A 72,089-nucleotide genomic window follows, 5' to 3' on the forward strand; every position below is an offset into this window, starting at 1 on the left:
TCCATCTATCCCATATCCCCTTAGCTATAGCTCATATCTAACTTTTGTTTTTTTGAAGTTAGGCCCTGGTCCAAAGACTGATGCCATCATTTGGCCACATATGAAAGCCTATGCAAGCGATGAGCCCCAGACTTAGGTTCTCAATGGCAAAAGAGCCAAAACCCTATTCCAATACGATCCTCCTGTAAAGCATGAAGTCGTTATACGAGGATCAACATGGTAAGAGTGTCTCAATTTCAAAATGGCTGTTAGCTAAGCTTTAATTGGCATTTTAAATTATGCTACTTAACTGGCTGCAAGGTGAACAAGTGGTTAAATTAAAGGAAATAACCAAAAACTCAGTACCACTTTGCATAATATCAGGAAGTCCCACATATTGAGCTTTTGCATTGGATTTTCTTGTTATGTTGAGACTCAAATTCATAGTCCTAGAAATCCTTTAATAGTTTATTTACATGTTGTGTCATATGACATGCATTTTTATCCTGACTGATGAAGAAAATCTTAGCAAAAAAAAAAAAGTAATACCCATCATAAAACTCAGAGTGCTGTAAAACATAACATGTTGAGTTAAAAAGCAAATGTTTTGTTCAAAGATTTGAAGTTCACTTGAAGCCCCAGTAACTCCAATTGTTGGTATTTAATGCCATCTAGTGGCTAAATAGGAATCATCAGCTGGAAAGCTGGTTTCATTGACTAAAGCCAATGAATGAATTCTGAGTGAGCTGGAAGTTACATAAAACAGACAATGGACATTTCATTTTATTCTAGTTTAAAATAGCGTAACTGAAAGATAAAACACAAAAATGTCAAGACAAAAATGTTTGGTTTTTTTCAGAATTTTATTCTTTAAATTATTTTATAAAAACTCATTTATGTTTCAATATAGATATATAGTTGTTTTTTTTCCACCGTTTAACAATTTTGGCTATTTTCCCTTTCCACCCCCATGTATGCCCACATACTGTTCATAAGGTCCATACCCCTTCACATAGACATTGTGCAGTGTCAGTGTCAAGGTAAGAGGGCTGGAGGGAAGGAGACAGTGGTTGAGGGTACAAAGGTATAGGTCTGGGCCTTGTACAGAGCATGCCAAGAAAGGGGCTGGAGTAAAGGGAACGGAAAAGGGGCTGCCTAACTACACAACCACTTGACGCCAGTAAGATAACCACACAAAGAGGTAAAGGGAGTATTGACTTCCACAATGACTGGAGTGTGTCTAATGTGGGTTAAACCAATCATGTTCAAATGGCTCAATGTATTCCATGACACAAAATAAAAATAGCTCTTTTGTTTTTCCAATGTCAGTACTTGTACACTGATGAATGAAAAGTAAGCTTAACATCAGATATTTAGCCATGACAAGTCAGTTGTTCACTAAAAGATTAAAACAGTGTCCACAAACTTAGTAGCAGCCCTGAAGACTGTTTAGCCCTTTGTAGTGACCCACATAAATTATCAGTCCACCAATCAGCGTCAAATCCACATCCCATAGTGTGCGAGCAGGTATCTATGATTATTCCCTTTCAGCGCTTGTTCAAAGGCCAACATCTACAAACACAAGGCTAAACTTCAGCAAAACCACAGTTTATCTTACGTGAACTGTACAGCAGGGCAAGCAACAAGATTTAGTTCTCTACTCCAATAAGATATTTGTTCTTCATTTGGCAAATATGATCACTCTTGCAACATGGCTCAATACTTCTGAAAGTCTTCTTTGTTGCTGGTATGATTTACGTTACTGGAGTGACTGGAGTCAGCAAATTACAACAATGATAAATATTTAAACTGCTCAAAAAGGCTTCATTAGACGAAAACAATTCATTGCACCTCTCCCCTTAGACACAAGTCTTTTGTGATACCCAAGTCATCCACTGTTGACCATAGAGAATCTTCATAGCTACATCCTGTGATTAAAAAAAATCCCTTCTTTAGGTTGTCCAATATGAGAAAAAACATGAGTCAGCTTTAGAGGGAGGGAATAAACTCAAGTGTAAGATCAGACATCGCTCCCTGGAAACTAAACATGGGTTTAGATTTCAACTTTAAGCAACACAAAATTTGCAGTTTGACTTCCTGTCACAAACATAGTAATAACAAACATGTGAGTACATAGCGTGTATTGTGTGACTTGCTGCATACTTGTGTAAATATGTATGTTATGATATGTATGTGTTAATCCAATGCTTGAGTAAAAAATAAATTGCTCTAAATGCCTTCCTTAAAACTTGTCAAAACAATGTTTAACCACACGCCTGGTTATCTAAAGACAGTGGCGTCACTTCTTTCTTCAAATACTCAATGATAAAACAGCTGAATTAGTTTAAGGCATTTAGAGGTTATTCCTGGCAGAACATAAAGGCCGCAATAACCTTAACGATCTGTCAAAACAACCTGGAGTTAAACTCTCTCTTTTTTTTTTTTTTTTAAGAAATGTGATTTGACATTAGCCCTTAGTGTCTCAACTGCCATATACTTCATGTATTATCCTTTGTATGAAGCACTAAAGCCTAATAACTAAGGGTCGCCTTAAATCTGATGTCTCATTTTGACATCGTAGCAGAGTATATTTACATACAAAGGTTTTTGTTTTTTAAAGAAAACAATTAATTAGTTGAATGGAATATCCACAGCCAGGAAACAGGTTGCATAACGGGACGTATATTTGCATCATGCACCAAATCACCCCAAATCATGCGCCTTAGAAAAGGCTACCATAATAGATTTAAAACTTTAAATGTTATCTTCTTTTTTCATATGTATAGGTATTAATTCAACTCTGCTTATTTTTAGTCGAGTGTGTGACAGAGTTATACAGATGTAGATCATCTGAAAGATGTTAGAGTTAAGTTTCTTTGTGTTGTCCTTTGGGGATTATGAGAGGCAACTTTCAGTTCAATGTAATCCAATACATTACCCTCAGTGACCTTCCTGACAATTTTATCAAACGTTTTACAAGCTCAACAAAGATTGTTGAGAGACTATTGGATGAATTACATTACGTTCACAGTAGTTCCTGTTTTTTTTCAGAAACTGAAAAATGCCCAAACATAGAAAACCTTTTCCATTTTTTCCAGATTACAAAGCCAGGATTTTGTCGAGGAATAAATAAACTCTGTTAAGATTTAAATGTGAGTAACTGAATAAACAATAGTGTGATTTTTTTGTTGGAGATAAAAGAAAAGCACTGATTTCGGAACTACTTTGAACCAACAATATTGAACTGGGTGTTTAAGCTGAAGCCATTTGAGGTAGACAGAAATCATGTCAGAGTTTACACTTCCACACTGTCTTAAACCCAACCAACAGGCTCACACACTGCCAACGAGCAGTAATCTTTAATTTTTGAGTTAACAGCTTGAGACTTCCAAAAACTCCACCTGAGACTGACATGGAAAACCACATGATCTGGGAAAGGTGCACTACAACATCATGAACAATGGTAGCTGGAGGAGTGTAATGAAAGAGGACGGGGGGGCTTCAGACACAATGCAACAGGTTTTTGATCAGAAAGAAGTCAAACCCCAAAATCTTCTCTGTCTCCAGTCAACAGCAGCATTTCAATCCAAACCAGAAAAAAAAAACAGAAACAATGTAGGGTTCATTTACAAGGCAGAATCTTTAAAATAGAATATATGGCAAATGACCATAGTCTCAGTATATCCCTTAGAGATATCTCCCACCCCAAGCCCACTGACACAAGGCTATACCCCATAAACCCCATGACAGACCTCATGCCGAGATAACAGTCTCACATTGTTCTAGAGAACAGAGATCAAAAATATATACTATTGACTTCCAGTGTATTTTTTCTCTTTTTTTCCCCTACTATTCTTCAAGTTTAAAAAGATCTCCTTTGTCACAATGCAAGCGCAGAGCTCTTTTCTACACACGCACACACACACACACACTCAAATCCACACCATCATTCTCTCACACACTCACACATATACTGTATATATCTATATATATCTATTTATATTTATATACTAGAAGAGTTGTTAGCTGAGGAGGCAAAGTATATATGTCAATTGGACGGAATTCATTAGAAATTAGAAGGATTTAAACTCTTTTTTTCCAGTTTCCCTTTTGAGGAGAAAATTTGAGGATTTTGGGAAGCGCTAGAACATCACATGACTACTCAAGAGCAGGTAGCAAGAAAAAAGGAAGAAGAAATTGATAAAAGGCCTGAACTCGTACAAGGTAGAGAGATGGGCGGACGATATGGCTCTCTGTGGCATGTGCATTCCAGGGCCATTCTGACAGCCGGAGAATAATGTACAAAGTTCAAGAGAGAGAGCAAAAGACCATCGGATAACAGGGAGCGGTAGTGAATAAGCTGTTGAACGGGAACGGAGCTAAAGCAATTGTGCAGGACTAAGCAGCAGGGTTGAGAAAGGGGACTACAAGAAAGAAATATTCCGTCTGCTAGATTTATCGGTACACCAGGTGAGATATGGTGCCAGATTTAAAGTTGAGCTGATGGTTGGGAACAAAGCTGTGCTGGGGATTCTTTCGTGTGCACATATCCTTTGCGTACAAACCCATGCACGAGTCACATGACACCTTAGAGCAATTCACACACGTGTGTGATGCACTCGGCTTGTTGCAGAACCCGCATCGCGATCCCCCCAAGCTTATTCGCTCACTGCTGCCTCCCTTTGGCGTTGTCAAGGCAACTGACTTGCTCGGAAACAGCTTCGTGGACATGAGGGGTTTCTCCACCATCTGGGGGTGAGGGTGGGGGTGAGAGTGCGAGTGTGTCAGTGTAAGGGGGTGTGGATGGAGAAGGGCATGGGAGTGTGTGTTGGAGTAGACAGACAGTTTTTCTTTGACAGGAATGTATCCATCAAGGGGCCGTGAGGATTTCGGGTGGTAGTCCTGGAGGCCGCAGCAAGGGGAGGGATCCACATCGTGACAAGAAGAACAGAGGATCATGTCACATCTCTGGCAGGAGGCCATAGTTGAGCAGCCCATCCCACAGCCCTGGCACTTCACACTACCATGAGCTTTGAGCAACCACGCCTCCCTTGAATCCCGCGGCTCTCTGGATGGAGGTCGAGAGGGGATCTGTCTTCCTCCCGTCCCAGTTCCACCCCGCTCAGTGTACAAGTCGATCTCATCCAGAGAGGACAGGTGGTAGGAGGTGTACGCATCAGCCGGGGGAGGTGACTGAATTGGAAAGAAATCTGCAACAGGGCTATATGAAGGTGGAGCTGCCACAGAGAAGAGCGATGCTGAAGTGCAGGGCCTGATGATCTCATCCTTCATATCCTCTTCTGCATCAACAAACAACGGCTCCTTTCGCAGACTCAACGAGGCCTTCAGTACAGGCTTGCTAACAGCTGGGTGCCAGTGACCAGCCCCATCTGTAACATCCACAGATTTAGAAGGCCGACTACCGCGCCTCAAGTGGTGGGCGTGAGGCCTCTCTATATCCAGTGGCCGAACAGACAGGCGAGCCATATCAGCCCCAAGGCTGTCACGCCTACGGAGGGCCTCTGCACAGCCGGCTGCGTCATCTCTGCAACCTCTGCGCAGTTCCAGCGCTTCCATCTCTGAGGCCGAACCTCGGGCCAGAGCTACGACCTCTCCCAGGAGACGACACTCTGCTTGGGCAAGGAAAAGCTCAAACGCCAACTGACGGAGATGATTTGTGCCACCTGGGTGATCCTGCAAATGAAACTGTGAATCGTAGTCACAGGCGTAGCCAATAGTACGCATTAGAGCTCGGAGTTCAGCATCAGTAATGGCAGACTGCAGATGATACACGTATGGGCCAGTGAAGGTCTAAAAGAGAAAAGGGTTCATCAGCATTAGTGTCAAGTGATTTCAAACAGCTGTTTTAATCCCTTAAACATCTAAGATGCAATTCTTAATGCTAAAGTTTGTTTGTTGTTGCTATTGCTGTTTACTGACGCTACAGAATTACAAAAAAATTTAAAAATGTCACAAAATCTTTTATGAATTTGATGATGTTCTCTGGGACTCAAATATTTTTTTGTAAAGTAACTTTTGTAAAATAGTAAATCAAATGTTTAATTTACAGAGTGAATAAACCCTTCTTGGTACATCAATATTAATTGGTGGCTAATGCTATTAACCAATGTTAAGTTTTAAACCCAGCTTAAGAGCTGACTAACATTACAATTTGAAAAAACTCACCTTTATACACCTGAACTCCTTCTTCCAGGGGAACAGCAAGAGATTGGTGCAGATAGTTTCCAACGTGCGAAAAGCTCTTTCCAGACTCCTTATGTTCCCTCCTCTCTGGTAACGGAGAGAACTCTCCACCACTTCATAGAAACGCACCATTCGAAATCGTTGTCCTGGATCAGGCTGGTAGGCCCCTAGCAGGGCAGTGGCCGTGGAGAGTAGGGCCTCACTGTCCTTGTATCGCCCTCTGTCCCCTTCTGGTACATTTCCTTTCCTTGTGTATTCCCCTCCACCCTCCAGACGCCTCTCCAGTGCAGTCACATACCTCCGAAATAGGTCCTCTTTTAATTTGGCATCCATTATCAACAGCAGACTATCAGTCAGCTGTTATATTTTTCTGAGAGAGCCGCACCCCTTTTAGCGTACCCTGCTCCTTGGTGCCACATTCAAGCATCATTTTGGGTCACCATTATGCCCTGCACATGCTGGCACACACTCAACGTTAATAAGGTTTTGGACAGGTGAAAAGGAAATGAGAAAGAGGTGCAGCTGACAATCACTTTCAGTTTGCGTAGCTAGGCTGCAGCCTGGATGGATGCCTCCTAACAGGCATCTCTGGAACTCACTCAAAGCCTTACTTGTTTCCAGACAAACAGGCCTATGTCATGCAAGAGGAGGTCAGGAGCTTCTTCCTCTTCTTCTTCACGTTGTGTTAGAGTTGAGTTTATCCCATTCACCTGGCTTCAGCTTGTGCAGGGTTCAAGGTCACTCATCTTGAAGAACCCTTTTGCAAACATACTTTTGTTGTCTCAAAGCTGTAAAGACACAGAGGAGCTTTGTAAGAATGGCAATTTCACACATGAATGAAGAAAGAAACGAGGTCCATGTATTTATATACCCTGGGTCAGGGATAAATTATACCAAAATCAAAAGCAACGTTACTGATTTAATGCAACAGTGAAGATTATAGGGACAGGGTGCAGGCATAACAACTCGAGACACAGTGTTAGTGCCCTGAGTGTGAGGATGTTTAGTTGTACATAGAAAGGTTAATTAGTTTCGTTACGTTCCCATCCAACAAAACAAAGCGGGGTTACATTAAAAAAACAGGATCTGGATTCGCTCTGGTGTGTGTTTTTGTGCTGTGCTCCTATGGATATGTCAGCATGTAATGCTATCGTTGTTGCGTGTGTGTGAACCAGTCGGCACTTAGCTTTAGCAGCTGTAGCTAATCATCGACAAAGTGCTGGTGAATAATGTAAACATGCTTGCCAAAAAAAGTCCGCTGGGGCTTGAAGAACCGCAGATAAAGGGGTCGACCCAAGGCAGCCTGCCTGGCTACATCGTTCCCTCGCCTTAGCAAGCATCCGTTTAGCGAGCTAGCAAGCAGCATGCCTTAGCTAACACGTCGGTGTGACGCTTCACATCAGTCCGCTACGATCAATGAAGGTAATGAGAGAAAAGTCTGTTCTACATGAAACTCAAACCTGACAAACCCCAGTACTGTCAATGGTATGGGCCCCCAGCTGAGTATCAGCTCAGCAGTGAACGCCCATTTCAGCGCAGCTGGCTAGCCAGCTTCAGTTAGCAGGGCGGTCTTCACGTTGGGCAGAAATCTTTGGTGATTTTAGAGTCAAATATCCAAAATAAGACCGTCACAGTGACATGACTCTTGTAGAATTAAGTCTAAGTCTTAGTCTTCAAAGATACTATGTCTTCTTTTTAAAACGGAAACACTGGAAACAGTACACCTTACCTTTTACTAGTGCTAGCTGTGACTAGCTACGCCTCCTCAGCTGTAGGAAATTCCCATCATCACAACGCGCATGCGCTAAATTCTGACAGCATCACGGTCCCACGTGCTTCTGGATGAAGAGTGAGCCGGAGGATGCATATGTATGTATGTGTGTGGGTGTGTGTGTGTGTGTGTGTGTTGCCTGGTCGACAGCATGCAGTGTCAGAAATCTCATTACTGGTAAGCGTATAATAAAACGTAAATGTGTAAATATACACTGCAATAACAAAACAAAAAATGGTTGTAGAAATGGCTCGCGACCTGTTTTATTTTTTGAAAGTAATTCTCATCCTAAAAAGGTTGGATACTCCTAATCTAAAACATCTAAAATGCAGTCTTAAATCCTTTTTTTTTTTTTTTTTTGTAAATGAAACGATGCATGTGTTGTACATTTTTCTAACCGGTTTTAACTCCGCCCCCTCGCGCATAAAGAAGAAGAACAAGCCGATGACGTCGAGTTGACTGGGACGAGTTGTTGGGGGAAGGACTCAGTGAAGAAAAGAAATGGCGATGCTCGGAGGGTACGGTGCAGCTCAGCACAAGAAAAACGTCTCTGAAGGGAGCAGCGACGTGTCAGAATTCGTCTGTCCAGTGTGTCTCGAAATATTTGACAGTCCCGTAACAACACAATGTGGGCATACGTGAGTATTTTTGCTATATCCCCCCCCCTTTCGACCCATGTCTAGTAGCAGCGATTTATTGCTACGAGGTGATTAACGTAAAGAATTACATGTTTTTTAAAGTAGCTTCAGAGATACAATGCGGTGGTCTGAATTGACTGTGGAGCTGTAAATATGTTTGTTCGCTTGGATATTTGGCAAAGGAAGAACCAGCTTGCTGAATCAGTTTCAGTTTTGTTTACATCAAAGAGGAGGCCTCGTCTGGGAGTTGTAGTTCAGAGCTGCATTGCAGCGAGTCGTCTAACCAGATAAAATGACTACAAGTCCCTGCGCTCCATTGAGGTTGGGACTTCCCGTTGGATTTACAAGAAGCTCTACTTAAGAAGCTGTACAGCAAAACAGCTGGTTTCTTTCAGTTCGTTTACTGCCGGTCTATAAATATCATGAACACATGTGAAAAGTATTTTCTTTCCTATCAACAGAGGCCACATTTAAAGTGATAGAAGTTTCACTGATTCTCTTACATTTTCCTCTGATCCATCTCTCTCCTCAGGTTCTGCCAGAGTTGTTTGCAGGAGTGTTTGCGTCCACAGAAGCCTGTTTGTGCTGTATGTCGGGCAGGACTGGGTCACTGGACTAAAGCTTTAGAGCTTGAGGCTGTCATCCAATCATCTGTGGCATCTTGCAAAGGGTGTGGAGCTCAGGTATGCTTTTAATGCTGGCTTAAAATTGAACATAACCAAAGCAATTGTTACTTTCTGAACAAAAAAATCACATGCACAAGTGGGGCAAAATAAGTCTACATTTACATATCGAGGTGTGTGCCTTAGTACTTTCTTATGAATGTGTTTTGCTCTATGAAGGTTGGCCTGTCTCAGATGAGAGGACACACAGCTTCCTGTTCTAAATACCAAGAGTACATTGAGGAGGGAGTGAGGACCACTGCCCAGAGCCAGCCTGCCATCATCAGGTAAAGCCTGTGTCTAATATCACTTTATTATTACATATCTACTATTAACCATTGAACTGCTCACTCATTGAAAGATCAGTTGTGATATTTGCATGTTTATGACGCCTTACTTACGGGATGAAGAAAGGACGATCATGGTGTGAAATTGATAACTAATCAGACAGTGGCCTCAAAAGTGAATTTATCAACATAGTCATTTCATTTATACAGAATATGGTATAGTTTCTTTTCTTAGATTTGATGTAATCTCATTTGGTCTTCTCTCAAACCAGTGTTTCCATCACATTGACTTTATCTCAGTATCCCATCCAAATATATTTTTTGTATTTTTTTTTCTTCCTGTATACAATAGCAATCAAAGATGAACTAAGGGATAATCTCTCCTCGCGCTGTATTTCTCTCTCAACTTGAAGACGTCTCGAAATGTTGCCTTAGGTCTCTGTTTGAAATGTTGGGTTAAGCTGGTTCATGTCGCTGTAATCATGATGGATTAACGTTGGATCTTTGTAACAAAACAATGAGTAAGGTTTTTTACCTGCTCTCTTGTCTCTTTTTATATTCGGAGTTGTGTTGTTTGGGGGACTATATAAAGTGTGAAGGTGAAGATTATTAAAGGCAGAGAGAAATGTAGGGAGGGGAAGAAAGCAAGCCCGTTGTTATTTTTTGAAAATGCTGTTTATTAACATTATGACCAGGGCGGTGTCATTTAATACTGTGCATATTGCTCGATATGATCTTAGTTTACAGCTCTCTCTCCCCTCTCGCTTAATGCTCCCACAGATGGGAGTAAGTTACTATGGTTACCAGTCTGTCTGTCAATCTGTGACCGGACCCCACCTTTTAATGAAAAAGTACAATGTAGACACTTCTTCACAGTTACAGAATAAAAATGACTAAAAGCAAAAACCAGAGTCAACACGTTTATAAAATAAAATATATATGTGTTAATCATTGTTGTAAAAATGTGCCTGGATAAAACCAAAAGAGAGCACAAGACTGGATCAATAAAATAATATGAAGTAGTCCTATTGCACGTAAATGTTTTCTCAGGGAGAAACTGATGTAAGCACTATATTTATTTATTTTTGTACTTTTTTTATTGTTTAATCACATGTTCATGTTATTCATTAACATTACATCTTCCTTATTGCTGTCGCAGCATGGAAACACATCAACATAACACATCATAGGGCAAAACTCAAAAGGGAGACATTTGTCATGTGGAAAAATCAATAAATGGACAAATAAAATGTTCTGAGCATAAAGCTCTAATCCAACACAGGTTTTTGTTGATCACCTGCTACCAAAATAAACACTGAGGTAGGACTACTGTTTTACAAACACTTCCAAAGTTAATAACAGTTGTTTATGTTTGTAGAAAAACCATTTGAAATGCAGAAACGGTAGTTGTACTTGTTTTCTTTCCCTCAGTCCGATGCCAAATCGCTACACTTTCACCTGCCCATATTGCAACTGCCAGAACCTTGACCAAGACGGCCTGGTTGAACATTGCACTTCCCAACATGCTCGAGATACACGCCTAGTGGTAGGAAACCCACACTGCACTGCAACTCCCAAAAGTCTTTTTTTTTTATAAAAACATAGAAGCAAGCATTCAGATTCATCTTTGATGAGTTTATGTAGAGGTGTTTTTTTATGATTTAAACTTTATATTGTTTCTGTTCAGGTATGTCCCATCTGTGCCTCAATGCCTTGGGGGGACCCTAACTACAGGAGTGCTGACTTTTTCCAGCACCTGAAAATCCGACATACCTTCTCATATGATACATTTGTCGTAAGTTAAAGCTTAATCTCTATTGATAGAATCTGAATCTAAAGCTTTAAAAGAATCTGAAGTTTGTTTTTTTGTGTCCTTGATCAGTTTACTTACTGGCCTTGTTTTCGTCTCTTTTTCCAACCATGTCTTTAAAGGATTATTCTACAGATGAGAACACAATGATTCAGGAGGCTCTACAGCGTTCCCTGTTGGACAACTGATGTTGGAAAAAAATACACCAGAAGAGGAATCCACTTACGTGACGTGAAGGGGAGGTGTTGGTGTGAAGTCTTAAAAAGACAAAACAAAGCACTGTATCTAATACCTATTATCAGGATGGTGGTTGATAAGTTTCACTGGGAGTCGGCCTTGTAACTATGAATCTAAAGGTTAATATTCAACATATAAATCACGCAATATGGTTGCTAAACGCATATTGCACTGTCTGATTTAGGAGTGATGCTGTGTTTTGGATATGAATACCTTGTATCCTCCCCCTGTTAAATTGAGCCTGTAGACTTAGAGTTTGAATATCTAATAAAACTTTTTTGTTAAAGCAGTTTGCTCATTGACGACACGGTGTCACATAGCCAAGAACTTCCAAAGTTGTAAAAGAAATTCTCCCGTTATCAGTGATTTATGTTGCAAAAGGATTCAACCACTAGGTGGCTGACTGTCACCAGCAAACTACAGACTTCACTGTTTGAGGTTGTCCAGTAATATTAACAATAATATATGATAATCATGTTAAGAGTGACTCTGCATGTTTCGCTCTCAAAAAGAGAGGGTGTTCTTGTTTCTTTATAGCAGATGGAAGCTCTGTTTTTTTTATGCTGTTCGTGTGAGAGAGAGCGTGTGATCAGTCTTTTTTTCAGAGATCTACTGGAAATAATAAATAATCTGAGGGGGAAAAAAACAACGCCTGATATGGCAGTTTGCTTTATTTTCATGTTTATCCCTTATGTCTTTGTGCCTGCTGGTAGATCTTGTTTCTGACTTCCAAAACTCATAGGGCTAATAGTTCATCCACTGAACCAAAAGATGCAAGTAGGAGACTTAACAGTGTGTCATTACTGGTCTCTTGTGACGTTTCTTTTTGTTAGGAATTTTGTGTATGTTTCCATGTGGCCATAGGGGGGCAGTAGAGATCCGTCACTCTGTCTCTGCTGTCAGTGGCAACCACTGGCCCTCACTGACTTTTGCGTGAAACAATTCATCACCGATTTAGTTTAATCTGTGCTTTCCTAAATGTGTTCTGCCACTTTGTTTTAAAACTGGGTTTTGTTCTAGTGCAGCTTAAAAATGTCACTAGTCTTTAGAATCTAAGGGTTTAGTGGTTTTATTTTTTTATAGTCATAACAGACAAATCACAAGTTCACTTTAAGACAGTTGATGGCATGACTTGGATAAGATTTTAAGTGTTCCTCACTGTATTGTGCTTTTTCATACCCAGTGTGTCTCTGTTGCTTCATGACAGATAAACTCCAGTTTGGTTTCCTGGCTTTCAATTGGTCTTGATCACTGCCAACTGTTCTGAAAAATAAAAACTATACATCATCATTATTCGTATACTTCCTATACTGACAAGCATGTGGAGAAACATAAACATGTAGTCTGACTTTGCTTTACTTTTGCTAGATTACTTTTATTTGAATTCTGATTCGTGAACTGTGTCTCATACTTGGCACATGTTCTGTCTTGCAATGACTTGTTTTTCACACAATGCAAATCTTCAAAAGAGGTTGCAATTGAGTTCTACCAACCGGTAAATAAAACTCAATATACACATGTCGAGTAGCTCTAGCAGAACCTAAATGCCTTTTCACATGTCTTTGGTGCCACTTAGCCTATAGGTGTTTGTGTTTCTTTCCAGTAAATTGTGTTATAAAAAAGTGTTATAACTTTGTATGTGTATCTCATGTTTAATGACCTTTTTTTTCTCAATATATCTCTCATTCTCTCTTGTCAGCCCTGCTGTAAGGAGGTGCTAAATCCTGATAAATTAAAGCTCTTTAATTATTTAAACCCTGGCCCCAGAAATCAGGCGCAGTGATTTATACCTGTGTGTATGAGACGTGTGGGGGAAAGAAACAACAATCCTTGCTTTGATGGATGACCATACTGAGTGTGTGAGTGTGTGTGTGTGTGTGTGTGTGTGTGAGAGAGAGAGAGAGAGCAGTTAAAAGGATGGTAATGTGTGTGGTGCATCAATCTGCTCAGATTTGCTCAGCTGTCATCAGGCAAGTGGTAGGCCTATAAAGGTGTGTGTTGGCAAAGATATATTATTGGGGAATATATTAAATGTGTCTTTGCATGTACTGTTATCCATGTTAAGTTTATGATGAAACTTAGGCCCTATGGTGTACATTGTCCACAGGGAGAGGATTGCTCTCATCTTTATTCTTTCCTTTGTGCAGCTGTTGTAGGCCGATGTGTAATTACTGTATCTAAATGAAATTACATTTCTCACCCACCTCTTTGGAGAATCTCACACACCAAACTACTTGATGTAGCCCCCCTTTTCTTCCTTTTTTCTTCTCTTTTCCGCCCTGATCAGGTTTATTTGCTCCTGGCAGATCGAGGAGAGATGTTCGCAGTGAGAGAACTAACGAGATACTCGAGTGCTTCTGGGCAGGAAGGAAGTCGAGCCGAAAAACATGGCAGAGAGAAGTCTTTCTTGTCTGTTTTGTGGCTGAGTGAAAAAAAAATAGAAGAAGGGAGAGGGGGGCCAAGGTGGGGAATAGGAAAAGGAAGAAAGGGAGGGATAAGGGAAGAGAAGTGAAAACATTGAATAAAAATTTCATAAAGTTCAGCGTGTGGTTGCTTTGATGGGAGCAATAGATTGTGTGTGCAGTCTGCAGGCTCTGTGGAGGCAGCAATTAATGCTACATGTGCCCAGGGGCACACTGGGAGAGGTGTGGGGACGGCGGCTTGTTTAAGAAGTGTGTCGCACCATCACCTAGACACCAGTCTTTTGTTTTCTTACAATGTACTGTGAACCTCGTCTTAAAGTTCAAGAGTACAGAAGACCTACCTGTCAACACTCATTATCGCCAAAACATTTTAACAGTCAGAGGGGAACACACAACAAGTCCATTCAGTAAGTAATATTGTGGAAGCTGCTCACTTTCAGGGCCTTACATAACCCCCACCTTATATTAAAATACTTCTCTTGGTCTTACTGTCTTTCCACTTGATTTTTGGCAGAAATCTGAAAATGTTTCTCTTTATTTGTATAGCGCATATTCACAAGAAAAGTTATCATGTGATATACTTGACATAGAGGGAAGGTTTAGACCACACTCCTCATAATGGTATTCACAGACACCCAACATTGATCCAACATGAGCGAGTCCTTGGCAAAAGTGACGAGGAAAAATGTCCTATTAACAGGCAGTAACCTTAAGCAGAACCAGACTAATACTGTAAAGCCATGTGTCCTAGAAAGTGGGATAGAGAAGTCAGAACGAGATTTACAGACGGAGAAAAAAGTACACAAAGCAACTAAAGTGACATCAGAAAATATTCACTTAAACTTGAAATGCTAATTATAATAACAGAATGACTTGAGTTTCAGTAACTCTTGTACAGTAATGAGAATTTATAAACATACCAGGTATGTATGAGTTTGAGTGTTTGGGAAGAAAAAGTAAAGAAAGAGTTGGTGTGTATTACAGTCTGTCAGTGAGGAATGAGGAAGAATGACTCTTTTCCATCGCCTCTTGCTTTAAGAAGAAGAAGAAGAATATCCCATTTAAAATAAAAGAGTTGTGTATATTGAAACTAGGTGTTAAACATTGTGTGTGGTACACAGAAAGGGTGACAAGAGATAAGAACCTCTCAAATACCTAGAAAGTTCTCTGGTTCTCTAGTTTTGCTGAGGCAGGTATGTGTGATGAGTTGCGGGGTGTGTGAGAAGAGCACTGGGAGTTTGTTCACCGTAAGATTCCTCAAAGTCAGGAGAAACAGGAAGAGCGGGAATCCTGCCACCAGGTCGGTCCTCTCGAATGTTTGAACACAAAAGTGCCAGTGGGCTTCCCCAACATCAATACTGGGTCTACACCAACTCCTCTTCCGCTTTTAAACTCTTAACAACCGACCCCCTACCATAGCCAGACACACGTACACACACGTACACACACTTCTTGTGCTGCTTGCCTCAGAGAAACAAGACTTAACTTTGATTTAGTAATGCCTGCAACCAGCTTGGTCCTGCATCAGCTGAACAGAAACGTATGTGTGTGCATCTATTTTTTTGCCCTCGTAAACCTGACTCTTGCCAACATAATGCCAGAGGTACTGCAAAGCCAATGAAGTTTGCCTTTACTCTTGACTTTAAAGGCATCATGTGTACTTTGTTAGTGTGAAGTGGAAGAAAAGAATCATTATTTGATCAGTCTTGCATTAATCAAACCAAGGAATTCATGTTAAAGCTGCATTATGTGACTTCCTGTATTGCTGCAAAAACTGCAAGTTAAAAAAAAAAAAAACTTTAAGACCTTCTTAAAGCTTGGAAAGTTCTGAGAATCACTGTTTCTGCAGAAATATTCTCCTGGAAGTGAAAATGAATATGGAACATGTCGATGAAACTATCAGGAGAGTTGCTAATCATTGCTCGCTGATTTATTTATTTATTTGAAACCCGCTCAGCCACTGTACTAATATTTGAAAGTTAAGCCCTCTAAGGTATGGGGGGGGGGGGGCAAGGTCTCTGGTGTATGTAAGAGTGTGTGTATGCTCATGCACTGTCACAATGGAACAGGAGAATGGATCTAAATTTTACTTCCCCCTCTGTGTACCCCTGTAGACCGACTGATGATGATGATGGTGTGTGTGTTTGTGTGTGTGTGTGTGTGTGTGTGTGTGTGTGTGTGTGTGTGTGTGTGTGTGTGTGTGTGTGTGTGTGTGTGTGTGTGTGTGTGTGTGTGTGTGTGTGTGTGTGTGTGTGTGTGGAAGAGAGTGAGGCCCAGGGCTATTATTCTCCCATTAATTTTTCCATTTGAAATCAACCCTCAGCGGGCGTGCATGAGGGAGTCAGAGGAGGGAGAGAGGACTAGAATGGGGATAACCTCATCACAGTGGGACGGGGGCAAATGTTTGTTGTAGCAGTGCTAATGTCCAATAGGGGAGGCAATTTCTCTTTTAAAGGAATATTCATTGTTTGGTCTTCCAGTCTCCTGTATGCCTTGCATGAGAACACTCTCAGATTTGTTTTCTTTGTATATGTAGAAAATGATGTCCTCATACATTTTCAGCTTTGAATGTTTAGAAACTCCTTTCTAGCTGCCAATTTACTGACACATCATGAATTGTGCTTAACAATACTAACAGTCCTGAAGATCAATGATGGAATCCATCAGTTGTAGTAAATTTAGAGGCAAATCGTAACATTTGTTTCATAACATATGTTGAGATTGTGTTCCTTGTAATGTTATTTATCAAGCCGTAATCAACCAATAAGAAGTAACTTGGTACAGAGGTAAGGAAAACCTTACCTTGAGTAAAAGCGGTACCACGGGTGGACATCGTGTGCCTCTCATCGAGGGAGAGGCAGGAATTGAGTGATGGTTGGTGACAGACAGACAGTCAGAGAGACATGAACTTAAAGTATCTTATCCAATATTTAATACAATAATTACTAATGCTCTTTTTGTGCCTGTCTCATCAAAACTTCCAGAACGTTCACAGTAATTAGTAAAAACCCTGTTAAAACTTCCCTTCCAACCCTTACCTACCCACACAAACACCCACCTCCTCCGCCTCACATATCCTGTTAAAGGTCTCCTCCGATTCCAATCACTTCTCTCCCCCTCCGTCTTTCTTTGAAAAAGCGCCAGTGCTTGCTAATCTGTCAATCACATGTTGTCCTGTTGTGGCGATGATGGGGGTCCGTGACGGTAGGTCCATACACCTCCAGCAGCTTGCAGCTCGGAGCTGCTCGATGATTAACCAGGCAGGTAGTGAGTCAAAGTGCTGACAGCAGAAACACACTGACAGCTGATTTGGAAGACAATAGTCCCGCTCCCTCTACTTAACTTGTCACGGCAGTCAAAGCACCTTCTCCATTACCCTCTGACACATCTGGAAAGATGGAGGGAAATACTCAATCACAACAGTGCACTCACTGAAATTTGCACTTGTTAGTCAGATACTTATGAATGTTTTTTTTTAATATGCTTAAACAAAACTTATTTTGAAATGTTGTGAAAAAATTTTTTAAGGGTCAACACAAAAAATTAAAGTAGGTTAGAAACCTTCTTGTTCTGAAAAGTTTAGGTTTATAGGGTCTGTGTTTTGGTAGAGATCTATCAGAGCTTGAGAGTGAATAACACTATATGGCATTGTCATAGTGCTGAAAGTAAATATGGTGGTTATGAAATTGCTGGGGATTGCTTTTGGGAAACGTCACGCTATTTTCAACTGTATTGTGAAAGAAAAGGCCTGGGGAAATGTACCAGAATAAAAACTCAACATCTACTTCTCTCTCAGATTAATAGTCCAACACTTCCCAATTATTAACCGCCCCTGCAGTGTAGCATTCATATTTAAAGCTGTTTACCTCCCTCCACTTCCTGTGCTTTGTGTCTTGTGTCTTTACAGGAGGGAATGGATGACGCAGGCAGATCTGTCAATTGAAGAAAAAAAAAAGAAAAAAAAAGCAGCCCCCCGACAACCGGTGACTGCCCATAGACAGCCGTCCATACACCTCTGCCGACTCTGGTCCCCCCTCAGCTCAATGAGTAACCAACCTGCAGGTACTGAATCAAACTGCTGACAAGCACGTGAAGGGGTGTGGAGGGGTGGGGAGATGGGGGGGCTGTGTAGGTGGATGGATAAGAAGATATAAAGGAAAGGGGAGGATGGAGATGACAAAAGCATCATTTTATAGCCTACCTTGGTGATGTAACCTTTAACTCTACAAAGAAAGATGGCTCTCCTCCCTATCCGTCCAGCCTTGCATTTTCTTTTTTTTCCCCTCTCTCACTTCTTCTCACTCTCTAAGTGGTGTCCTTTGATGGGCTGTCCCTCTCTCATCTTGTCATCTTAGACAGATGAGTCCTGTCAGCGTTGCCATCACTGCCCAGCTAAACATTAATGACTCTCTTGCCTGACAAGTGTTGGCTGGGCAGAGGAGAGGTGAAAGGGGGACGCCTCTGGACAAAACGCGGGGATGAAAAGGAGAAGTGATGGCTTTATCTGCCTGACACATTCTCTTTTGTCTCTGCAAACTTGCGTATATGTATGTGTGCCATCAGCAGATTCTTGAGCTTGACTTGACGGTTTTATTGCCCTGTTTTTCCTCCCCTCTAAGGAGATGGACCTCTTTGTATTCCCATTACCCCTCATCCTTCCTGCTGGCATTTCTGACATTCCTTCGAGTATCTGTGCATGAGCCGATGTGTGTGTGTGTGTGCACAGGCTTTAAGGGGCCACATATTTGTATTTGCAGGTGTGTATATTTCATACGAGTGTTTCTTGGAGACAGCTTCCTGGACTTTGATGCTGGCAACCATGATGGTGGTGATAGCAGGTCACAGGGAAGAGTCGTCCCAGAGGGACGGAGAGTTAGAGGAGAAGAGGAAGGAGGGGTTAGAGGAAAAAGAGAAGTGCTGGGCCAGTTTACAATCTTATCAAAATCAGCTTCATATTAAATTCTATTCTCTCTGATTTAATACATGTGGAATTGTTTTGTTTCCTTAATTGTGCCTCCATTATTTTTTTTGTTTGTTCTTTTCCTACAATTTCTGAGTCCAGTTATGGTTTCCATTTCCATTCTTGTACTGGTCTCTGTGTCGCTCTCTATGTTGTCACTCCGGCCTATGGCCTCTTTTCCCCATCTCTCTTTTGAATTATTAACTCCCCAGCTCAAGGGAGTGAATGGGTACTGCTGAGTAGACACTGCACAGATCCGGCTTCACATTGCATACATTTCGGAAGTCCGTCCATTTAAGGGGATTACATTGCTGGTCCTAACAGCCTGCATCACATAGACACCGTCTGTCTCTTTATCTCTCTCTCTCTCTCACTCACACACACACACACAAACAAACAGACACACAACCAAGCATATAAACTAGTGCAAAACCTCTTGTAATAATGTTCAGCAAACAGTTTGACATTGATATAAGTATACAAGTGGGGATGTGTCCCTGCTGGCATTCCTCCACTGTAGAGCAGCAGGCCTCCTGCAGTGAAGCCGCCCACTCTCATGGCTTACTTCTCCCCAGGCAGCCTCATGCTCATCTGGGTTCCCGTAGTAATGATTAACCCCAGATCTGATCAATGCTTCTGCTGACTCTGATACATCACCAGAGCCTTGCAGCTGCCATGTAAAGGAAGCGTCAACTCTGTGCTGCTCAAGACAGAGGATACCCACTCCATCACATGTGAGAGCACACACACACACACACACACACACACACACACACAACACCAGGAACATATGACATAGCCCGATACTCTTGTATAATTGCCCTTCTATAAATACTCCTGCTGTTAAGTTAAGTGTTTGTCATTTTTTGTTGAGATTATTTGACAGGCGTGTCATTATTTTTAATGTAGGGTTGAACTAGAATGCAGCATATATCAAAGTTGCCTTATTATTTTGTCCGCCAAATGAATATTAATTAGATATATTTGAGTCAGTTGCTGTGTTTTACAAACATCTTAAAACTGATGGCAGTCTCCCATAAACTTAAAGGAAAAGTTATGATCGTACTTGTTTGAGCTATTTAAACGGGGCTCAGGTGCCGTGTGGATTTGGGATTTTGCACAAGTGTAGGATATTTCCAAAAGCAAAGTATTTTTTAGAGGGACATTTGAACAGGATAAGAGATTGAGATAAACCCAGAAACAGAAGAACAAAATATGAAAGGAGGAACGAAATGAAAGACTGGCACAGCTCATCACCCGGCGGTGCTTTATCTCGACAGCAGGGGGAAGCCCTGATTTCCTGAAGATGACAGGAAGCACAAAAGCAGAGTGTTCTGTCAGCACATCCTCCTCACAGAGCCAGGTTAATGATTCTGCAGCCACAGCTGAGCTGGAGAGAGGGATGAGATGAGGGAGGGACAGAGAGCAAGGAAAGGTAGGCCGGGGCATTCAGCAACACTTAGGCCATCATTACAGCCGCATTAGGAGTGATCGTGTGTTTTTGTCATTTTAATTACCTTTAATCTGATCTCTCCATACTTGGGCCGTTTGTTAATGAGGCAGAACAAAAACTACATGTCAGACATGTTTAGCATGCCACCACGCTATCAGTCATATAGTTAACATGGCAGAGAAATTGTGTGAGGAAAACCCTCTACTTCACCTGGAGTTCAGCATCTTATCACAGAAGATTAAACGATATAAACAATCTTCAAGGGGAACCACACTAGAAGAATATCATCATTTTCTACTGCTGAAAAATAGAGCAATGATGAAGGAACTTTCTGCAGCGTTGCAGGCCAATGTTACAAGAAGGCAATTTGATCCAATACAAAGTGAGCATTAAGTATTTTACATTTTAAAAATGTTTTAGATATTTGCTTGTCATCAGTATAAAAAAAGTAGAGAATGGCAACCAAATATATGATTATCCTTTCTTTTTGAATCAATATTTCAATCCTGCTTTTCTGTATTTTTTTTATACATAATTAATATAATAACCCTTAATATATATTTTCCCAGTCTTCCTTTTTTAAATAACATTATTTCTTATCATTTATAATTACTTGATATTATCATTTTTGTCACTGCAATTTTAGACAATGACTTTACAGCCTTGTTATGTTCCTAAACCCTGAGAAATGAGGATCCATCTTCCTTCATGCAGGAATCAGGGAAGGAATTCAAGCAGTAATCAAAAAGGAGGTGGGGCTGAGAGTCCTGAGTCTCCATTCCAGGACTCGGTTAAACTATTAACCAACTGCTGCTTAACAATATTGCTGACTGGTGTGTGGAAACAGGCGGGATCAAAGTTATCATGTAGAGGAGAAAGGCACCTTTCAGTGCCTGTCCACTCCATCTTATCAGCCCCATTCAGAACAGCACTCAAGACCCTCCCATCCTCCCACTCCTCAACCTTCTTTCATTTTTTATTCCTCATCCTTTACTTCAACACTTCCTCTTCCAGCTTTTCCACACTCATCATTCCATCATGTAGAAAATATTAAATAATTCTTTATTTCTCTGTCCATCCATCGCTCCATCTGTCACCTGCCGGAGTAATCACATCCACATTTGATAAGCCTGGTTAGGCGGGTCATAAAAAGTTTATGCTTGTGATGCCGGAGTCTCATTTATTATCCCTGCTAATGTAGCAGGTTGGAGAGGGAGGTGGAGAGGAGACGGAAAGAGTGCGAGAGGTTGAGTGAAAGAGAGGCCACCACATTAAGCGATCATTACTCCTCTATAGGCTCTGTCCCTAGCTTTCAGCGTGAGATAAGTCCTCTTTATGCTTTATAGTCTTGATGAAGCCAGTGCTCTCTGTATTTAAGTGTCCAAAGCCACTAAGAGTTCAAGATCCTTATGGCACAGGAGGTAGTTACCGTTCTCCAACCACAGAACTATAGGCTTAAGCCCTAATGCATGGATCTATTTCCCCTGCATTTAGTACACCAGTAAATGTTCTGGCGTTTAAATTACATTGCTTAGCAAACAGCATTTTTAATATTACGCAAATGCTGCAAAAACTTAGTAAATCACTGATTCCACACAGTGGGAAAAAGATTTGTTTCCTCGGGATGAAGGCATCATGTCTCTGCCATATCTTTAGAAGAAAGTCCTAATTTGAACTAAGGGGCCATAAACTTACATTTTCATGTCTGCACTGTAACTATATAGAGAAAACCAACTAGGGACAAGAGTTAACAAGAAGTTAGCATTAGCTATAAACTCTGTGTGCAGCATTTTAATTTCATGCTTTGTATTGAAACCATGTTAAATTGCATTGTTCCTTTTAAAGTAATTACATTGTGTTGACAAGAAACACGATTTGACAACCCAGTTAACACTTTAAGAATATGATGACAATCATTCTGGGACTATTCAGTATTGCATAAGAATCCAGTGGAAATGCTGAGGACCTCAGCGGGGCAGAAGCTGAGGTCCTCTCTTCGCTGGTCGTAGGTTCGACTCCTGATCTTGACGATGTTTGGTGCTTGTTGTGCCCTGCTATCTCTCCCTACATATCCTGTGTTTCTAAGGATGTCCAGTCCAACAAAGGCATAAAATGGAAAATAAATGATCAAATAAAAACATTTGTGCTGTAAATAGTTTACTCTCAGTCAAGTGTGTATCTCTCTTTTAAAGAATTCCATCCTAATTGGAAATGGATGGGCTTGTTGGCTTAATACCACTGACTTAGGTAAGAAAGAAGTTTGAAAGCGAAACTAAAGACTTGCTGTTTTAGTTTTTTCAAGGGTTCAATATGGCTCACCCTCACCTTTAAAGATAAATCCTCCGATCATGTGGAGTTTTTCTTATTATAATTCATATCAAAATGTGAGAAAATCAAAACAATAGCTACAGAAAAGAAAAAAGGTGCATGATGGGAATGTGCAGATGGGACGGTGAGGGAGTACAAACATGTACAAGTACGAGTGTGTTAGTGTTGGGGGGGAGGGGGGGGGGGCTACCCAGAGGCATAGATAGTGATAGATTGGCCTGGGAGAACTGTGATGCAGATCCACTCATCAAGATTGATGTTCTGCCATTCTGCTTTAAGTGCAATTAAATTGGCCCCTGTGTTAAAAAGCCCAGCCGATAACGCGGCTGAGGCTGAGATTACGCTACATTTCCCCTGCGCTTTTCCTCCACCTGCATCTCTGCCTCAGCCACTCACAGATGTACTTTACATTCTCCATCTCTATTGGCGGGGATCTTTCCCGGCATCCTGACCTGTTCGTCTGCTCTGATTTACAACTTTATGTTCAGCTCCTGGTTTTTTTTTTCCACAAAGCCCGCAGAGTAGTTTTAAAATCAATGCTCCCTCAAAGTTTTTAATCACTTTCTGGTTCTTGTTTTACCACAGAATTGATGACTAGTACATTAGTGCATGTTTAATGTGTAATAATGCACGGTGATTACTGAGAGGAAGGAAGTTTAATGTCCTCATGAACTATTCCAACATAACTCATTGCTGGCGGCCTTTTTGACAAGCTTGTCTGTTTAGTCCTAAAGTACTACTTCAAAGTAAGGACAGTCATGAGCAGAAACTCCGCTGCTTTTTTTCTTTTCTTCTGCAGCACTGAGCGGCAGGGGAAATAGCTGCAGTTTGTTTGCTGATATTTTTTTCAACTGTTCCATGCGCAACACTGGAAGTCACTCTCACTTGTCCAGCAGCGTCGTAATGTGCTCAATTTCCTGCTAAATGGAACATTTGCAATAATTCAAATTGAATGTCGATCACAGTCCAATCCATCGCTCTCTCTGTCTCAGTCTCCCTTCTGCTGCGGGCTTCGCCCACCTCCGTCAGTGTCAAGTTGTTAACCCCATGTCAACAGTGGCGCAGGGCGTATTTGGTACCGCTTGATGGATGGGTCATGGTGGACTTGTCCCACGCAAACATATTCTCAGAGTCAGCTGTGAGAGGTGCAGCACGTGTGTTTGACAATCACTCCACCCACACACAAATGCACATTCAACCAGACATCTATACAGGATCAAGTCCCCAAACTCAGGCAGCTGGGCGCCCCTGACACCCCAGTGTCTTCAATTTTGACACAGATGGGTGGAGTTCTGACCCCTCTGTCACAGAATGAAGGAAAACAGATTCAAGATTTTCTTTCCTCCGACAAATTGTAAACTTGACCCATATCCTTTGCATTGGGCCATTACATTTGACATCATGTTCCTTTAACAAACCAGAGAAAAATACTTTGCCAGCTCAACCCAAGGGAAACATGTAATAATCAAGGGGAGGACTGTTACAAATTGGTATGAATTTCTTTTTTGTCATTGACTAAATGGTGTTAGACATTTCACATCTTGTGATATTAAGGCCTTTCATTTTTTTTTAAATTTACTTGACATAATTAAATTGTGAAATAAGTTACACAGGCTAAAGACAGATGTTGTGTTCTGATCAAAAGGTGGATTCTACCTGTTTTCATCTCTTCTTAGACCTGGGGAGTAAAAAAGAAGACTTAGAATTAAGACAAATAATTGTTATGAATAAACCCAGAAAATTTGTTGAACTTACATAAAATCATTACAACTCACCTAAAATAGACATTTTTTCGCTTTTTATTCAGTTGAACTGTTTTATGTTCTCATCAAGTTCCTTACAAACATAAAAAAATATATATATATCATTTTTAACATGACATCCGTTTGATGGATCTTTTTCTTCTAATCAAGGAAGAAGAAAACTGTGTAAGTGAACACATGGTTTTGGGGCAGAGATTGCATCAGTGAATGACTGATCACTCGTCAATATCACCAGTTCATCCCGCACCATTAGTCATCTGCACCGCGTCTTGTCGCTCCACACAGCTGCTCACTGTCTCTCTCCTCTCATTTTTCTCTTTTTGCCCAACTTTCTCTGTTCTTTTTTTACTCTGCATCAAACACTCCCCGCTTCTAACACATTCCTGTCATGGTTTATGGGGGCTGGGGGAGAAAATAGGCTGAATAAAAAAAAAAAAAAAGGAAGAGGGCTCATTTGTGGGCGGGTGAGTTTAGTTAGATGCCATGTGTTTTCTTTTTTTTGGGGGGGGAAGGGGGGGTTGTCATAATGTGTAGTCCACTCCGGCTTAGAGGGTCAGATTAACAAGGAGTTCGGGTCCCTCTTTGCAGTGGTCCCCTCATAAGGCACAATGACAGGGGCGATCCATCACTTCTGTCCCTAACAGGGTGGGGGTCGGGGGGGGTGGAGGCTGTGGGGTACTGGGGGGCCCCAGCCCTTGCTAGCTGATGAAGGGTTGAGGCGAACAGGATGGGGCTGGTTAAACTTTAACCAGCTCTCTTCCTACACACTGAACACCACATTCAGCTACCATTCTCTGCAGTGAGAGGTTCTGATGTTTCGTCAACCCTGAGATCCATGACCTGCCGCCCACTGGGACCCCCTCTCTCGCCCACTCGTGGCCTCCCGCGCCCACCTGCTACCATATGCAGCACTAACACAGAGCGCCAAACCTTTGGCTTGAGCGTGGGAAGAAAGTGACTTGAAGGTCTCTTCTCCATCTGTGCAGGGAGCGAGTGGCTATATTAACCCAGCCCTCTGCACGCGCCGTACAGCCTCTGATATACTAACACGACCTCATATTCAAAACTGTCACACTTCTGTGCGTCCGTGGCACTGTCATATCCTGCATCCACACATTTTCACAGCAGATCAATAGCAATAACCTTCAATGTGATCATAGAACAGAAAGACCTAGGGGGCAAACCATGGTTACAGAATGAAAAACGATAGCTTGCCTTTTGATAGTCATTTAATACGCAGTTGCACACATTGATAGAATTTGGCAAAAGCCTCTCCCCGGTGAGTTAACAATGCGTACTGAAAATCATAATTCCATTCGATCTTAACCCCCCACCGTGGCCCATTCCAAGAAAAACTGCGGTGACAAATGGGATATGAGGCACATTCTGGGCGACTGTGAGTCACATCAGGTGCAGAGCAGGTTGAAGGTGTTAACCCAATGTGTTCCTGTTCACTGGTCCAATCATCTTCATTGATTGAGCCGATGATTGAGAGGGTGCTACCTTTCTTTACGATGCAAGCGGGAGGAGGTGAGGGCTGAAGAAAGGTGGTAAAAATCATAAAAAGAAAGCGTTGTACAGAAAAAATAGTGATGTGTTTTTTTTACCAATACTTTCAGGACCGAACAAATCAAGGTAACTGTTTATGTTGCAAAATGATACAAACAAAGAAGGGACAAAAGTGGTCCCACCATTTAAGTCTCCATATTTATGCGTTACACACGAGAGTGGGGGGTCATGTGACAGCCTGATTAAATTAGATTTGATGAGGCCCAGCCCTTCACACACTTAATAATGCAGTAATTCTGCCCATTTGACATGGGAAAGAGACAGTGGGGAAGTGAGGTAGAGACACTGTAAGGGGAAAGGGTGAGGGCAAGAGTGGATGTTTGAGTGGATGTTTACAAAAAAGGAGAGAGAGTAGGTGCAGAGAGGAACAGGGTGCAGGGTGGCGGGATAAGAGTTATGGGGGGTTGAAGTGGTGAGTAGGAAGGGAGTCGGGGAGCTGTCCATTTGTACAAACCTAAGAATCTGTCATGTGTCAGGTCGGATTTTCTTCGCCCCAGCGTTGAGGTGCTTTTGACAGCTAGGACTTTCTCTCCCTCATCCACGCTGCAAATGACATTATAGAAATTGTGTTTGTGGCGTTGCCTAGGCCTGGGACTCTTGGGAAACTGAGAGGGTCACAGGGTCAGGTGGAAGGAGAAGAAGAAGAACCGAAGAAGAAGGAAGGGAATGAGTGGAAGCAAAAACAAAGACAGAGTAAAAAGACTTGATTTAGTCATTGAAAACTTGGACATCATGAACCAAAAATTGAAAAATCAGTTAACGCACTCAAAACTTGTTTTTTTTCCAAGATAAACATGTGCAATAATGCTAGCTCTAATTTATTTTATCAGGGACAAAGCTCACCCAGACTGGGACACGAAGGGATTAGACCTTCCAGGATATATACAGGGCTGCGTCTGAGATTTGCTTCTTCCAGTCTCTTGATGCTCAGACTTGTAAATATTTTAGCAGAAGAAATGAACTGCTCTCTCAGGGGGACAATCCTGCACCTGATTGCCCTGGCCGGCGTTTATAGCCTGAGTAGGTATGGGACTGACCTAGGCTGGGCCACGCTCTCCTACCATGCAGGTCTATACATCCTGTAACCTTCACTAACAAGGACCAGGGGAGTGGCAGGGCCAAAGCTCGTCCATAAAGAACAATTACAAAGCAGAAAGACAGGATTTTGTGCCCCTATATGCGTGTGATTTTCCCCTTTACTGCTCATAATCAATCTTTAATGAGCCATTGAATATTAACTGGATTTGTAGCAGCTGAGTGTCAAGTCCCATGAGTGTAAGCTGGAGGCCCAAAGGTTTAGCAGACACTGAATATGAGGAAAAAAGGGGGGCACTGGGAGCATTTGCAGGTTGGGGGATGAGTGTTTTACGTGGGGTTTATATGCAAAAAGTGGTTATAGTCAATTACAATTACAATCATTCACCATGGGAAGGACAACCAGGGTTATTGTAGTCTCAGTGCCCCCCTTGGAGCAACTACAGTAGCTGCATTACAAAAGAGCAAACACTGGTGCAAAGACAAAAGCAACACGATCAGAGATCTAAAAGATGTTAGATTTTGTAATATACATGTATCATCACATCTCAGTCACAAGCATCTTTGATTTATAGCATGGAGTACAAGAGAACCTCTTGTCTGATCACTTCACAAGCCTCGCGCCTGCAGCAGGACTAGGCTAATTCCTGGACTCTAACCTCCTGCCAGGCAGTCTCTTTGTCACTGTGCTGCCTGCTACTGATTAATGGACGTTGTCTTGTGATCAGAAGGTTCGGACATGGCCGAGGTCCTGATCTCTCTGTGTCTCAGTCCCACAGAAGGATTGAGTGGACTGAGATAGATGAAGCCTTGATGCTGACCCCTGTGGAGAGACCTCTAGGGGTGGAGGAGCAGGCCAGGGGGCTCGGGGGATAATGGGACCCCTCACACACCTTTTAAAAGAGAACATGTTTATGGCTACTTAGAGGAAATTGATTTGATTGTGCCAGAAATGCATGTGTGAACACCCCTGGCACTTTTATTGGCTATTTGTCTTTTAAGTCACAGCTGGAAAAATTTATGCCCACGTTGGGTATTTTGCAGAGTGGGTGCATGGCTGTGTGTTTGTGTGTTTAAGAGAGTAAATATTAATATGTGTGTGTGCATGCGTGTGCAGGAGCGGGTCATGATAAGCGATGCACTTTAACTGGGTGTCAATCATTAAGTATCAGCCCTAATGACTAAAAGCGCATAATGGAGGCACTGACGGAAATAAAACAACAAGATTTGTTGGGCCACATTAATTCTCTGAATTGATGTCAACAGGAAGCTACTTTCCCCTGTTTGTGTTTTCCTGTTCATGCGTCTTGACTCGATGAAATGACAAATGTTTGAACATTTTTCACAGGTGCACATATTGCACATATTTCTTTTTTCGCTCTATTGGCACCAGGTCCTCTAAATAGCTGTTTTATGTTATCCTAACCTGTTCTTTAAAATGAATACTCCATAGCACTGCTATGTCACTGAATCTTCAGGTCAGAAATGTAAATAGCCTAAGACGTGATATATATGCCCCAGTGATGTGATGTCTTAAAGGCGAGTGTCACAGAGGCGTAACGTTGGGTCCATAGGTCCCACCTCTGTGCCGTTGTCATAGGTAGCTACAGAGTGATACAGGAGCAAGACAGGGTAGAACAGCTCTGCGTGTGTCTTTCTGAGTGAACATGTTTGTGGAGCTCCTGCAGAAACTTTAATAACTGAGTAATAATTTGAAATATTGCTTATGCTCTAACTGAGTCTGGAATAGAGCTGGCAAATGAAAACAAAGTTGGACAAATCTTCAGTGTGTAAATAATAATATAAACATGAAGATTGTTGAAGATCCCCCTCGTCTACATATCATTTATTTGAAAGCAATGTCATTTAGAGGTCAAGGTGCTTGTGAGGAGACAAGGTGCAAAGAGGGACTGAATGAGTGAAGATGAAGGTGAAGGGCATGCTCCCCCTGTCTCAAAAACAAGACAGAAGAAGGGGGGGGGGGGCTTTACTGCTCAAAACAGACTGATTTATGCAAATTGGAGAATCTTATCGATTAGTAATTGATTTACTCACATACATGCATTCATGGCTGCAGTAGTAATGCACTGACGCCAGGCCCCATATAGCTCGCCTGCTTTAAGACAAATCAAGTTAATTTGTGCATCCTTTCTCTCTCTGCTGCCATCCATCAGCCTCATCGCATCACTGCTGACAAAAACCAAAATGTCTGTGTGTGTGCAAGGGTTTGTGTGGAGAAGCATGTGCAAACTTGACCTGATCATATGTAACCTCTAAATAACTCTGCATTGGGCATATAACGAAACAGCAAATCAACACAAACATGAATGTACCAAAAACCACAAAGATGAATCAAAGTGCAGGTAGAAGAGTTAATTCACTATTTCTTGTGCTACAACTTCAGCAACTTTGTCATGGATCTACTAACCTGTGTTTTAGAACACATGCAATATTGACATTATGTATTATTATTATCCTGCAGAAAAGCAAAAAAGGCTTCATAGAAGTCTGTGATCATGTTAATGAGGGAGTGTTTGCTTGTATGTTTATTGGCCTTGAAGCTCTAAGCCTTAAAGCCAGAAAGTGTATGTTAATGTTTCTGTGCTTGTGTGTGTTAGAGTGAGACAGTTATTTGGTCATCCCCAGGGGGACCGTGTTTCTGCTCCTCTCTCTTAGGTAATGGAAGCAATGTGTCCATAATCCCAGTGAATGACTAATAAAAGAGAGTAGCGCCTTGGGCCTGTTCCCTCAGCGATATTATGGCTGGATATTAAACTGAGTGCCTGAGTAATACTGTCAAGTCACTGTTTTCTCAAACACATTCCACACACACTTTATTTATTTATTTATCTTAGTTGCATCTCTTCATATCCAAAAATGAAATCCAAGACATTCTTTATGAGCGGAGATTGTTCTCATCGTCTTGAGAGCTGTTTATAAAGTCTGAGTGAACTTTGAATCATCACATCCCCGGTGTTTGGATCCTTCGAGGCACCTGATGCACTCCTGAATGCCGCCTTAATGGAAACCAAACGCTTCTTGAATACTAATAAGCCATGACACCATAACCCACAAGCATGCACCCGATACCCCTGCCCTCTCTTTAAATGCTCTTTAATGGCCGTGTTAGTGTTATACAAGACGCTCATTAGACACTTTAATTGGTTTGGCCAATGTTGACAGCCACGTTGATTGGCCGAGCCAGACAGTGGACTTAGCGGGTAGGTTTGTGGGGGTCATTTGGGGTTCTGTCAGTGACTAATGTAGTGATAGCGGACTAAGTCGAGAAGCTGATTAGACATGCGGTGGTAAGCAAGGGGGCTCCCTGTGGCAGCATGAGGTCATGCTGTCCTGCTCCAACCTGGTGTTGTCTATTAAAATATAGGCTGGGGGCGGGTCAGTGCACTAATTAGAGAACAACCACATTTTAGAATGGTCGGCCTCTGGTTTTGTATTGATTATGAAAGGTTTGAGGGATGATGTCACTCTGCCTGGATCTATTGTCAGGGCTGATGAGTTAAGTAGTGTTTGTTGCTGATTTTTTACATCAGGCAACCGCTTTCCCTTGTTGCTGAAAGATCAAAGTAAGGGTTTTGGAGTTGCGGAGCTTCAAACTCTAACCATAAGCACAACACCTGGGAGCAAAGTAAAAAAAAAAAAAAAAAAGGCTGAGATTTTGGGGAGAACCAGACTCATGTTGAAGAGCCAGCTGCCAAAATTGGGCACCAGATTTATACCTACAAAGCTATGCATGATGGTAAAAGTCGGTGCAGTATTAGTAGTAGTAACAACAACAACAGACTGATCAGTCTGATATTAATATCAGCAATAATGACAATGACATAGGGAGGACTGATAATGGTTATTACAGAAGTTCTTTACAGTCAGCTAGTCAGCCATGTTTCATGAGTCCAAACCCTCCCAGTTAAAGAAAAAGTCTGTCATGGTAAATGTGTTTTCATCAGCATTTCTGAATTTTGCTGTTTCCATACAGCCTTTCATATTCAGCATTTAAAAATGATTTCAAAAAAAGGACCGAGCTGTTTTTAATTTGATGAGAAGCACCTTTGCTTTTCCTAATGACAAGACACACTGCATTATGAAAAGTCCTGTGACCATCGTACATTCACATAAGCACAAAGTGAATGCTCTCCGATCGCTCTTCAATGGTCATCTGATATGCAATTTTCTTTTTTACTATTCATCTTTGATCAAACTATAAAAGTCGAGACAGGAGATCAGTTGTCTCTCTGTCCGCTCACTGCACTGTCTCAGCCTGCCTGTCCTGTAACCATGATTGATTCAGGTCAGGAACATATAATGCCCGGCAGACCTATACTGACTATACTTCATCACCAGGCATTGCTAAATGCTTTAAAAGCATTGATTTGCCTGAATTACAACATGTCATCAGACCTCTTACCTGTCTGTGGGTGGCTGTGTGTATATCTGTGTGTGTGAATGTGTGTAAAGACAGATCTAACCTCCACATATCATAACACTCGGCTCCCCTCTCCTTTTATCTACATCATCTGCACCCGCTCTATCATCTCCATGCCATTGATTTGCCCCATAAAAGGTGTTTAATTCAATCAAGAGGAAAGTGAGTGCCTGTTTTTCTGGGTCCCTGTCGATAGTAGTATAATCAATTAGAGTGGGCCTACACCTCCCTCCCCCGCTTCAAAAATACAGACACACACTGGCTCAGTTACTACAAACTCGTGGTGTCAATGCTGTCTTTTTCTTTTCTCCATGTCCCACGTGAATTTCTATAGCATTGCAAAACTGTCCAGGCAAGATCAAATTAAAATGCATGTTTCTCTGTGAGTTTAAAACGTGAGTTACCTTATCTGAAGTTAAAAAACTATCCAATTTTACCATATTATGTGAAAATATATAAAGGTGACCTAATTAAACTTGTGATTAACATTTCATTAAAAGTTAGCAATAATTAACGGCTTCAATGTTGAATCATTTGATCTGAGCCAGTAATAAAGTAATAAGTACATCATATAGAGTCTTAAGGCATGTGTTACGTTCATCATGACACCTGGCTCAGTTACATAAGTAAACTGTAAGTTAATGATTTATTTCATTTAACAACCTATTTTTTCAGAGTTTTATTTATAGTTTTTGTAGGATCTTGTCGACCTGTATCTGCTGATCTCTTGTCACTGACATTTGAACGTATATGTCTGACACTGCTATGACTCTGTTTGTTTCCTTTCAGTTTGTTTTTTATTTCTTATTATATGCTCAGTGGATTGTTAAAATGAATTGCTCTTTTGGTAATAAAGTTGTCTGTAAGTGAAACTGACACTGAAGTCATGCAGTATGTGGTCTGTGCAGAGGCAGATGGGAGATAATGAGTATCCATTAAAATGATAATTGTGTGAATTAAAACATCGGTGTTTATGAGCGACAGTGCAGTATGTTGTCAGGAAAGGTTGGAAGGTTCGAGATGGAAGATTATAAAGCACTCGTGACGACGAGAGAGAGCTGAAGTTAATGCTTAATAAATATAACTGTCATCCATTGATTTTAGCAGCTGTTAATACATCACAATGCTCTCACTGTTGGAAAGTAATGTTCATTCTTTTTAGTCATTATCATGTGCTTTCTGTATGCCAATTCTGCACTGATCAGTAACATGTCCATCAGATCATCATCATAAATGTTCTATAGAGCAGAGGTCTTTAGACACTTTGGCGCACTGAATGAAACATTTTTAATAACATCAAAACAGGTCATAAAAACATATAGCGATACATGTTAGGATGACAAGGATCTTGTTCAACAGGAAATTTGTAAGATATAAGTGGAATATTTTTGCTATGTTGGCAGAAATATGATCCCTTAGAGTCCACTGAATTCCTTTATCATTTTTGTCGTGAGCCCAGGTTCAATGAGCATCTTTGAGATGCTCTGTATCTAGTATTTACACAAATTGTGTGTGGTTCTAACACTGTATGTTGTAGTTCTATTCACTTGGGTACCAATGCTAAGCACACTCGAGCGCGCAAACACATGACACCTAACCACTAGACAATAAAGGGAATGAAGAAATAAAAGGTCCGATTCATCAAAATCACACAAGACTCTACAACCCAGTAAATTAAACAATATTTCATAATCACTCTGACAATGAGACAAGAGACAGCAATTTGGGCTGGGAACTACTTCTCAGTGGACACACACACACACACACACACACACACACACATAATTATCAGAGCGGACATGCTCTGGAGACCCCAGACACTCCCCTCGTACCTGCCCAATCAACTGTCCAACAACAGACACCCACCAAGCCTTCATTTATCTTGTCTGCAAGTGTGTTCTTCTGTGTGTGTGTGTGTGTGTGTGTGTGTGTGTGTGTGTGTGTGTGTGTGTGTGTGTGTGTGTGTGTGTGTGTTTGTCTGTGTGTGTGTATCAAGCTAATTACCAACATGGACCATCCCACACACAGACCTAATCCAGACATTGTGGCGCTGTCCAGGGACATGGGAGGAGGGTAATTAGCCTTCCATTATTACAACACACGCACAAAGACACATATTTATAACACACGCGCACAAACAGAGAGTCAGTGGAGGGGCAGCAGGAGTGTTGGGAGGTTGTGATTCTGGACTTTTTTGGGTGCCTAAGGACACTGGGGGAGGTCAAAGTTAACAATCTGTGGTGATTTTAGTTGCAATGAAACAATGCATGACTTATTTTCATGCTCATTTTACAGCAAAGCCTGTCTCACCCATTTCATCAATACTCTTTGGACTGGCCTGCATTTTTATTTCCACCTTTAACCCACTTATATTTACCAAACTCTTATCATGGCTGCTCTTAAGTAGCTTCAAAAATTGTACGTATATATTTTACGCTTACAAATTTAGCGATCCTTAGAATTCCTTCGCAAAAATCTTGACAGCAGAGACACACTTCACAGTAAATGTTGCTGTATTTCTCACCATTCATATATTTTACCATATTTGACCGAATCTGTTTTTTAAGATTGAGTTTAAGAACAATAGTTTTTTTGAAAATGGATCACTCATTACGATTAAATCAGAATGGCATACTCAATAATGAACTGCTCATCACACACTGTTGGCTCTGGCTTGGTTGTGGTTATAACTCTGTTAATGCCACAATGTCATCATTCTATCTGTAACATAACTTTTCATCTGTCTAACTGGAGAGCAGATAAAGATGGATGTAGTGAAATAGACATTAGTCATCCTTGATGAAAACTGCAGACAGAAACACAAGCACCACTTTTCTGCTCTTCAGGAAATCTGAATGTTGCAAAAGCTAACTTCAGCCTGGCACGTAACAAGCAGGAAAGAGGTGCAGAAAAAACAATTCACCCTTATAACTCCAAGCTGGCCCAAAAAGTACTCTATCCCACCACTGGCCCAGCTGTCATCTGTGGGTGTGTAATTGTGTCAAAACCTTCTCTTCCCCTTCAAGAGCGTCCCCCTAAAGCAGTTAGATGCATCCCCACACATGGTCCTGGGCATCATCATTTTCCAGCTACCATCCATCTTCGGCCTGCGATTAATTCTCTTCATTTCCGAGCACAGGCCATAAATCCTGGCACACTTAATTAATTTCACAGCCAACGTGGGGCTCCCGTAAAGCGGGGATTGTTCTCGCAAAAGCCCATATTAATTATGCTATTTTACAGCCATCTCATTGAAGGCTGTGTTTCATCTTTCATAATTACATTTTCAACAACAACGGGGGCAACAAAAGGAGTCTAATTATGGATTTGGCGGCGCACTCGGTTGTAATAAGTCAACGTTAGCATCAAGCACAGGAAGTGGTGCTAAGGCATTACGACACAGCGCCCAATAGAATGGCAGAATCAATGTGAGCTTCATTGTGTTTTGATTGTAAATGTGGCTATGATTTTAGCTGAGAGGACAATCATAATGCAAAGCATATTGAGAACATTTGGTGGCCTGCTGGTGTAAATTGTGTTGATGAAGTTAGCGTAGATTATTGTCACATCGAGGCTCTGGTGATCATTACTCTTGTGACAAAGCTCTTCAGCTGCTGTCCTGATGTTCAGGTAGCATCTCCCTCAAGTCAACGCCTCTTTCGGCTCTCATGTGTCGCTCACGTATGCAATGTGTTTAGTAGGGGTGTGAAAAAAAGTCGATTCAGCCAAATAATGCGATATTAATTTCGCTATATCAAATTGATTTCCCAGCCCTCCACATCGATACAAAAATAATAATTGGCATGGCAAGACATGGCAGTGGTGGTTGAGCAACTGCATGGTTAATGTAAATAAAGTGGTAAAGGGAAGAAATAATACGTTTCCCTACAGTTACACTCAAAAGAACTAGTTAAAAGTCTGCAGCTTTGCACAAATGTGCAAGGAGCTAGTTATGTTTGTATGCTCATGTGCTGCATGTCCCCTCAGAAAAAGCAGCTATACAGCCATTACATTGACAGACCATTCAATTCAAAGCTCGGCAAATACGATGATCATAAAGATCGTAAAGCCTCATCCTCAGCCTCCTTTAGAAGCAAAAGTGACATTTATTTCTGCTGAACCAACAAATGAGAGAAACAGTGATGTGGCCAACTCACTCTATTTTCGTTCCGCACAGGCCTGCAGAGAATTTGCTGTGAACTCACAACACCTAGTGCACAACAACTCAGAAATGTCCAAAACAACAACCCCAAAAATTCTAAGACCCTTCAGGGTTTTTGCAGATGCAGACAACACCCTACAACTGGATTGAGTGGTAATGAGATGAAATATTTTACAATAGGTATACAACACATTTTGGGGAAATCCTTCTCATTGTATCTTGTATCACTGTTAACAGAAGTTCAAATGAGATGGTAGAATTCAGTGTCTTTATCTGCATCAGCATTGTGTGCAGATTTGATGTTGAAAAAAAAGAAAAAGAAACACACACTTCCTTGCCCATATACAGCTCTAGTGCTTCTTGATCCACAGAGGGGCACCACAGATTAAACAGACTAAATAAAGCTGTAGCCACTTATTTTGTCATAGTGATCACTTAATCAAACCTGAAAATGCTAATCAGTGTGATTTGTGTCCCCACATTGTGTCATGTTCACTGCTGTTGCAGTCTCATGCTAGTCCACGCCACAGGTCAGCACCCAGTAGGGACGGGTGACGGAGCCCCTGTTAACAGCCACCTACACACTTCAACTGGCATCCAGCCTTCCACCCACACAATCCTGGAACAGAGCAGTTATAATATACTCTCACACACGCTTATACAATGCAAAGCTGCCATAAGTATGCTGTGATTCATGGGCTGTCATGGCTGCCCGGTTGGTGGTAAACTTGAAGGCAGAAAGCCGCCACTGATGACGGGCCATCACTTTGGACTGGAATGGGTATCTGTTCTTTAACAAGACAATTAGTCAGTTCATCCATTAGTCAAATGTCAACAGTTTTCAGAATCAGTCAATCATTTATCAAAAAAATATGAGAACACAGTCACAGCCCCTCAGCTCAAGAAAGTGGATGTGTGTTGGGTTTCTGTTGTGAATTTGTTTGTTTTTTAGAAATGTTACTCACATAATAACAAGCAATCTCCTGAAAGAATGGTTCACGGCTTGAAACACTTAATATATTGGATATATGGGACAAAATCCATTCAGTACCAAAACATTTTTTTTATTATTATTGGTGAAATTACATAAAAACAATAATGAAATCAAACAGAAGATAAAGACAGAGGAAACAATACAATGGTTATGGTTCTTAATCCCCTATCCTAACTCTGGAGCTTAACAGGAAAAAAAAGGCTGGCTTTATTACAAGTAAATAAGCTCTAAATGGCACCCCAAGGTTTAAAAAGGGGGGGAAAAACAGGCATCGGAAACTACAAGAGAAGGGAATCTAAAGATCTGATCAGCTTATCTTACCTTAAGGTAACCAAATTGTGGTTAAAATGTTGGTGTCGTACAATGTATTCATTGGAGCTGGATTCAGGCCCTTCCCATCTCCTAGAACAGACAAGGTAACATGAAGCTATAAATTTAATTGGTAAGATATTGAGCAACAAACCATGTGTTGTGCAGGTTATCTGAAAGCAGACAATAACCCTAAAAGTGAATTTGTGATGGTGATGATGGTAATAATGACCGCCCTTCTGACCTGAGAGTGCAGCTATGTCACCTTTGATCAGTGGTGTTACAGTCCACTGCAGGATGGTCCTTTCACTTCCTATCAGGATCCCCACACTGAGAGTCTGCGTGCACAGGCAAGAGCCATAAGTCCTTTGACAGCGACCTTGAACATATATGTGTGTGTGTTCATCCATGTGCAACAATTACCCGCATCCTCCCCTGTGTGTGTACGTGTTTGTGTGAGATCTCCTCTCTTCTCTCTACTTCTTCCTTGTCAAGGCCATCGGTGATCAGTGGAGGTTAAAAGTTACAAATCACCTCCTCCTCCCCCTGCTCTGCCCTCAAACCCACCCTCCACCCCAATCTCCACCCCTCTTCTCCTTCCCTCCCCACCTAACCCTATGCTCTCCTTTTCCAGCCCTGGCAAGGGCCTCTCGGGGCTCTCAGGTCTCATTCGTATTTGGGGCCGTTGCGCCTGTTGACGGTCTGCAGGGGATCAGAGGCAGTGGAGGGCAATTACTCCTCTGCTTTAATTGGCATTATCATTTTAGCGGGCTGACAGAGATGGATCACCCAACAGGACCTGGCTACTGTTGGTACAGGGAGTGGGGAAGAGGGTGGAGGCAGGGGGGAAAGGGGAAGGTGTTGGCTTGGTGGGCTTGAAAAGAAAGAGAGAAAATAAAGGGAGAAGAAAATGTAGATGGAGCACAGAATAAAGGGCAAAAAATAAATCTGATGCTAAGATCAGCTGAACATTTTGAAAAGATAACCCCATCTATAAACCAAGAGAGGTGTGTGGAGGAATTGTGTGGCCCGTGTAGTTCTTTGAGCTGCTTTTAAGCCCCTGTAAATGTATGTATGGCTGCTTTTTATATACCTGTGTGTGTGAAGGAAAAGGGGCAGGGGAAGCAGGGAAGAGAGGGAGGGTATCCGTGTAACCCAGTGTAAAGCCTGGCGAGGCCCTAATGAGCAGCATGGCTGCCGCTACATAACTCAGGTCCTGTAAAAATGTCAGTGGAATTAAGAGGCAGCCATTATAGGTGCCCATATGAGTGCCTTGATGCAAAACACCAGTGTTCTCCCTAGGGCGAGCAGCAGCAGATAATTTTAGCTACTTAGTGAATCATCTTCAAAGCTAGAGTCGCTTCTTTCAGCCTCTCCAGTAAGCACACATTATTATTATTCAGTTCGGAAGCTTCATCTCAGTTCGTGTTTGCTTTCTTTTCCTCTTTCGTCACAGGTCTCCCCATCTAAGGATACTCTGAAGTCCCCAGAGGCTGAACCCGACAGCATGCCAGAGACAAAAACAGTGATGGATCGTTGAAAAATTATTATGAAGCTGTCCAATCTGAATTATTGTGCTGTCTGTAGATAATCCCTTATTTGTCTCTTCCTGGCATCCGACAAAGTCTGTCAGTCGGACTGAAAAAAAAAAGAGGGATGGTTGATGGAAGATGATGAAGTGAGTGGAAGAGGGGAGGAGGGGTGTGTGTGGGGGCCCTCGCTTCCCGCCTCTTTTAGGGAGAGAACATACTTGAAGGGAATGCTACGTGCTTTCTCTTTCTCTTCACGATATGAAAAATGAAAACTATAAGGGAGACAATAATAAAAATAGCAGAATGAGTGGACAGGCCAGAGCAGTCCATTACTCACAGCTGCTTTGGTCTGCGTGGTAAAAATGTGCTGCTTGCTGCAAAAGCATGCATCACCGCCAGCACAAAACAAATGGGCTGTCTCCAACATATTTACCTCCAATTGTTCAAGCGTTTGTGGAGAGAGCTACGGCCTGTCCAGGCGACTCAGGCCCGTCCGTGTGAGGGACAAGAGAGCGAGTAAACCGCTTGACATGATGAGAAAGAGGCTGGATGAAGAAGAAGACAATAACACAGGAGCAAGGAGAGATCAGAAGCTTTCAGAATCTAAACATATCAGGTTTGAGCTAAAAATGATTAAGAGAGCAGCCTTTACTAAATAGATTTCACTCATCAGTGACAAGATAAACTGCAGATGAGGGAAAGTCAGGAAGCAAGAAGAGGAAATGTGTTGGATTAAACAAAAAAATAAAAAAGGGGAATGTAGTTGAATAAGGAAGTAAGTGAAATAAGATGAGAATGAGTTGAAAGTCTTTCGCTCTGCAACATAAAACTATTACTCCCTCTATTTGTCTAAATGGTAGGTCCATTGACCTGGAAAGATAAGCATATCCTCCTTTATCTAGTCATTTCTGTTTGTTCAGTGTGTGTATATGCGTGTGTGTTACACATCTCTGTGTCGTCTCCGAAGCCGCTGATGTTGGTTCTGTGTCGTTGAGCTTGATGGTTTTGAAAAGTGAGACGACTCTAAAAGGGAGTGCAGTGGATAAACAGAGCGGAGGAGACAGAAGACACAAGGGAGCAGGATTCACATAAAAAACAACTAATTCAACTCATCTCACCCCCTCATGCTGTTGACTTTAGTTTGTGAGAGTCCCTTGGAGGCTCAGACTATAGACCTTCAATGATGGGTAATAATTTAACTTGGCTGGATGTTTCCGGCACTTATCTTTCTTATTCTCCACCATTATAGATATAAAGGAGCAATCAGAACAACATGAAACCCCGCCGAGCTCGAGGCTGAGACCTGAGCTGGCTCCACAGTGCAGCTTCACAGATCTACATCTCCCATATCGTGGTGTGATGCAGCTGTGCGTAATGACAGAGACCCACTCCTAAACGGCCCTCCTGATGAAGATGACTCTCCACATCGGCCCTGTTTATCTCCAGCACGGTCGTTAGCCAGGATGGGCTCCGCTAATGATGAGTAGTTTACAATATGGCACTCCAACATAATTGTCCTCCTGTCATCGGCTTGTGACGAAGAGGAACCCACCCAGTTCCAGCCTGTAGCTGTATAGCCAGCGTCCATCTAAAGGCAGCAGATTTACACAGACAAAGTGATTAACAGGAAAGAGTAAACATAATATCAGTTAAAATGATCACCTCAAGTACGTCAAATGATTAGCACATTAAACATTGTGCTGGAGGCAAAGTGGTAATCAGCCAAAAGCACCTTTATTGTCTCGATCACATTACAGGGATATTTGCGATTGTTTGTAACAACTGCTTTATCAAGTTAATGCTGACTGCAGTAGGTTTGATGTGTTTGAGAAAGAGGTAAAATGTGAAAATGCAATAAAAGCTGAAAGGAGTAATGAAAACGAAGTTACAGATGAGAGGAAAAGTAAGAATAACAAAAGAGAAAGTGAGAGAGAGAGAGAGATGGTTATTTAATTTATGTGCCGAGTGGGAGAGAGTGGCAGTGATACATGGGTTTGTTAGTCAATTGATAAAGGAGAGGAAATTTCTAAAAACATTCAGCGCTGAGAGTTATAGCCACCATACATCACCTATTTGCAAACAACAAGGGCTAATATTTATCCCTGGGAGGGACAGAATGACCCACACACACGACTTCAGAGTTCAACATGACCTAATTAAGCCAAAATAAAAGGGTTTAAATTGGAAAAATGGAACGCTGTACTCTGAAGAAAACAATGAAATGGCAAACATCTCATCCCTTTATTGTGATGTTGAAACCCTCTCGTGTTGTTCCATTTGTTAAATATGGATATAATATGGCTCGGTGTTTAAGCTTTTAGTGCTGCACAGTTATGGAAGTGGAGAGGAGGCACAGATAAGGAAAGTGAAAAGGAGTTTGGTGGGCCTGTATGTTTAGTTGAACGTTCTTACCAGAGTCTATATTTCAGGAAAAGGGAGAGTTGTGTGTGTGCGTGTTACACAGACACCCACTTACACTCTCACACTGTAATGTATTAGATCTTTCTGATACATTGCTGCGGGCCAAATCTTTCATCTTTCCCTCCTTCTTCATTCAGTCGACCACGTGCAGGCAGACTTTTAAGTTGTCAAGGCTGAGATTGAATTATTTAATTGCCCATGATCGATCATTAGCTTAAACGCCGATCCACAAAGTGTACGTCCCCAACCCAACCGCTAAGACCCAGACGTTTCATTTAACGTGTTTGGTGGGGGTACAAAAAAAAAACATGTACAAACAAGCTTTCCAATCCCGTGCTGGCAGCTTCCATTTAATTCAACAAACACACAAACAAATAGATAAATGTGTAAATAAATATGGCCACTGTGTGGGATGGTTGTCAGGTGTGTGTGTTTGTGAATTTGTGTCCGTGTATGTGCATATGTGTGTGTTGGGGATGTATTGGGGGCGTCTTTGTTGCGACTCATAGTCCAGATGGATGACTTGTACGGGGGAGTGTATTTATTTTGCAGCGAGGCGACATCAGGAGATTTGTTATTCCCTGGCGTTGCCGAGTTTTTCACATTGCTCCACATCCCGGGGACCATATTTCATCCCTGCACCCCCAATCCCCAAACAGATTTATTTACAGGCTCTCTTCCTGTACATATACACCCCCCTTTCCAACACATGCATACATACTGCTACAGACACATATACTCAAGCTATAAACAGCAGGCGTGTTTAAGCACCGAGGAACACAAACACACCTTTTCTAAAATCAGTGTTTGAACACACAAAACAATTATTTTTGACCTGTGTGCTGCAGTGAGGATGCCCAATAATATTTAAGTTTTACCTAAGGTCCAAAGTCTCTTTACGATGGGGTTGTAATTGCTGTTATATTTTTGAACAAAAAGCTCCTCAACCTGAAAAGAGACAAAAAACAAATAAGGCTACATCTGACACAGATTTGCTTTTAAGCCACATAAATCTGTGATTGCTAGAGGTGCTTTAACTTTCACCTTCGTAAAACTAATGCCACAGCTTGAGGTAAGTGGGAAAGCATTTATTTGAGAGTATAATGGACCTCTTTAGTATCTTTATCTTAAAGTATACCTATTCAAATGTATTTCCTCCTGTACAGCCAGACTGATAATAAGTTTGTTGACTTTGTCCGTTATCAGTGTTAATTATGTCATTCAGCTCAATGCTACAACTTTTTTCAACTTTAGATGCTATTAAGTATGCACCCGAAATATACAGTAAAATGTGCAATGGTGTTTTTGTTTTTTTATTATTGTTACCTTTGTCATGCAAATCAAATTGTTAGCAGGGACAGACAGAGAGAGGGAGGGAGGGAGAGAGAGAGAGAGAGAGAGAGAGAGAGAGAGAGAGAGAGAGAGAGAGAGAGAGAGAGAGACAGAGACAGAGACAGAGACAGAGAGAGAAATGACAAAAAATCAGGCAAAGTGGAAGGATGCAAACAAAGGGTAGGACCAATTGGACCAAACTCGTCCCCCCCATTTCAAGAGGGAACACACAGCTTCAGTCTCTTAATAAAAGGGGAGGGGGTGGAATGGATGTGGTGAAATGCCAGGCACTCTGCTTAGAAATGAATAACCTGGGGATACGTGTCTGTGTAGTGAGGAGGAGGATGTTCGGGGTTCCTCGGCCCTGGGTCTCTCCCTATCTTTGTGAGTAATGATTCAGGCTGCCAGTGTGGTGGTGTCGCCCCATCTATAACCATTTACACACAGGGGCACAAACAAACAAACACACACACACACACACACACACACACACACACAGAAGATTAATCAGACGGGAAACAGGGCAGGTGGATGGACATGCCAGTAGGCTGGGTTCATCCATTCAGTCCTGAAAGAGACATGCCGTAAACACACAGGGGGAGCTTAAGGTGAAAGACGCTGAACGACCAACAGCCTCTCTGACAGCTTATCGCTTAACACACAGGAAACAGGAATATTACATGTTCACACATACACATGTGAACACACAGACTCCGTCACTCCTCCTCCACATGCTTCATCATAAGATCGTTTTCCTGAGATAAACACAGATGAGTAGAGTGAAATATTTACAGTACATACAGTATTTGATTTTTGAATACTGACCAAAACTGATCTGTTTATCTAAACACGAGATTGCTTTAGCAAATAGTTTTTCATGTTCACAATTTTCAATCAGAGCTCAAACTATAACTCACAAGCACATAAAATGAAGAAGGAACATTTCTGCCTAAACGTGAATGGCTTAATGAAAATACAGTGAGCACCATACAGCTGGTCTTAAAACTAAGAAAAAAGGATCAAGTTTCAAATGTAAAAAAAGTATTAGTGTTTATGGACTTCAAATGGCAAAAAGGTTTCAGTCAATGCAAGGCTGTGTTTCAGTAAATGTCCAACCAGTAAATAAAACAAGCATTACATTAGATGATGTAAGTGAACACGAGTCCTGCGTAAACACTGCTCCTCCTGTGGGTTTAGAGTAGGTCGGGGTGTGGTCCAGTGGTCAGAGAAATGGCCGGATGACCTGAGCTCTGCTGAGTCATGTCCCAGGTGAGGGATAGAGCTGCCTTGGCCAGGCTCCGGGACGTGCACTTAACCTGCAGTAATTACTGGAAACAACACTGAGAACATGGCAACATGGAAGTCGTGGAAAGTGGCTCCAAGATTTCAAATTACTCTGAGCCTCCTGAGGCATGCTGCAGGGAAGCCTGCCAGGATTGTAATGTGGAGGGTGTTTTTTTTTTTTTTTTTTTTTTTTTACATCCTGATTAATCAGGCAAGAGCTGATCACTCCAGAATAAACAACATACATTTAGCAACTACAATCTCCTCATAATAAAGAGGATTTGTATGAGACAAAAAAAAAATCAAAGTGATCCCTTTTACCTGGGTAATGACCTTAAAAAAAAGTCAGCATTGATAGGGGGGAAAAGTGAAAGGGAGGGGGAGAGCAGAAAACCACAAAGCGAGAAATCGGTAGGAAGACATAGAGAAGAAGAAATAGGTTAAAGAGAAAAAGAGGACAGAACAAGTGGAGAGAAGGGGGAAAAAAGGGGCAAACAGAGAGAAGGACCCTGCGAATGAGACCCAAATGGCTGCTAAAAATCATTAATCTTGTGGGGATCTGTGTCAGCGAGCGGCGGCGACACAAAGAGCTCTCGGAGCAGCGCGAGAGCAGCTCAGTGACCCGAACCCAATTGGCTGAGAAAGGCCCACCAGGCTTTAATAGACTTTTGCTGATCCAACACTTGTTTGCTGGGAGCCACAAAGAGGCGATTGCAGGGGCTGACAGGGGCCTGCAGGCCCAGGGGCTCCTCTCCTGGCCCATGATAAATGACCCAGGGTGGGCAGGGCCAGGGCCAGGGCCAGAGGAGAGAGGGGTGAGAGAGCCAGGAGGCAAGGAGGTCACCCTGCGAAGGACAGTTGACAGAGGAGGAGAGAGGATGAAGAAGAAGAAAAGGGGAAGAGAAGGGATGTTTGATAAAAGTGACTATTTTCTGGCCCATAATGAGTTACAACAGGTTCATTTTGACATGTTGGACAGCGTCATGATCATCGTGAGAACGAATGAAACACAGAAGAAAACGAAAGGGAGAGGATTAAAAAAAACGGGCTGCATTTATCTGCTGTGCCCACACACTCACACTGGCATCAAAGTGACCTGAGGTCTTCCAGTAGTGGGGCTCGCTGGTGAACAGTTAGTGAACACGTCTGTTATCATAAACATTTATACTTTACACAGCTGACAGGAAAATAAAAAGTCTTCTAAGATATTACACAGAGCCATTAGAGGCCTATTAAAACCCTTTCTTTACTCTTAGCTTAATAACAATCTGCTGGCGCTGTATACGCTCTACTGTACATCAAGTGCATTTTCCAGAATATCATATGCAGTGGAAATTTAATACAGGCCAGAGATAAGCTCTAACAGCTCCATATGCAGAATTAGAGACAGCTTTGCAACAGAAAAGGCTCTTCAGACTGACATGTTAATGGCAGGGTTCCTTCAGTGCAAAAGAAAATGGTGTATCTAGTAATATTTAATTGTTTTGGATAAGAAAGATTCATGATTAAAAATTAGGATAATCATATATTCAGTACATCGTAAGAATTGCGTTACTTGTATGTTAATTCAGAGTTGTGGAAGACTGTTAATAGCTGAGAAAACAGAGATGTAAATGGTGGTTATGACCAGAGGGGCTTTAATTATATTATGCCTGCACTCTGATATTTGGATCCTGTGGTCGCCTACATTCAGTGGTTACACAGCCCCAGTTTATGATAAGACCTGATGTTATGCATATGCCTCAGCAAAGAGCCAACTGGAGGGAAGCCAAACTATTGTACATAGCATTGCAATTTACATTAATGAAATGACCACAGCAAAAGACAGATTTATTGTTCTTTTTCTTCTGGTTTTATGCCAGTACAGTGCAAACTGACATTTATTTGTTGTTATATTTACAGCACGTCAATCACAGACATCTAATCTTAGAAAAGGCTACAATTATGCTCTGGCCTCACCCATCGTATTTTTACATCTTCTCTACCTCTCCCATTAAAAAACACTAAATCAGTGAAAGTTTTAAGTTGATGCTCTGTGCAATTTTTTTTTTTTTTTAAAGTCTGCATGTCAATGATGATTCACATCACGCTATTAGCAATGAGTAAATGCGCCACCAGAGGCGCCCTGTCACAAGAAATAAGCCTTAATTTTCTCTGCCAGCACAACTACCTTCTGAACGAGCAAATGTCAGTGTGGCTGCAGTGATAACACAGCTGAAGAATGATGAGTGTTAACAGGCCTTTGCGCAAGAAGAGCATGCAGAGGTTTTCTGCCCCCCCCCCCCCCCCCCCCCTTATCTTTACGGATAAACAGTAAACGCTCACTGTAAAATCAATACGTTTTCATATTAATGAGATAGCCAGATTTTGCACTTATCTCACTTCTTATTGTTTTCCTGAAAAACTCCTCGGTCAATTATCTGATGGGATGTTGGCTTTCTCCAGAGGCTGGTTGCCCTTCGCATGTTTTCACAGACGACACGTCTTAATAATACATGTTTGAACCGAAATAATCGATCAGTCTGGAGTAAACAAGAATGCCTGAGTATCTTCACACTGTAAATGGAAAGTGCTAGATAAGGGGATCTACAAGAGAAGTGACATTCTGGATACAAATTTAGGCTATAGTACATGATTTTCCTCAGTGGCATTATTTTAATTGTAGGCCTATGTGCCAAAACATATCGTCTAAAAGATTAATTGAACCACAAGTTTACACCTTTTTCATTTAAGGTTTAGGTTGGGTGAGTTATGCATGTAACAACATTCCTGCAATGAGTTGGAGCGATTTAATTTCTGTACAAAATTAAACAAATATAAGCAGAAAACATTAAATAATGTTAAAGTGACATTAGACGTTATTTGTCAGATCTCTGATGAATCATTCTGTATAATACAAAAATACAACTTAAATCTAGTGGCAGCTCTATGTTGAAGTGAAAGAGAAAAAAAGAATAAAAATTTCAGCCCACATTGACATCCATAAGTTATCCGACCACAAACTCACTTTAAAACATTTGTTTTTTATCTGAAGGGCTTCAAAGGAAAACGATAACGTGCAGAACTTTTCGAGCCGTCTTCACGAGCTCTCCGTGTCTCCTTTCTCGCTCCTGCGTCAAAGCTAAGCACTTCCGAAAAGCCTCGTCCCTCCATCTCCATCCCTCACTCTGTCTGTCAGGGGCCTTCCAGCTCGGCTACCTCCCGTTTTGTTCTGCAACATTTCCAGGAACGTTCGGGGGACCATTACAGTTAATCATTACGCACGCCAAACGACCCAAAGACGGGCAAATAAAATAGCTGTTTACCTCAACGTGAAACACGAAGCCTAGTTCTGACTGTAAAAAAAAAAAAAAAATCCTCATCCTCCCATACAGAAAAAAGTTTGAGTTCAAAGAGGTCCGAGCGGTCTTGGCACGGATGCAGCCCGGCCTCCGGGCAGCTGGTGAGCGTGCATGCACAGGTCCTGGAGCAGAATAGAAATCCATTTTAGTGAAGGTAGCCATGTCTCTTCATATAGCCATGCCATGGGCCTCGTTTGTGAAAGAATCGGGCCTGATGCAGGTTTGAGATGTGGGGAGCTGTGCAGCTGCTGCAGCCTCCATGCGTCAACTGTTAAATGTAACATTTTAAAGGTGATTTTATTTCTGTTATTCATTCCTAAAATCCGTAGGATGGGACTCTCATTAGCGGCGAATAAGCAAGCATCAACACTTTTTTTCGCTGTCCATAAGCACACGGATCACTTAATAGATCATTAACCAGCGATATGCTGCTGACATGGACGCTTTTTTACATCTCGTCTCTCCATTACAGCACGTTATGACCGAGGGGGGAGAGCCGCCGGCAGGCCTGCCGCGATCTATTAGATGCTGGACTCGGGCTATATTAGAGAGCATTACTACCTAATGGGGCTGCCGTCGGGTCGGCCTCACTTGGAAAAAGGTTTTAAAGCAGCACGGCACGATACGGCACTGCACGGCATGACTCGCTCGAGGCGCTTTTGAAGTTAGAGCTGAGAAATTAGAAGCTCGCTGGCAGGTTTGAGGGATAAAAACATCTTTTTTGTTTTGTTTTACTTCAACGCTATACCTGCACCTTTTTGATTTCCTTAGTTTTTAAATAGACTTACGATTTTTAAGGCTCTAAATGAAATATCTTGGTAAAAAACGACTTGCCAATCTATTATGATGCAATTTTGTGACAAAGATAGAATTTCAGCGCGTAAAATATTACAAAGTTTAAACTGAGGTTGAATCATAAAATGACTTATAGCCTGATAAACATTGACCAATTAAATAGTAATGATCATAAATCATTGTTCAGTGTGTGGGTAAAGTCTCCTCAAATAATGCTTTAGAACAATATCAGCAAATAATTTTGGTTTCAAATATTTTTGTATTTGTTGATTTTTTTTTTAACCTTCAGAACTTTGTTTCACAATCTAGTTCAGACAAACGTCAGAGTATAGTTTCAAACTATCCCAAGAATACCCACATTTTAACTTGAACTCCATTAAAGGGAATCTAAACTACATCATAAATGAACATTTAGAGAGTGTTTTAAGATTTATGGCTGTTTGCATTCACAGTTGATCCCTTCTGCAAACTGATTACGAAATTAACCCAAACAAACACTACTCCGTTCATTATTGGCTCTCCTCTCTGGCAGCCTCCTCTTCCATCCTGTCTGATCAATAGGCTCTGTTCGCGGCTGAACTGAAGCGTGGATATGAGCTGGAAACGAAATGATAATCCAATCGATCCTTCCGATTGACTCATTTACAAGCAAGTTTCTTTTAGCAGGGAGGCGAGACATTTACTCACACTAATTCTTTTTCTCTCTCTCTCTCTTGGCAGGCAATTAAAAATACAGATCAAATCAATGGTGCATTTTGGAGCATCTGATCCTTTTTTCCTAACCTGTTAGACAGAGTCAGAGAGGTGATTTTAACACGTGATACTGAGTGTCTATGATGATCAAATGATGCAGATTAATTGCTGTCAGTCATAATTGCAGGATGTGGCATTTAAAATGAGCAATTAGCGTGCAGATGAAAAAAACCCCAAGCGCATAAAAAAGGAATCTGTGAAGTATCAGCAGCATCTAAACAGCGTCACAGGTGCACGTGACGTCCACGCAGGGGCAGCCTTGAGCCTGTTTTCTGCTCTTTCCCCTGTCAGTGATACTGTTCAGTAAAACGAAGTGTCCGAGCCAAGAAGAGCCGGGTGAAGGAATCTGGAAGCAATAACAGGCTCTGAACAAATTTTACTTTTCCAGAAGAAGAAAAAAAACGCTAAACCCATAATGTGTTACCCAAATACGCATGGTTGCTGAGGTCCAATCAACATCAATTCAATTCAATTCAAGGGTCACGGAAAAATATTTCAATGAGGATCACAGTCAAATTAAAATAATGATATTAAGAAAAGTAGATTTTATCACGACTTTCTAATTGCGGAAATAATATTGCGTAAAGCCTAACATCTGCTTGAAAGACACGTGTGTTTGTAGGCTAAACTTAACAGCAGAAAAACACAATGTGTGTCCTTGTTTGGAAGAAGCGATTCAACTTTACAACATTGTTAAAAAAAAAATGTTATCCATCACCTACACCTTCATCTGCTTGGAAATACAGCAGAAACTTGCAGTGAGCTCCTGAAAGTACTGCAATGAACATGAGGCCAATATATAACTTCAAAGGTTAGAAATAGTTGTTTTGAAATAAGTAATTTTGAAACGAAGAAAAAACAACAATTTGGTCCTGAATAAAACAAGTCGGTTGAAGCACTTTGGTAATAACTGAAAGTGCAGTTTTCTAATTGAAGTGTCAAGATCTAAACCTATGAATGGTCCAAGTCTTCTAGAAAGTACTGAAACATGCATCACGCCATGTCCATATGACCCTTGTGACAAACTGCAGAGTTAAGCATTGTTTGTTTATTTCTCAAGTTTTGTAAAGGAATTATTGTATGCTATGGTATAACATTATTTGTAGAGCAGAATCTTATAAGTCACTACAGTGTTTTATTGAGAAACAGTCATTAGTGAAGACGCGGAGCAGTGCGTAACACCGTGGACAGTGTCCATAATAATGTGAAGGCATTTCTGTCCTCCACTTTCCTCCCACGTTCTGCTTTTAGGGAAGTCGGTCAGCTGACTGTCTGTAGCTGTCAAGACTGAACTGAGCGCCCTCCTCTCCTCTCCTCTCCTCTGCTCTCCTCCTACGCCTATTCCTCTGTTTCAGCGCTCCCATTGGAGAGCTGAGCGATCTGGATCCAGCCCTTTCAGCGCGACGTCACGGTGCGCTATAAGGATAAAGCGCTGGCTGGCTCCGAGCGCAGTCTGCTGGATACCAGAGAGTGGGAGAGAGCGAGAGAGGCGAGCCTTTAAATCTCTGCGGTGCAGAGCTGGAAAAGCTGCTTCTAAGCGAAAATCAGACGCCCTATTTACTCCGCTTATCGCTCCTGTTTTGTTTTTTCCTGGAGAAAAAGGGGACTTACTACTAAGAAGTTGCAACGAGGACTGGTTCCCGTCTCAGCGCTCAGACGTGGTATTTCCTGAATTATTGTTAATATTATTTATGTTGTTTTACTTTACGCGCTTCTACTGAAGGGACTGAGGTACTTTTGCACTGAGAATCGTTGCTTTCTACCTCCTGCCTGGTCTTGCTGCCAGATTATCCCAGCAGAAGTAGGCTATATGACGCAAATTGTGCGCAGAGCTTTAGTCTGAAAGTTTTTCCTCCACTTTTTTTTCTCTTTTCTTTTTCCACCAATCACACGGTGTTTCATGCTACAACAAGTCAGTGCGCAGCGCTGGAGGAGCCCAAAGAACTATTGCATGAAACAAGAAAGGAGAGAAGAGACGCTGATTAATAAATCCGTTTTTGCGACGCTCGCATATCTGCAAAAGAGTCGCGACAACAACATGAGCGCAGAGCTGAGCATGGGCCCGGAGCTACCCAGCAGCCCTCTGGCTCTGGAATATGTCAATGATTTTGACCTGATGAAGTTCGACGTAAAGAAGGAAGGCCTGGCAGGGCTGGAGCGCAACGCTGTTCGCCAATGTAACCGTCTCCAACCCCAGGGCTCGGTGTCCTCCACCCCCATCAGTACACCCTGCAGCTCGGTGCCCTCTTCGCCCAGCTTTAGTCCCACAGAACAGAAAAATCACCTGGAGGAGCTGTACTGGATGCCGAACAGTGGGTACCACCAGCAGCTGGACCCCCAGACCCTGTCCCTGACCCCAGAGGATGCGGTGGAGGCCCTGATAGGAGCCACAGCTCACGGCCACCCTCCACCTCCACACGTCCAGCAGCAGCTGCAGCAGCAAGGCGGATTTGATGGCTACAGGGGCCCACACCACCACCACAGCCACCACGGCCATGGTCAACAGCACCATCACCCATACGCAGGGGGCATCCCGCACCACGCCGATGAGCTGTCTGGGCACCCGGGCGCGCACAACCACGCACACAACCAGCACCATCATCACCACAGCCAGGACCCCGACAGCCCGTCCCCGGTGTCCCCAGAGTCGCTCCATCACCACCGCCATCATCACCACCACCATTCGCACGGCCATCTGAGCCAGTCCGGAGGGCACCACGGCTCCGGGGGCGGCCTGAACGTGGAGGATCGCTTCTCCGACGACCAGCTGGTGTCAATGTCGGTGCGAGAGCTCAACAGACACCTACGGGGCTTCACCAAGGACGAGGTCATCCGTCTCAAGCAGAAGAGGCGGACCCTGAAGAACCGGGGCTACGCACAGTCCTGCAGGTATAAGCGCGTGCAGCAGAAGCACGTGCTGGAGAACGAGAAGACGCAGCTCATAAACCAGGTGGAGCAGCTGAAGGCGGAGATCAGCCGGCTGGCGCGGGAGCGGGACGCCTACAAACTCAAGTGCGAAAAACTGACGGGTTCAGGGGCCAATAACGGGTTCCGCGAGGCGGGCTCGACCAGTGACAACCCTTCATCACCAGAGTTTTTCATGTGAGTCATCGCCTTTTCTTGTGAAAAAAAACTCTCCCCTCAAACCCCCAAACTTTTCTTTCTCCACAAATGACTGATGCGCAAAAACACACCTCCCATACTGTTTATTATACGAATAACAGTAACAATTATATTCATATTAGATGAATAACCATCGAATAGTATTCTCATATATACTCATCTCTCCATCCACACGTCAGCTGAGATACAAAGAGCAACGTAGAGTCTCATCAGCAGCATCTTTGTAGACTATAGTTGCTTGTAGTGAAGAGACTGTTTTTCTTCAGAGAAGAGGATCGGCTGATGAACTTTTCCTTTTTTGGGGTTGTTTTTCCTTTGAGGCTTTGAACTGATCTGTAAGTAATGTTGGGGATGTTGCGAGGAAGTTGTCTTGTAATTTTTGTGTCTCCCAAAAAAAAAAATAATTCATGATATTGTTATAAAACAAGTTGGCCTCGCAGCCTGCAACACATTCAAACAAGTGGGCCCTGTAACCTGAGGGGAAAAAATCCAAAATGCAAGATTCCACTTTATGCAAATTTAACTTCAGTCTGCTAACCCATCACAGAGGGAGGGAAGGGTTGAGGACATTTTATGCAACATCTCATTGATTTATTGCCTGCTTGGTTATATTCGAATATATATATTGAAACAAAAAAATCTGCATTAAATATTAATCCTGCATGCTGGACATGTACGGTAATTCTATTTTGTACTTTCATCTTTTCGTGTATATTAAGAGCATGTTGTTGATCTGCGCTTCTCCATAGTTTCTTGGGGGGTTATCAGAGAAATGCAGCGGGGACAGAACAGCAGGACTGCCGGTGCAGTATCATATGGTGTGGTGTTTTTTTAGGGGCTTGTAAATATTATGCAACCGCAAAACTGCACAACAAGATTGAAGAGGCTGGTTTATACTTCTTTCTTTCTTTGATTTGTGTTTTTATTCCATTTATTTTTTATGATTTATTTTTTATCATTTTGGGGGTATTTGAACAAGAGAGAAAGCATTTTATTGTGCATTTAAATTCAGTTAAAAAACGTTGTGTGTTTTAAGTGCACTTTTGGATAATGTTTTGAAAAGTTTTCATTTTGAAATTTGTGCAGACCTCCCTCCAGGAAGACATACTATGATACTATATTGTGATATTCTTCAACACACAGGCCTGAGTGCAGAGTTTCACAGTAATATTTGGACACGTGTTCTGCGAGGCTGAGGACACGAACATATGGCCACAATATTATTGGAGCCAGATTGCACAGAATACGAGGCTTTTTTTACGCATGAAGGCGAGGTTTTTGCATTCTGAATAACACACACAATGTGGCATACATGTACTCTGTCTTTCTAATTCAACGTGGCTTTAGTGCCATTTACTCAGAGAAGTGCTGTAACTTTTTAACAAACCACATTAAAACCCAACAAAAGCTCATTCAAATCGGCGGCCACCTGTAGCGTATCACAACTGGGCCTATTATTGAAAAAAGTGTTTATATTTTTAAATGTAAAGAGAAACGTCATTACTTTTCAGGGGTTTCTGTATAGTTCATTTTTAGATAACGCGAGCGTTTTAACAAAAAGTGGAACTTTTTAATGCTCTATGTTTTCCTGATTTTTTTCCTGCCGGTCAGTAAAAAAGGGGACTCAGGTGGTTCAAATTCTCAAAATGAAAACAATTGTTTATTTTATGTTATACGTTTGTTTATTTTTCATATGTTTATTATTATTCGATGATTCTGGTTCTGCTGGCCAGATGCATAGTTAAAGTTTTTATTTTAATGATTTAAATTAACAAACTGTCAGATCATATCGAATAAGCATGGTGCTTGCATTTGAAACTATTGTTGAGAAGTCATGCATTTAACAATCTTCTTTTTCTTTCGTTACTGATTCAACTGTGTTGAAATCGAACTGAGACTGCAGCAGCGGGTTGTTGTTTTGTTTTCACCTGTTCCATGTATTTTGCGATGATGGGGATCAATTTTCAATCCTGTTTATATAAAAATGATAGTTAAACACTTAAATTTGAACTGTTCCATTCAGGCTGGTTTCTGTTTTGTCTTATTTTGGTTGTTTTTGGAAGAAATTGTTTCCTATTTTGCTTATTAAAGTCATTGAAATGGCAGCACTTACCTCTCAGAGTTTTATTTGAAAAGATGTGTTATGAAGACAGAATCAGACGCACAATGAGTCATTTAACGAGCACATCAGCACTAATGTATTATCAAACCACGACCATCAAGAACCACGACATTTAGAGTTACAGATCATTTTGTGCAGAACTTGAGGACACGTATTTTAGCTTTCAAAAACGTATGCGAACTCTTGTGCCCTGCATTCTTGTCCTTGGCCTTTACTTATTTTTCAGACTTCAGAATGATGTGGAAAGTTTGGATCAAAGCCCAGTGGCCCCGCTGTGATTAGATCACCGGCTCTGGCCGTTTATGTGGCGCTGCAGGGAGATTCCTATATGTGCTGCCTGCTGCTCTCTGCTGGCATGCTGACTCCTGCAGAAACCCCGCAGTCAAGAGAGCGCGCAGTAAATGGAGATCTTTGACCTTGCAACACACCAGAGAAGACACGAAAACATCAGATTTACATTAACCGGCAAAGACTCTAAATTTGGCTCTTGATCATGCATGAGTTGATGATGAATTTAACTCCTTCTCATACCATTTGAGTTTCTAAAAAGTCTTGCGTAAAAGCAGACTCCAGTTTCACTATAATCCATGGCACCCCTGCAGAGCTTACATTTTTATGGTTATCATTCATTCAATTTCTAATCGCCATGTGTCAACTGTGAAAATACTGGATTCCATCTAAACAGCTGCACACACAAATATCAAGCTGAGGAAGTTGTATTAGAGTGTGTTATACACGATCATGCAGCGTTATGACTCGTTCAAATTCACGACTTTAATACGGAGGAAATGTCAACAAACTGCGTTGTCTTTTGAATCTGCATGTCCAGTGTGACAAGAGACGAACAGAGAAGAAGACGTGAGTAAGTGTTGATCTAGTCCTGGTCTAGAGTTTCTGATGTCAGAACATTATCTGTCCCGTGTCTGCACATTCTCAAGGACAAAACCGCTACGCAGAGAAACAACCAATGAGGCCTGAGAAAGGCAAGGCTAGTTTACATTCTCCCTCCCTCCCTCCCTCTCTCTCTCTCTCTCTCTCTCTCTCTGGACAGCCTCTGCAGCCTGAGGGCACGAGTGCAACTGGGGTGAACCAGGAGAAAGAGACGCATATTAACAGTTAGGATAATTACACAAAAAGCTGCTGTTTGAGTTGTGTTAAAAAAAAAAAAACCCTTCCCCCTCCTCCTTCTTCCTCAGTTTTTGAATAGAAGCTGTTTTGTTTGAGAGTGAGTGAGGCACACAGAGGAAACCTGGCTTTGTGTGTTGTATCATATGGTCTGTTATGACTTCAGAGCTCAACACACATGTTGACGCTCAGCTGGACGCTCATCTGAAAAGCAGTAGCCAGAGATCAGAGACACTGAACACTTACTAACATTCATATCTATTTAAAAGCTGTCCAAACAATTTGAGAGAAAAGCCTACAATCCCTTCTGTGACTTCTTTAGGAGAACTCTCCAGAAGAAAAAGGAAAAAAAACAAGTCATGTATTGACAATGTGATTTATAAATCAATGCGCAGATATTCATCCATTAAGGCGTACTTGTGTAATATTTTGCAACATTATCACCGATTAGGTTGTTTCTGTGAATCATATGAATCAAAGAGATAAAAGACTATCACTTTTTTTTCCCCGAGAAATTCACACCTGCAGGAGGGATTTAAAATGTGTGTTATGAACTGCATGTTTTTGCTAATAGCATATGAGGTGTAGTTCCTTGTAATAAATGGTTGAAAATTGTAAAAAAAAAAAAAAAAAAAAGAGAGTAAAGTAAAGAGTGAGGGGGGAAAAAGGCGCAGGGGGAAAGCAGAGGCAAGCATCAGTCTCTGCTCAGCGGAAGAGCCAAGGACACGGTGACCAGGCACACTGTAATGATTTTAGTCTCCGATCACACATTCACGCCCCCCCACAGAGATTCTATCTGCATTCAGCCCACTGCCAGCCTCCAGCTCCTGATGCAGCAGCAGCAGCAGCAGTAAAGAGCAGAGGCACGGGAGCTTCTGTTCATCACAATGGACCCCCTTTTTAGAAGCCTCAAAGTGTGAGCGCCGCTGCAGGTAAGTCAAAATGACTTCGGTGAGTGTATTTAGACCTCAAACAAAGTGAATTGTATTTGCACTTGACATATGTGAGCATGTGCGTTGGCTAATTTGACTGTATTAACTTCCTTTACATTAACAGAAACACTTAATCACGTGGCAAAAACACAACCTTCTATAAAGCTTGATCTGTCTCTGTCATCGAGTTAATTCAATAAATTGTAGATAAAATACCACTCAGGTTTAAAAGACATAAACACACATAATTTAAGTTACACACACTCACAAGCGCAAGAAGTCCAGCACATTGCCACACCAGTGGCTCATTGACTTTCATTGGAAGTGACATCCCTGCTTCTCTAAATCACAATGATTTCCCAGGGAATTAAAGCAGGCTTTCCCCAAGGGACACACACACACTTAGAGAACATTAACCAGTTACTGAGAGGGCTTTTTGAAGTGTGTGTTAGTGTTCAGCTCCAGGTGAAAACACAATAAGAATAAGGGTCGGAAGTAATAAGGTGCTCTAATTAGTCTTTGTCTATTTGTGTTTTATCTTTGCGATTATCCGTGTCCTACACTCCTGCATATGTTTTTCAACATTTCATAATGTCTCATAGGAGTGTGTGTGTGTGTGTGTGTGTGTGTTTCAGGTCAGCTGTTGGAATCGCACACCTCCCAGCCTCCGGATACCAGTCAAATGCAATCAATCTTCACCATCTTCTTCTTTTCCTCATCCCACTCTCCGTTCTCCTCTCCTTCAACTGCGAAAAAAAAAGAAAAAATCCATCACTTGTTTGACCAACAACAAATAAACATTCTGCCATTCTGTATGACAACAACAACAACAACAAGAAACGTTTTCAGTGAAATATTTGCTACACTTTGACTTGAACATTTTGTCCAGAAGAAAATATCATTTTCCACAAGGTGAATGCTTACCGAACACTTGACATTAACTTCGACATTGTAGTGCTTTTTTTCCATGTTATATTGAAAGTCCTCTTACATACATTACACAATCTCAAAGGCTTCTTTTTCACATGGTTGCAGATGAGAAGGAGCTGCAGATTTCCGCTGACCTCGTCCACCGCAGCCGCTCGCTGTGATGAATCTCTACCTTCATGGTCACAACCAGTCAGTGGTCTGTATGATGGATACCTATGGCCATGGCCGCAGTGAGTCGATGAAAGTGACCCATGTGTACATCTCAACTTCCGGGATGTGAAACACAATTCCGGCTGGGATTGATCCATGTCTGGCCACTGCGGGGATAAGACGAGAGGGAGGAGATAAGAGCAGACACGGAGCGGTCAGAGATACGTTTGAACCGTCAACCTCTAATGCAAACAGGACGCCATAATGCCCCCTCCCTCGCCCCCACGATAACTCTTTTAAAGGTATACAAACCATATCTCACAAAGGCACAAGCAAAGCTGGCTTTCACTGCGTGGTAAAGGAAGTATTTCATAGAAACACTGCGACACAATATTAATCAATAAATGTTCTGAAAGTATTACATAAAGATCACATTTCTACTGGGAAAGTTAGAGTTACATATATTAGGCTATAACACGATTGCTGATGAAATCATTTCAAGTACTGTTGCAATAGTATAAAGTGTGGAGAACTCAAGTCATGAACTAGAACCATAAATTAAAAGTTAAGAAAAAATAAACAGTTTTATTCCATCTCACGGTTTGAAAATAAAACTGCTCTAGAAAACATAATTTAAACAATTGTATAAATAGGACCGAATTAGCACCAAAACAATGGGTCATACATTTCAGAAAAGTTAAGAGACTTTGATTTTGACAACCACTGAGTCATTTAGGAGCCGATAAATGGAAACTTCAGTTTGTGTCAGCTCTAGATAAATCAAGATTTGAGCCATATTTATCTGACTTTAAGTTCTTTCTACCATTCAATGACTTAAACAACAATTTGAAATAAATCAGCAAAAGAGCAAATTGTCAAATTTCCAATCATATTATCTGTCTCTGAATGTCAATAAAGACATTTCACATTTGCCAATACACTTTAGATGTACATCCTACCAGTCAATTAACTCACAGGACCCAGACTGTCTTCTCTGAGTGCTGGCAGTGTGCTGTATCATCTCCACCCTGTGTACCATGCTCTGGCCTGTTGTCGCCCTTAGAAGTGAAGTAAATAATTGAATGGATCCATTAATAAATAAAGTGCAGGGGGGGGGGGGGGGGGGGGGGAGGAGAGGAAGAGGAGGGATGGAGAGGAGAGACAGGTCACTCATCTTTACAATCACTGTGCAGGGAGTGGCATGACTGCAAACACGCTGCCACTTCTTCCTCTCTCTATCTCTGAGCTCTTTTCTCCCTCTTAGGTGTCTGGACATAATAAGCATTAGCTGTGGTGAACTCTGACTCTGAGCTCAGAGCAGGATGTGGAATTTAAACACATTTCCCCTCTGATCCACCGGGACAAGGCTACTTCCTGTAGAACAGGTGGAGGGAGGTAACACAGAGCTACCACCAAAGTTTACCTTCAGCACAACCAAACCATTTTCCAGTAGGCCTCGGTAAATTCAAATTCGTGGGTGTTATTTCTATACCCTTTAGCCTTCTATTCAATATATTAAACCTGCCAAGGGAGCCATAAATGGAAACGCGAATATGACGTTGTGGTTTTGAACCATATAGGATTTTAAGAGGACTCATCATCAGCTACTTTCACACAGCAGTAATACACAGAGAGGTTTTTTTTTTCTGTTACACTTAAGGTCGTTTGGCTAATGATCTTTTTATTCTTACTTTTTCTTACTCCTTAAGAAAATGTATTTCTGTCTATACTTGTCAGTTGTTTGGAAAGAAAATCCAGAATATACTCTTGGGCGAATCATCTCACATTCGAGTCTAAATCTACTTTCTACAGACCACACACAAACATGATCCCACAAATCAGCGCTCTAACATGCCAACAAAGTATACATTTTTTTTCCTCTGTGCAAATTCTACACTAATTCTCACATTTCTCACTCTCTTTCTCAACCATTCAAACCCATTCTCACATTTGCTCCATCGGTCCCCCTCCTTGTTTTCTCTTTCTCCCGGCCCTTCTTTTTTATTTTACTGCCTGATCTCTATTTAGATTTCCTCGTTTGGAGTTGCCACAACGCTCCCCGCTGCCAACATCTGTAAGTGGTTTGGAGGCAAGAGACACTATGGAAAAACATCAAGAAATAAAAAAAAAAAAAAGCAGAACTGTGCTCTACTAGCAGCGTTAGACAGCACAGAGGCTGTGAAAAAGGATACAAACTGCACTGGGATCAGAGGCGCACACAGGCAGCAAGCCGGGCTCCGTCTGACTGAAAATACAGCATTACATTGGCCGTGTAAGGAGACACAACATAAATACAGGACCTGCATATACTGTACTTGAGCTAAAATGGGCTGGGGTGGTGTGTTGGAGTTCTTGAGACCCCACAGTTTGGGTTTTACTGCGGATTGACCTCAATCACGTGTCAGGTTTTAGGCAGATTGGATTTAAGCTGCAGCACTTTTAAAGAGATTAGGTTATTGTAAGAGATTAGGGGAAGTAGATACATTGAAGGGAGCTAATGAGGGGTTTCTCCCCTCCCCAGCTGCCAGCCCTAATTCAGTGCTCACTGTCCTGTTGATAATACACACTACAATAGTATTACTGTGGCATTAGAGGCTTTACAACGAGACACACTCTGTTGACAGTGTGGCAGAGGTTCAAATGTTTGTTTCTGTTTGAGCATGTTGCTGCTTTTTGGACACATGTGTCGAAGGAGGGAGAATGGGGGAGTTTGTGTGTACAGTAGGGTCTCATTAGGTAATGAGGATGATTATGCTGCATTAGGTGGTGGAGAAGAGAGGCAGCAGCCACAGGGTGGGAGTGGGGAGAAGAGAACATGTGTCTGTGATTTGCGGCATAAGCACATACCATTTAATTGACACAAGCGCTCTCTGGCTCCCGATTGGTGCAGAGCTGTCCTCTGTATGTCTGCTTGGCCCGCGCCGTCCTTGACTTGCGGGGCAGAGAGACAGATGTGGTGTGAAAGGGGCGGAGAAGGGGAATATACAGAAAGTGTGGAAAGGTACTGGGCTGAGAGTGCAGAGGGAAGCAAAGAGTGGAATATTGGACGTTTGAAGGAGTGTTTTGTAGGTCAGACAGTCGCTGGTTCTGATGGAAAGGTTTTGTCTGGGAATCCCAGTGTCAGATAAGTTAGGTAATGCTGTTCTCGAGGAGTAATGGAGAAGCAGCGAGGGCATCACCTAGCCTCGAGGAGCATTTGGCCATATCTGTGAAGACAGGTTTCCCTTTGCGTGGAGCTGCCCTCTCTTTTCCCCTTCTATAAGTAGGCAGGTATTTTTACCCAGCATAAAGTGCTGACCCAGTCTCAGGTAATTACACCCCTGTTGGGCTTTGGCACAGACATGTCAGGGTGGTGCTGAGTGCACCTTACACCCTAGCTACGGGTAAACCACACTTATCTCGCTATTTACAAGCGAATACAGAGCCCCGCTCCACATGAGGGAGAGGGAGGAGGGCATACCTTGGCAAAGCAAGGAAACCTTTCTCCTGGCAGAGACCCACTGACATCCCATCCCCCATCAAAGAACAAAAAAAGGACACAAAAGAAATGAAACTAAACTCCATATTTATGCAGAGGGTGTAATCAAAGAAGGGAAAAAAGCGACACAAATACTGAACCGAGGGGTTCTGGCAATGCTGTGCTCGTGTGTGGTACTTTTCCTGGCAGGAATTCAATCCAATAATCCCTAAGAGGGTTAGGCATGTTCTAATCACTTCTAACACAATAATGTTGAATGATCATGAATGATGCATATCTTACTTGAAAGCTGTTTTCAAAGAAAACAATGGCTCTATTTACGAGCCAGAACAGGTTTGAGGTGTCAAAAAGAGCTACAGGAGCATCACCCTGACTTTTATTTGACAGTATATTTACAAAAGGTGATAATAACTTCATCTCACACCAGCACAGAAATTCAGTCCAAACATATCGTTCATGGAGGTATTTAAGGCCAACACAACCAGAGGGTGTTTGGGTTGAGCACAGATTCATTTTTTAGGATCAAGACTCAAATTTGAATCACACTGCTGGACATGTGAAGTAGTTCTTAAATATATAGTTCATTATTAGAGCTGTATAAATACACTTGAGTTCACACAGGTACATGTGTCCTTGTCTCAACACCAACTCGACAAGTAATGAGTAAAAGGGTTGAAACTTGTTATGTTGCTACTGGACGGATAGATATGATGTCATAAGAACTTCAGTTTGATGTTTGTCAGGAAAAAAAAACAACAAAAAGTTTCTTTTTATTTGAAGGGGGATAAAAGTGATCAGAGTGACTTTTTTTTTTCATTTGTTTTTTGGGCAGTCCTGGCTTTGGTCTTAATTAGACCAGTTCTAGAGCAGCCTGAGTCTGAATGAACTGTCTAACTTGTTAAAGAAGCATGGACGGTTCAAATTATGATCACTTTGAATCTTTCCGTTTTTTACACAATAATTACTCTTTGCGTAAAGGCTGGACCAAAGACCATAACTTTAAAAAAGATTACTCACCACCACAAGGCAAAGTCATTACACTGGTGTTTCATTTATCATAACCATACTCTGTATTTAATGTTGTTGTCAGACTCACTTCCATGTATAGTCTTCTAAAACATGCCTCAAAGAGAACAGACTTCACTAAAGCCACTGAACATGTGTTTTTCAGACTTTGTCCGTGAGCAGAACAAGAAATCTTAAGACCCAGTTGTCTTTACAAGAGACTCTCTCTAGTATCTATATATCTTCTCTCCCGTTCAATTCATCTTGTATGGAAACTATGCCCTGTGTGTTGCTTGGGAAATGGCTGTGGTCAGACCAGAGTCCTTGAGAGAAGCAGAGGAAAGAAACAGGAAGACAGACGGGGGAACGAAGGAAAAAAAGAGAAAGAAAAGTAAGGCACTTTCTGAATTTGAATAATTTACCTTTGTATGCATACATATGTAGTGTATGTGCATGCACACACACACACACACACACACACACAAAAGACACACACATGCAAAAACATGCATTAGGACTGTTCCAGCTGAGGTGCTGTGTGCAATAATATGCTGGTGGGAATGTGCCACTGCACGTTAATTCTCCCTTCACGCTTGCGTTGAGGAACACAGAGCCTCTAATTGATGCTAAACAAACTGCTGACCCAGACTCAGGATGAAGGTCTGTCACTGAAGCACACGCACAAACACACGCTGCTGCACAAACCATAAAATGCACTATTTGCCCCAAATTCAAAAAAAAAAAAAAAAAAATGCACAAGTCTAGCTGAACAAATTGAAGGTTTCCTAAACTGTCACACACTTTTTTTGTGTGTTCTCTAAGAGGCTTAAAGGTGCAGAGCAGCAAATGCACATGAATGAGACGCCTAGGTGGGCAATCTGCAGTGCCCTTGGCTTTTTGTAGGTATGTTTGTGTGCACGTTTGTGTTCGAGAGTCTTTGTGCACGCCTCTCAACTTTCTGCAGGGTGGGGTGGGGGTCTGAAAAGCTAAACTGCTACTCATCCTTGCCTCACACAAATACAGGCATACCTGTATATACACACACACACACTCACTTTGGCCCCTAAAGGAAGCTCCAGGGAGGCACAACGGCGCCTTTGTGCGGGCCAGATTTCCCATGTCTCCTTGCTCCAGCACACAGATAGATCATCTCAGTATAGCTTGCTGCATGAAGGGCAAGTGCATGCATGCCGTGAAGCGAGAGAAAAAAAGAAGGAGGGACAAGCAAAGTGGGAAAGAAGTTATAACCCAAACCACTTCTTTCCTTTCTCTTTTCACACTTTCCCCTTGTCTCATGTCTCCCATGTGTCTTCCTCTTTCTCTCTCTCTCTCTTTCACTCCTCCTTTTTCTCTCCCTCTCCGCAGAGGAATCCAGCCTCACTCCATTGGGACTGGAGCTCTTTGAAGGTGATCCAGAACTGTACTCGCTGCCTCGGCTCTCCTCCCCCTTCTACCCTCCACCCTTCGCTCCCACCCCTCAGCCCTCAGGGGGCCTGGATCCTGCTCAACCAAGAGCAGCCATGCTCCAAATCCAGGTCCGGGCTTAGTGTTCCTGCCGCAGGCCTCGCTGGCTCTCCCACTGCACCACAGAGAGGTGGGAGGCCTGAGAGGAGAGGAGCAAAGGGGGAAATGACAGAGAGGTGGTGTGTAAGAGGTGTGTTTGGTCACATTTCTTTCAATTCGCCGAGATATAAGAAGGAGACGCTGCTTTTCATTTTCACCTTCACATTACTATTTTTTTTTCTTCCCCCCCTTCCATTTCATTGCTCACGTTCCCTCCCTTTTCCGTGCCACTTCCCTTCGTCTTTTCGCTCCATCCCAAGGGCAAGCTCCTCACACACTCGTTAGACTGGTTTCTTTGGCACACCTCAAAAAACACAAACTCACACCAAGATGCAAACATATACTCAGACATGTACCTCTGAACATAAAAAAAAAAAAAAAAAAACACCTCAGAGTCTCACACCAAAAGAGAGAGAATGACAGACAGACGACAGAGAGGTAAAAAAGAGGCCTAAAAACAGAGGGAGTGAACGGAGAAGACGTGCATTCCTTTGACTTGCCTGGCTCGGGAGCACAGGAGACTTGTTACTGGCTGTTTGGTTTATTATCCCCAAGCCATATGGGTCGGCAGGCTTTTGGGGTGTGGTGAGATTCATTTGTATGTGTGTGTGTTGATGTAAGGCAGAGGGTGAGATTATACTTACATTAGTCCTTTTATCACCTACCCAGAACGTTTCTGTGTGTGTTCCAGGCCACAATAACCTGGGGAACCACACTTTCAGATTACTGCTTTCAATAAAACATAAAGAGCTTCCAGTACGTCTTCGACCACATATTTATACCCATGCACACACAAGCAAGTTTACACAAGCTGGTAATTTCAGCGAGTTGTGATTCGAATGCAAAGTCGCTCAGTTGGAACTTAATTGTTATCACATGATGTAATGGTTCGGAGTGGATCGTGCTCCACACTCAAAGATTTTATAGATTTATGAAGCAGATTTAGAATCATTTTCACAGTTCGGGCCATCATTGATCTCAGGTATTATCATTATTATCCCAAAATAATTTCTGACGTCTGAGGAACGTTTGCATTTTGCACAGTATGATTAGCTTACGATACGTGAAAGTGCACGTTCATATTTTGATATTGTATCGATTTGAAGTTTGACACAGTTATAGTTATTTTTTATTGCGACATATTGTGAGAGTATTGAGAATGTTTTTTTGTGTGTGTAAGGATTAACCTGTCGGTACTGTTTCTTTTTGAGGCCTTGTGTTGTGCCGGTGTGCTGATGGATGCATGTAATATAAGACGTTCATGTGAGAATGAATGGGAGAAAACTGGCTTGCACATGCTCGATCGTGAGTCTGTCCACATAGAAGAATCTCGTGTCATCCGTGCATACAGTAAGTTAGTGACAATGTACACACTAATAATCACAAGTAGATACACCAACAGCTTCCGAGGAGAAATGACACACACACTGGTTTAGCGTTTTTGTCAACACACAAAAAGGAAACGTTTGGGAATGAATTGTGCGAGAGGCAAATATAAACACGAGGCATATTAGAAAATGTTCATTGCCAAGGTAGTGTCTGTTTGTCACAACATTCAACTACACAGTTTCAATACGCAATAATATAAAAGCAGGTTTCTTAAGGTTATGTTTAAGCTCTGGCAGCCTGGAAGGGAAGGGAAGGAAAAGAATGTTTCAAGTAAAACTAGTCTGCAGTGACTCGAGGAATGGCATTTTTTTTCTTAGCATTAACACAAGTAACGCGTTTCCTAAACCAATCCACAGACCGGACTCTTGATACAAACCCTGATGGCAGTCCTGTGCTCTGTTTGCCCACAATGCACCTCTTTCATTTTCCTGTGACTCTGGTGTGGTGTATAAATGTAGGGCAAGAAAAGTTGCCTAAGAACTTTTCCAGGCAGTAGTTCTTTTTTTTTTTTGTTTCACCACATCTTAATTAGGGAACATATGAGTAATATATAAACGTAATACTTAGGTGCAACTGTTGTTCAAACAACAGGGTTGTTAGTCTTGCGTCTACTTTGTTATCATTCCCAACAGGATTGCTAAAGCTACAGAAAAAGGACTCAAGTTCTTTAAAAAAGTGAAAGAGTTGTTGTTGAGAAATAACAGCCAATCAGAAGCACCTTCTGTATTTTCTGCATTCCTCAGATATTCTCTCCATCCATTGAAATTCTTCTGACCACGTTACTTTCATCTTAATCATTACTTTCTGGTTGCTCCCTGCTCTGCCCCTTCAACGTCACAGGGGTCACCAGCAGTGTGTGTCAGTGGAGGAGTGTGCGCCTTTTGTGTGCAAGCGTGTGTGTGTGTGTGTGTGTGTGTGTGTGTGTGTGTGGAAGGAGCAAGCTATCTATAGCCTGTGTATCCCCGGGGATTTGAGTCTTAAACTCCATATTCATGACACATCACTGTAGGGATTAGAAGGGCATCATCAGATAGAGGGGCTTACGTCAGCGGGCACACACACTAACACACACACACACTCATGCAGAGTAATGATGTGTGTGTGACACACACTCTCAGCAGCAGTCTCACCCTGGAAAGCACAGAATACACACTTTCGAGGAAGTTCTTGCTTTAGTGGTAAAATAGGGGCTTTTCTTCCATCCATGCAGACCATTCTGTCCCTTAGGATGTCACTGACTTTTTCTGGGATTGCTGCAACTCTATGTGTATGATTTTGCAGCAGCTTTTACAAAAATTGTAACGCATGTTAAGATTTTAAGACAACAAGATGCCAAAAAGAATATGTAACTAAACTGAATGAAACTTAAGGACATTTTCATTTATTCTCCTTACATTTTCTTTTTTAATTTTTTTCCATATGCACAAAAGACAATCCAGCGTTTTTTTTTTTTTATTAAATTGTATCCACAGTTCTTTTTTCGGTTGCTTGGCTAACCTGAGAAAATGCGATGTCATAGTACAATGACTTTGAGATCAGCAGTGACACAGGCATGGACAAATAACTGTTTTCAAAAGGACACATTAATGGTGTAACTGTCCAAAGTTGATGAAAAAAGCCTGTATAAGCCTGTATCAGAGTCTAGATCAGAATGCCTCTGAACGTTTGGATGGTGCCGCAGATTCTTCTAGTATTTGCTTGAAGTATCGAGCGAGGATTCAAACACTTGAAGTTTGATCGAGGAAAGAGAGTTGTTCATTAAAAATCCGACCAAAAAAAATAAATAAAGTGTGAGGTGGAGGTGGTGTGTGCAGGGGGTGGACTAAGGCCAAACCATGTGGAAGTTGATCTGCAGGGGAGATTTTGAGGGAGGGGGTGTTAGTGCAGGCCTCATGGAACTGTGCTGTGATTGTTTGTCCATGTCTGTGTGTGCATCCATGCGTGTTTGTATGTGTGTGTGTGTGTGTGTGTGTGAGTATGTGTGTTCTTATCTCCTCTGGTCCACAGCAGCAGGAGCATCAGAGGAAGTGTGGCCTTTCCTTCCTGTGCCTTTCACACTGTCACAACACACACGAGCCATAAAACTCCATCCAACCTATAGAAGAAGAGGAGAGAGCGTGGGGGGGGGGGGGGGGGGGTTTGATTGTGAGGGCAGAACATGTGTGTGCGATTTGTGGTGTACAACACATACCATTTAATCGACACAATCTCCCTCTTCTGTGTGGCGCGGAGTTGTTTTCAGCTGTGAGGGAAACAGGGAGCAGTTGGGGATGAGGTGGAGAAACAGCTGAGGTGACAGAGGAGGAGAAATGGCCCAGCTGCAGCAGAGAGTACTGGAACAGTGGAGGAATGGGCTGGTGCCCTCCATGGGGGAGCTGAGGAAGGACACTTCTCTACCCTACATTCTGCACCTGGTGCTGAGCTCTGGCAGGATGCCATTACCCAACTTCCCTGTTTTCTCCCTCTGCTATCCACCCACTGCTCTGAAACACCTAAGTCTCCCTCAGGCATCCCTATCTGTCAGCAGAGAGAGAGAGAGTAACTGACAACTTCTGTTATTCAATTCTTGAAAATGAATATGAGCACATCCTCCGTAGGTTTGACTTTCATGGGGTCAGGAGACTCGAGAGGAGAAGAGTCCAGGTCGAGGTGTGGGGCGTCTTGAGACAAGCAGGGTTTTAAATGTGATAAGAAAGTGGAAGCCAGTGGAGGAAGAGGGTCAGCTGATTGACACTTCTGACTGTTTTGTGATGGTTGAACGCCAGCTTGGCTACTGCGTTTTTGGATCATCTGCAGAGGTTTGATTGTGCATGCAAGACGACCCGCCAGTGATGAGTTGCAGTTGTGAATGAGTGAGATCACCAGAGACTGTACCAGGAGCTGTGTAGCATGCTGTGACAGTTGTGGTCTAATCTTTTCTGATAATGTACGGGGCAAATTGGAACGTCCCGTCAACCTCCAATGTCAGCTGGTGATCAATCATGAGACTTTGGCTCCGTTCAGTATTGTGGGCATGAGTTTGATTCGCCAAGACTGTACAGACAGGAAGAGCTGAGTATCGTCAGCAAAGCAGTAGAATGAAAAACTATGGGAGTGGATGATTGCACCAAGTGAGTCGGTGTATATGGAGAACAGAAGGAAGCCGAGCCATGACCTCTGAGGTACCTACAGTATGTGGCTATATTGTACACTTTGGACTCTTCTCCCTTCCAAGACACTCTAAAAGATCCGTCTGAGATCATCGACTTCTGGTTAAGTTTTGTAGCAATGACGAGATGGACCTTAGGTCTAGTTCCAGAGTGTTTCTTTCATCTTCAAAAACTACTTTGACTTTGACAACACAAATAAAGAGGTCACACAAGAGGCTCCAATGAAACAGTTATATAATTACACTATTCTGGCACCAAGACCTAAAAGAGATACTTTGGTATGCGATAAATACAGTACATGATCAGTGCACAAATTATCCACCCCATTTTAACTGACTACATAGGCCATTTGGTTTATTAACCAACCAGATGCTGGAAATTTAAAAGTGCTGCTCTTATCAATGTACCATAAGTAAAGTATACAATGCACTGTATAAAAAAATACAGAACACACAATCAAAGTTTATAAAACTATGGGACACAGTTGATAACTGTTTATGCAGGTGGTGGTGTTCAGCACACACACACACACACACACACACGTGCACGCAAACAAACTCACTCTCTCCATAGAGTACTGCAGTGGGAACGGTGCCAAACCAACACTTCATTTCAATTTCAAATCTGAGGCCTGACTTTGACCTTTAAACACAAAACAAGTTATAGACTCGCTTTCAGGTCTCTCTCTCTCTCTCCCTCTCTCTCTCTCTCTCTCTCTCTCTCACTCTCTCCAAACGCCTGTTATGCTGCTTGTCAACACACTCTTGATCTTATTTAAATGAATTTAAATAAGTATTCGTTTTCCTTCTCTTTCAATTCTGCATTTGCCTTCACTCTGAAACCTCATCTTCGTATTTCCTAAGTCTCCTCGTGAGTAACGATATGTGATTGGTCCAGCTAATCCTCCGGTTCTTCCTGCTTCCTGTGGCTTTTGAGCATCGCTTCCTGTGTATGCCAGGTCTGTGGAAGGCTGCCTTTCATCATTACAGGACCCTGACACGTCTGTCACAGTAGATGTGAGACCGTTTCTCTCTGCTGTTTAACTGTCAACACTGATTGTGTGAAAAAGAGAAAAAAAAAAAAGAGTTAGGGGAGAGAAGTGAGAAAAGCGGGGGAAATGGTGTGGGGAGAGGAATGAACGAGAAACTGAGAAGTCACCTTTTAATTATATTTGTTGACTTGCATATGACTTTTTTTTAAATAAAAACTAAATAAAAACTTCACGTATTTCAGGAAGTGATTGTGACATAACCAGTGATTCAAGACCGTCAGTAGTATCACAGAATTAGATTTACAATCATTTTCTCACTTCATCCTCCAAAGTTTTCTCATCACCAAATGGCAGTTACACAACGTTAGTGACGGGGAGGGAGAGTGTTGCTCTTATTCAGGGGAAGGGCGTGTGAGAGTAAAATAACACCAAAAACCTACACCAAAGGAAGAGAGGAGATGGAGAAGGAAAAAAAAAAAAAAAGTGGGAGGAAAGTGGGAGATGGAGACGGGGGTACCCAGCCGAGTGTTCCAAAAACCTGTCAAGATATTTCCTTCTGCAAACATTGAATTTGTGGGACTATACAGAGAGCTATGTGAACACACACACACGATCCAAGTCTGACATATTACGATAAAAATACAGAGAGGTGGTCAATGGTATAACTTTGATTAAACAGATTCTTTGATTGGGGAGGTCTCAGACCAACTCCTGTTGTTTTACACAGCAGTATGAACACAACCTTAATGAGACATTCAATCCCCTTAAAGCTCCATCTTTTATTATTTCCTTGACAGATTCCAAATCCATCTTGAGCCTTTAACAGACTTACTCCAGATATACTCACTCATGCACGCACACACAAACACATGCATCCATACGCTCATGACATTCCTTCATTTGGTCAATGTCTCTTCACTCCTAATTCTGTCATGCACTTTGTCCCACTGCTCTCCTTCTACGCCAGCTGTCGTCCACTCGATGTGTTTCCATGGTCTGCTCAACCAAGACAGAGAGAGGGAGAGAGAGAGAGAGAGAGAGAGAGAGAGAGAGAGAGAGAGAGAGAGAGAGACACAGAGAGAGAGAGAGAGAGAGAGAGAGAGAGAGAGAGAGAGAGAGAGAGAGAGAGAGAGAGAGAGAGAGAGAGAGAGAGAGAGAGAGAGAGTGTGTGTGTATTTGGTGGGCAGAGCAGGGCTGTTAGTCTAAGGGGACTTTCCTGTTCTCACAGAAAATGGTCAAAAAAAAAAAAAAAAAAAGGGAGAAAAGGGGCAGAGAGAGGCAAAGCAGGATGAAAATAAACCGAACAACGAACTGGACCATACGAGAATGACACCAACAGAAAGAAAGCCATTCATGAAGAGAAGGAGACAGTAGCGAAGGTGGGAGAAAAAAATCAATTAAAAAAAAAAGGTGCCCATAAAAACAACCACCCCGCTGTTCAGATAAGTTCAGAGACAGCAAGTGCAGGACTGGGAATCACAGAGTCCTGTCCCCTGCTGCAGGTTAGATCACAGATTAGACTGTGACGCATGCCTTCAGGGTTTTATAACAGATGTAGCATTTTGACTTCAGCACCTGTGGTTGTTGACTCACATGCTTTAACTCAGTTTGGGTTGTGGTCCGTTTTGATCATTCTTTTAAATAAAGTCAAAACACAGATTTGAATAAATGTCAATAATTTATTTATTTATTTATATTGTGTGTGTTTTTCTTGTTGTCTTGCCATGTCATGGTATAGAGTGTGTGGTGTGTAGTTTGTGCCCTAAGGTCATGGATGGGGTTTAACGCAGTGCCTGCCCTAGCTGTCTGTCTAGACTCCAATAAGTGTCTGTGTTTCTTGTTTGATGATGGTGCTGGTGGTGAAGGAGGTGTAAACAACCATGAATCACTAAATATTGATTTAAAGCTGCTAATTACTCCTCCGTATCCTCAGGTGAAGACAGCAAGAGTGAAAAACTAGCTTTCAGACAGTTTCAGGCCGTCTTCTTCTGACTGCTTCTTTGATTTTACCATCAGGTGTATTTTCTGCTGTGTGTACATACAGTGTAGGCTGTGCATTGACCCGGTTTATATACGTAGCGATCTGATAAACGTCACTGAGTAAAAATATGTTGGTCGCTTTTCGACCAAACTATTCAAATCCTCACATGCTGCTATTTTTGATTCTTGTTAAACTTACACAAACGTTCATTCATAGCCTACTTTGGGCTATGGTCAATGATAAAAAAAAATAAAAAAATCCTTAAACCTCGCAAGTGCACATTTTTAAATGCACTAACAAAGGCTTGTTTTGGTCCCGAGCTGTGTGAGTTCAAGGCAGGTGCGAGCTTTTTACAACTTGACCTGAGTAAGACTCTGTACATCCCCCGCCTGCTTTGTGTAGTCATTTCCTCTGTGGTGTTACAGAGAGGGGAGCCTGAGGACAAGAACTGTCCACCTCTTACTGGAAGGCACTCCTCCTTTTGCTCCCCCGGTCACAGGACTTATTCCCTCCTCAGAAATGCCCTGCTATACTTTTTCCTTCACGTGTAATACTTCCATAATATTTTTTGATACATATAATATTCTACTTCCCTCGCCTCTTTCTGTTGTCTGTATGTATAGCAAATTAAAGGGGCTCTTTGCTGCTTGTTTAACCTGCGATGAGGATAGGGGGGCACACACTGTTCTCTCCTGAGCCATGCGAAGGCAAATGCATACTTGCACAACAAAGACCTGAGAGAATGAAGGAAAGTCAGAGAGAGTATAAGAGAGAGAGAGAGAGAGAGAGAGAGGTGGCAAGGGCGAGGGATGCGACATATAATTGTGCTCTAATGAAACATAAACAGTGCCGTCTGAGGGAGTGTGTCTGGGCAGAGCCCCCGGCTGGCCTAAAGGCTCTGCTCTCTTAGGCTCTTAATTATGGCTGAGGAGGTCAGTCATGCCTCCTGTAACCCGTCGCCAAATACTCTAAGTATTGTAAATATTGTGTTTGCGCGTTTGCGTATCTCTCTGCAAGTCTGTGTGTTTATGTGAGCCATGTGCGTCAGAGAAAAATATAGAGAATGTCGACTTTGCGGGAACCAACTGCTCCCAGTGTTTTCCCCGACTGTTCTCCCTCCCCACTGTACAGATGATGAGGCTAAACGCAGAAGCCCACCTGTCCTTTTTACACTCTGTGGTGGTCTCATTCTGCTGGACTACCATCTCCTTTATAACCTTTTCTTTCTTTTCAGTCCTCGCCGGATAGAGCAGCTGTCACATACCTCTGTTTCAGGGGTCACACTTGTCTCGTCTTTCTTCCTCGTCTTTTTGTTTCTTAGTATTTTTCGAGTATTATTTTGAGGATTTCGGTGGGGCCTCACACTTTCAACCCAATTTAAAAATATGCAATTCAGCTGTCTTACATTGGCCAAAGAGGCAACAATTAAGAAATGCACGTTTCAGTTTATATTGTAAGTGTTTCGAGTTGTTACATCTGTGGCAGGTCTGTGTCCACACTGCCTGCTAGTGTGGGAATGTCACTTGCGGCCAAGCTAGGTTTAACTAACAGAGGGGTATTCCCAGCCAAACCGTCTGGCCACAGAACCCAGACTAACTAACCTCAGTGTCTGGGTGGCTGGTCTGAACCTTACCTTCAAAGTCCTAATCAGCCAGCACATTATACACG

At 42.1% G+C, this 72,089-nt stretch overlaps 3 protein-coding genes and 1 long non-coding RNA gene across 10 annotated transcripts in view; 2 read left to right on the forward strand and 2 right to left on the reverse strand.

Annotated features, from left to right (window-relative positions):
* Window positions 1-823: 823 nt before the first annotated feature.
* On the reverse strand, window positions 824-7,995 carry spata2 (spermatogenesis associated 2). Its single transcript, XM_079358585.1, has 3 exons — window positions 7,913-7,995; window positions 6,166-6,971; window positions 824-5,790 (listed from the first exon to the last, which is right to left on the reverse strand). Exons 2-3 carry the CDS (start codon window positions 6,514-6,516, stop codon window positions 4,435-4,437), a joined length of 1,707 nt encoding a protein of 568 aa, XP_079214711.1. The 5' UTR covers window positions 6,517-6,971; window positions 7,913-7,995; the 3' UTR covers window positions 824-4,434.
* Window positions 7,996-8,036: 41 nt separating this feature from the next.
* rnf114 (ring finger protein 114) lies at window positions 8,037-12,878 on the forward strand. 2 transcript variants are annotated; one of them, XM_079358588.1, is made up of 7 exons: window positions 8,037-8,131; window positions 8,387-8,592; window positions 9,125-9,275; window positions 9,435-9,541; window positions 10,973-11,087; window positions 11,229-11,336; window positions 11,474-12,878. In XM_079358588.1, exons 2-7 carry the CDS (start codon window positions 8,456-8,458, stop codon window positions 11,537-11,539), a joined length of 684 nt encoding a protein of 227 aa, XP_079214714.1. In that variant the 5' UTR covers window positions 8,037-8,131; window positions 8,387-8,455; the 3' UTR covers window positions 11,540-12,878. The 2 variants fall into 2 exon arrangements, with proteins under 2 accessions (XP_079214714.1, XP_079214713.1); XM_079358587.1 differs by having other exon boundaries at window positions 8,038-8,131; window positions 8,384-8,592.
* Window positions 12,879-36,957: 24,079 nt separating this feature from the next.
* LOC306833616 overlaps window positions 36,958-72,089 on the reverse strand; it is a 191,044-nt gene continuing 155,912 nt past the window's right edge. Inside the window, exons 5-9 of one of the 6 annotated variants that reach the window (XR_013780372.1) lie at window positions 57,841-57,923; window positions 56,777-57,032; window positions 56,443-56,531; window positions 41,857-41,926; window positions 36,958-37,118 (exon numbers count right to left, since the gene is read on the reverse strand). This is a non-coding gene — a long non-coding RNA (uncharacterized lncRNA). The other 5 variants (XR_013780373.1, XR_013780374.1, XR_013780375.1 and 2 more) reach the window with 5 other exon arrangements.
* On the forward strand, window positions 49,374-53,711 carry mafba (MAF bZIP transcription factor Ba). The gene has a single exon (XM_079358993.1). It carries the CDS (start codon window positions 50,384-50,386, stop codon window positions 51,587-51,589), a length of 1,206 nt encoding a protein of 401 aa, XP_079215119.1. The 5' UTR covers window positions 49,374-50,383; the 3' UTR covers window positions 51,590-53,711.

This window comes from Symphodus melops, assembly GCF_947650265.1.
Source record: "Symphodus melops genome assembly, chromosome: 13".
Lineage (NCBI taxonomy): Eukaryota > Metazoa > Chordata > Actinopteri > Labriformes > Labridae > Symphodus > Symphodus melops.

Bases quoted from the DNA above. Each gene is read 5' to 3' on its own strand.
- spata2 (XM_079358585.1), bottom strand. From the start codon at position 6,516: ATGGATGCCAAATTAAAAGAGGACCTATTTCGGAGGTATGTGACTGCA. The intron at 5,791-6,165 runs GTGAGTTTTTTC...TTTCTCTTTTAG, and splicing joins AGGAGTTCAGGTGTATAAAG to ACCTTCACTGGCCCATACGT.
- rnf114 (XM_079358588.1), top strand. From the start codon at position 8,456: ATGGCGATGCTCGGAGGGTACGGTGCAGCTCAGCACAAGAAAAACGTC. The intron at 8,593-9,124 runs GTGAGTATTTTT...CTCTCTCCTCAG, and splicing joins ACAACACAATGTGGGCATAC to GTTCTGCCAGAGTTGTTTGC. The intron at 9,276-9,434 runs GTATGCTTTTAA...TGCTCTATGAAG, and splicing joins GCAAAGGGTGTGGAGCTCAG to GTTGGCCTGTCTCAGATGAG.
- mafba (XM_079358993.1), top strand. From the start codon at position 50,384: ATGCTACAACAAGTCAGTGCGCAGCGCTGGAGGAGCCCAAAGAACTAT.